This window comes from Strongylocentrotus purpuratus, unplaced genomic scaffold (genome assembly GCF_000002235.5).
Source record: "Strongylocentrotus purpuratus isolate Spur 01 unplaced genomic scaffold, Spur_5.0 spur5_contig_842, whole genome shotgun sequence".
NCBI lineage: Eukaryota > Metazoa > Echinodermata > Echinoidea > Camarodonta > Strongylocentrotidae > Strongylocentrotus > Strongylocentrotus purpuratus.
In genome coordinates this window covers 524,107-592,500 of record NW_022145549.1, presented here as the reverse complement: position 1 = coordinate 592,500, position 68,394 = coordinate 524,107, and the positions used below count along the sequence as shown (strand labels likewise).

Sequence of the window (68,394 nt, the reverse complement as noted above, 5' to 3'; positions counted from 1 at the left end):
TTTCATAATTTGTATATGTTTATCCATAATAATCTTTATCAATCTTAAAGATTATTCTTTAAAGATAATTAATTATTTATATATTTTGAAACTTCTGTTGCAGCCAACATTAAATTATGTAGAACTTTGCAGGAATTATGAATATGTCACGTAAGTGTCCTATCTGCGAAATGTAAACGTTAGCAATGTCCTAATATTCAAATTATCCAAGGAAAACCTTTACTGTCAGACACTATTGCGTGACTGACTTATTTTTTGTTGTCGGTAATAACATACAGAAAATGAGCTGAAAAGGGCACCTGAGCGTTTGTCTACATCAATAACCCACTTCTTGTAATGGCCAAAATTAAACTGATTGAATCTTTACGCAGTATAAAACGTAGGATCACTCAGTACAAGGGTATGCAAATCAAGACTATTACTTACTGAATTGCAATCACTTAATGGTCGACAACTAATGGTCGTTATTTTCCCACTTATAGACATTTTCAAGCCCCCCCCCCCCATTTTTTAGGGAAGTTCTAAATTAGTATTATCTTTCCAATCTGCCGTTGAAATTTAACCTTTGCATTGTTTCACTTACAGCCCTTTTCCCACTAGAGGAAATGAAACTAAAGGTGCGTCTAATGAGAATCAATGTTTAGCAAAGGGTTAATTTTGACCTGTTTGTTATAAATATTTCAAAGGGAAATCCAACCTTAAAGGTAAAGACCAGTTATGGTCATGCGATTGCATTGTGAAAGAAACGTTGTGGAATCGATCAGAAAAGGTTGATCATCTAGCATCTAGCATCTGCAAGGTTCTGGAATCATCAAAATGATAAGAAATTTGGCCCATTCTTCGTAAAGTTACAAGCACTATACACAGAAAGATGTATATGGGACTACCCTATATCTCTCACAGACCATGAGAGAAACAAATTTACCAAATATATGAATTAGTAGGCGGTTTCCCGGCAATTTTTTTATCATCATGTATTAGTCAAAACATATTCTTTCACATGATTGGTAATGAGAGCTTCCATTTCATTTTTTGAAATTGGGGCGTTTCCAATACTGGTCTTTACCTTTAATAGCAAACTACGTTAAAAGAAAGCAGAAAAAATATCAAAGGAGCAGATTGAGGAAAGTTTGAACGAAATCGGACAAAAAAAATGAAAAAGTTATGATTTTTTTAAAAGTTGTAATCACTCTACGTATGGGCACTTCAAAGTGGCTTGATTGGCAGCGTCACTGTGACAAAGTGCCGGACAATTAACTTTCCCATTTCTTCAAACACAAAATGACTGAAGTTTTAATTTTTCAAACTATATCACTCAAGAGACTCTCCTGAGTGACTATGTTCTTTTTAGAGAAACTTTTAACGGTATATACTATATCCACAGTTTATTTTGAGACGTGCCCCGAGTGGGAATGCGCTTAGGAGAAAAACATAAATTTGTGAAATTTTGGACACAACAAACGGGAGTCCATAAATACGTCAAAATCCAGTGACCAAATTGTAAATTCGCGATTCGCATAGATCTAGTGATCTTATTATTATATCAAACACTCCCAACTTTCTCTTTATTGTTCCGATTTCATTCAAACTTTTGCAATACATAAAAATCCTTTATAACTATGAACATTTTACAAGGGATGGATTGCCTAGCCTAGTGCAAAATAAACGAAAATGAAAAGCATTGACCAGTACGGAGTGGATAATTATAAAGACCTGAAAATCACTATGGTACATCGGGTGAGAACAGGAGGCTCTTGTCACAAGGGAGAGGGGTTCTTCACTATTCGAACACGACAGTTGCAAGTTTTTATCGGGAGATAGAATTTTCTAGTAGAAAGTAATACACCTTTCTAGATTTGAGAAACAGGACGTCACCGCACCTAGCCCCCCCCCCCCGCCCTCCCTGCATGCCCCGCCCAAATTACCGACGCCCAGGAAAAAAAAGGTGTTGCTTTTCTCAGCACCATTATCTGATTATGTAGCTTCCATTATTCACAATACAAAGACTTTAGGAGGAGCTATCTTTGCCGAAAGAGGGGAATTCTATTAGAGACAGAAGAGCAAAACAGGAAATTTCAAGAGATTAGTCAATTATTGGCAAGAAGGATGTGTTCAGAGTTCTGAGATAATTGAGTTTTATGAGACGACTATACGAACTAAACATTGTTAACAATGAATGGTAGTCCTAATTGCACTCTCTAACGCCTTTCAAAAAGAAACAAAAAGTAATATAATTAATATGCTTGCGTATAAGGAGGGGCATTCTCGATAAAATAATTATATTGACGAAGTCAGAATAAATCGAACTGAGCCATGCATTTCCAATGATCTTCTGCATCACCCTTTAAATGTTCGAACCTTTAATAAATGTTCGTTGACAAGACAGTATATTCCATGACCAATAATCGCCCTAATATATAAAACTGCCAGCTATTAGTAAATTATTAGAGAGAAATGTTCACAATCAACTCTAAGACTATCTAGTTCTTAATGGTGTATTACGAGAGGTATACAGTTCGGATCAAGACCCTGTTACTCGAAAGCCCCGGCACTAATTGAGGAATTAACTGAGTTATGGCTACGCGCCATTGGTGAGGGTTTATAATCTGTGTTCTTTTTGTTGATCTATAAGACTTGCATTTGATACAGGGGAATCGTCTATAATATATTGCTAATAATAATTGGATCATTTTATATGGTGCAGCTGCTATAATAATCTCTACTGCGATGTGATGAAAAACAAAACTCCTGACAGTGCTTTACTTTACAAACACACGATAAAAAATAAAATAAAAAACTATTCAAAACTCCTTACAAAACGTGCGTCTTCAACAAAACTTTGAAGGCAGCAACAGATGAGGTTTTTCTTATGTCTAGTGATAGGCTATTCCAAAACTTTGGAGCGGCGCAACTGTATGTTACGTAAACTACAGGAAGGTCACCCTTGACGCTACTTCACTGGAGGGCTTCAAGGGAGCGCTTCCACCCAGCATCTAGACCAAGAACTAGATAGTTTATTCCTCAGCACTACATCCTGACTTATGGATCCTGCTGAGTATCGTCGTAGAAGTAGAAGAAGCGGAAGTACAGTACATTGTGTTGATTAAAAATCATACTTAGCGAACAGGATAAAACATGTGGTAGTCAGAGAAGCCCACTCGAATCCACGTCCAAGGTGTATCACAAGGGTCAATACTAGGGCCCCTACTATTCATAATTTACGTTAACGACATCGTTAAGGTATTAACGGAAGGGCGTATTATCATGTATGCAGGCTCCTCTTATTACAAAATGATTTAAAATGTCTCCACCAATGGATTGTTGATAATAAATTAAATCTAAATACAGACAAAACTAAATTTATTAGCATTGTTAGTAAACAGAAAATCAATTCACATTGCTGTATGGTGATATCTCTATAATCCACGATGGTGTATATTGAAAAATATGTATTGTGTAATGAACATGTTAACTTTCTACGCAAAAAAGGAATTTGCCTGCCTATAGCAATCTTGAAACGAATACGACACTTCGTAGTAATGAAACACTGTAATCATTGTACAATATTTATTGCTTGATACAATCGCAAATGGACAATTGCTGTGAAATTCGGGACAATAGATTGAATTGAATCTGAACATATCACAATGTTACAAAAGAGGGCGGCAAGAATTATTCTTAATTGTATATACACTCTCGAAAGAAATGTTTTTTTTTACAGTTGAAATGAAGCCCTTTAATGAACGTGTCATATAGTTTCGATGTGTGTTTATCCATAAATGTATTCGTGGTTTATCCGCTGATTATTATTTCAATTTCTTTCATGAATTAAGTTAAGTTTTTAAAACAAGTTCAAGTTAAACAAGTTCATTTTATTTCCATTTCTCGTAAAAAAAAAACATTTAACAATACATTATACATAATTTATAAGCAAATATATAAATATAAATAATACAAAGAATATGGAGGAGCTAGCAGAGGCCATTGGCCTTTCAAAGGCTGGGCTACAATGTCCTCAGATAATAATACAAAGTAAAGAGAAAAGATAACAATGGGTAGTAAATAAATAAACAAATGAGTACAGGCTATTTAAATTAAACATACGATAGGAATTCCTTCATTAAATAGTTCTTGTATTCTTTAAATGAGGCAACAGATGGGCATATTTGGTGACACGACATTTGCTCCTGCGACAATTGCTCCGGGCTTTATTTCGTCTAAGATGTAGGGTTAGGGTTAGGGTTTCAGTAGGGTTTTATGTTAGGTTTAGGGTTAGGTTTAGGGTAGGGTATAGTGTTGAATCCAGGGTTGAAGTTAGCCATTCGATTAGTGTATGAAATTTACAGCGGAGCAATTGTCGCCGGAGCAAATGTCATGGAATCGCATATTTTTATATCGGTAAGTTCTCATTAAGAATACACAAAAATATGTCAGACGTGATCTTGTAATCCCTAAATGCCGCACTGAGTATCGAAAGCATTCATTCTGCTACGACAGCCCTTTATTATGGAATAATAATTAGCCACCTGAAGTAAAAACAAAAAGCACTCTTGAATCATTCAAAACCTAATTGAAAAAAAAGTTCTATGTTCATAATGCACAGACAACTGTAACTTTACTTTTTATTTTAATTACGTGAATTACAATGGAATATAATTTTTGTTTTACTTGCTATTTTCATTGTGACCCTCCGATTCGAGTGAATGACTGTTTTACTCACAGGGCCCCATGCTCGAGAGTCCAACTGGTTATTGAATGGACTACTACTACTACTAATAATTATAATAATGATAATAATAATAAATAGAAAAAAGAAGAAAACAAAGTTAAACTGTATGACAGTAACATACCGATTCAGTCGACATCGCTTTTCCTTTGTTTTCCACAATCTCGTTGTCCGTGTTGACCTCGCCTGACTCTCCGATCTCCCTGTCTTGTTCATTTGCTAAGGGAGAGTAGCGCAAGGCCACTTCCTTTAACGTCGCCATCGTAGACAAATTTCACAAACCTTTCCGTCAAGGCGTCAATAGTAAACAAATAAATTCCACTGGTCTGAACAATAGCAAAACAACGAATTCTCTAACTTGGAGCAGATTGTCCAAGTCAAGTGTAAACATCGATTCCTCAAATACAACGACAACTTTGTATAATTCACATACAGGATTGAGAATGGTACAGATAAGAGGGGCGCGAAACTGACTGATCTAACTCACATGCCCTGCTTCAATGAAACAATGTCAACGCGCTGTCCAACTTTCTGTCGTAGCAGACGACGTCCTTGTGTATTATAATCAGTCCGCCGTGACACTCCCGCGATTTTTCCCTGGCAAAGATGGCGACTCCAATAGAATTCCTCGGCTCGCGCTGATTTTGCGAAACACCTGTTTCAGTCCGAGATTGTTATGTCTGATAATTATTGTGGAAGCTGGTGGTACAAATGCGACACTTACCCCTTCTTTCGCTTAGTATTTTATACACCAGCCAGAGAAATTGCGTTTTTTTAACGGATGTGTTGTTTTAACTTCCATAAAACACGAATACAATCAGCACGCTCTTTTCAGTGTAACTAGGAAATGAAATTTCCCTAATCAGGAAGGTCTCATAATTAGACGACGCGGATGAGGGACATTCGGATGGCGTTGTTAACATATTTGAGACAAGGCCTAGTTGTTACTGTTAATTCACAGCTAAATTATAGGCCACTAGAGCAATGGTAACACAACCGTAAACTCTAAAACAATTTTGTACCACAACACGATAAGTCGGCTAGTGAGTAACGTCCGCGTTAGGTTACTAGATTACTTTCAATTTCGTTCTCTCCACAACATTAATGAGGTCAAAAGACAATTTTTATTTTCTTGAAAGACAATATTAGACTGCTCGATTGAGTTGCGATAAGACACGGAGTGTAAGAAATGCGCCCCTACTGCTTGACGTATCAAATGGAAGCTCATTCCAACCATAACATTGGACTTACAAACTGAGGCTATGTATCGCTATGTAATGTATACCGCTGAGCCCCCCCCCCCCCCCCCAAAAAAAAAAAGTCGAACAAGATGGGAGAAAAAAATATGATGTACGCGGAAAATACAGGGTATCCTATATGTAACATGTACCAATTTGATAGCACAATAGCCTTTAATTATTTGCTTGTACCAGCATCTTCAATAGCGTATACATGTAAAGCTTAGTTTACTATTATAGTGCTGGTAGCTCTATGCTGTACACTGGATCATATTGGGGAAATATACATGCATAATATCATGTATAATATATGAAAGAGAGAGAGAGAGAGAGAGAGAGAGAGAGAGAGAGAGAGAGAGAGAGGGGGAGGGGTCCGTATGAGATGATGACAGAGAGTGTACGTGCAAGGATCAAGACAGGGCCGTCGCTAGAACATTTTGAGTGGGGGTGGGGGTATAATAATGTGACACCCAAATTTGCTGACAGATATGTTACACCCTTATCTGTACACCCCATGCACACAACCTTCCCCTCCTTCCACGGTTACACAATTACTATATGAGTTGAATTTGAATTTATTAACAACATAACACAATGTTACAAATGTATTCAAGTGGGTAACAAAATAACAACAATTAAACAGTTGATGTCGTATACATAATACATGAGTTACAAAGAAAAAGAAAATATCCATAGTTGAACCATTATGTACAAAATTAATCATATATCGTGTCATATCAAACCACAGGTCCTGTGAGTTAGCCATAACTTCATAATAGATAGAGATTTGATTGGATTCCTTAAAGATACATAAAAGTGTGGCTGGAATTGAAATTCACAGAGTTCCAATTGTTATTCAAATAAAGGATATACTTAAACAAAATAAAATGTTGTTAAAGGAGAACCAAAAGTTAGCACGAGTGCTAGTCGGGACTGGTTGTCCGAGTTTCTAAAACTGTATGCAAAGTCATAATATTCACACTCAACAATTAATATAAGCAGGAACATTTATTTACGACCAGGAAGCTGATACGACCACAAAAATAGAATTATTATGTTTCAAATGCGATCCGCCCTTGGTAGATATTGCAATACCAGGCGCGGATCCAGGATTTCTTAGGGGGGGGGGGGCCAAATTTGAAATTATGCGAGCCAAATATTGGTACGTAATGGTGACCAGCAGTGACGTAATGCAGGGGGATGACTAGGGAGGGGCGAGTTTCCCCCTCCCTCCTCTGCAAAGTGCGGAAGCTATATGACGTTTCATCAAAGTATTAGAGAAAGAAGACAATTCGTTGTACCGTTCTCGACTCTTAATCCTTGTCTAAATTCAGCCCCCCCCCCTCCGCGCAGCGCGGAAGCTTTGACGTTTCATTAAACTATTAGTGAAAGAAGACGATTCGTTATAGCGTTGTCGAAAATTATCCTCGTTTGAATGCAATTTTCCCTTCCCGGAAACTTTTACGTTCCATTAAATCATTGACGAAAGAAAACGATTCGTTGTACCGTTCTCGACTCTTAATCCTTGTCTTAATTCAGCATTTAGGCATTTGATTACGGTCAGATGAACATATTTATATACCTTATTTGTGACACAGGCAGGACACTAATTAGCGTGAGGTCCAGCGGGCGAAGCCCCCAGAAAACAGGGGTTATAGGCATTATATTTCCGTCAGATTAGCATCCAGGGGAGTCTAGGGCCCTAGGCGGGGTGCAAGGGACGAAACCCCGGAAGCTCAGGGGTTTTTAGGCGTTTAATTTCGGTCAGATGAGCAGCTAGTTAACTATTTTTTCTTTCTTGCTCTCTTTATTTCTATTTCTCTTTACTATACCTTTTAAAAAAAAGTGGAGGGGGGGGGGGGGGGAGCTCGAGGCTTGCGATTCCAGCCGATCCCCGGTCCCTAACTTTTCTCAAGATTCATATTTCTTGCCTGGCTGTAAATTTAGGAATTTTCCAACATTTTCATTTTCCAACAAACGCATACAAAAGTAAAATTTACCAAAAACTGAGGAAAAATCTCGGAAAGAATTCAGCATTATTTGCAAGCCACCGTTATGGAATTAGAAATAAACCACGTTTGAATTTGAATTCCCCAAGCCCCCCCCCCTATCAGTACGCCAGTGCCCCCTTTTCTTCTTTCCCTTTCTTTCCTCCTTAAGGTTTGCCGAGGGGGTGGGGTGGGGGCAAGGGCCTTTTCGGCCCCCACCCTAATCCACACGTTGTTGGCGGGATTAACCGGAACTGATCTCCCGTTCTTTTCACCCTTTCTTTTCCTCTTCCTCTTTTTTGTTCCCTTTTAGCTCTCCTCTTTCCCTTTTCCTTCTTTCTCTCTTTGTTATAGCGGGGGCGGGGGAGGTAAGGGCCTTTTGCCCCTCCTCGATCCACCGGCGCGAAAATTGCAAATGATATCCCCTTTCTTTTCTTTTCTTCTTCCTCTTTTTCCTTCCCTTTATCTCCTCTTACCCTTTCCCTTTCCTTCCTTCTCTCTTATTTTTTGATGGGGGGGGGGGGGGGGTGCAACAGCCTGGGAGGCAAGGCCCTTTCGCCCCCCCCCCGATCTCCTTCTTCACCCGTTTCTTTTCTTCTTCCTCTTCTCTCTTCTGGCGCTACACCTCTTACGAAAACAAAATGCAAAAATATCCAAAAAGAGAGGACTGCAATGGGGAACTTTGATTTAAGCTACGCGACCATTATTCTCTCATTTCCTTTCACATTGTATCTCATAACCATGAGAATTGCCAAGCTATTGTATACGTTATTTCGTTACACGCACACACACGCACACACACACACACACACACACACACACACACACACACACCCACAAGATCATAACCTGCACGAGTCTACAAGGTGTGAGAAAACTCTGATTCAGGAAAGAATGCAAGGGTGAAAGTAAAAGCGAAAAAAGTGGACACTCTCACATGGCTTCCATGGATGCCGTCTTTGTTCTCTTTTTGCCTTCTTCTTACTCCTTAACCGTTCGCGCATATGTTTTTTTTTTTACAAAACTGTTTAGCCATATATAGTACATGTGCAAGCACGTATACCCAGGGAAGGGAAGGTAATAGAAAAGGGAAAACAAAAAAAAATACATAAGGAGAGTGCAGAGGATATGGAGAAAGAAAGACAAAGAAATACATAAGAAATACATAACTGAAGGGCTTTTATGGAGCTCTCACACTCTGCCGTGTGGGCCTACCGTCCACCTGCCGGGCTATTAAAAAAAAAACAGAGTCCAGAACGTTGGGTTTTGAGCGAACTTGTCCCTAGCCGCAAAAAAAAATTCATAAAATTAATCTTTTCACCGTTTCGTTGCCATCTTCTGACCGTTCTCACCGGGCGCATACCGGGTGTTGAACGTGCTTCTACCGTCTTCACCGCCCAGATTGACTTTTGTTGAAAATTTTGGCCGTTTCCATACCGGGCCCATACCGGGTCTCGAACGTGTGCACCGGGTTTGTAGCAGCCACCTACCAGTCACTTAGCGTCGGTTCTAGGACAATTACCCCCTGGACAATCACCCCCCGGAAAATTACCCCCCGGAAAACTACCCCCAAAGGACAATTACCCCCTGGAATATTACCCCCGGAGATTCACCCCCCGAGGACAACTACCCCCCAAGGACAATTACCCCCGGAAAATTACCCCCCGGAGAATTACCCCCCCGAGGACAATTACCCCCCGAGGACAATTACCCCCCGAGGACAATTACCTCCCGAGGACAATTACCCCCGAGGACAACTACCCCCGAGGACAGTTACCCCCTAGGACAACTACCCCCCGATGATAATTACCCCCTGAGGACAATTATCCCCGATGACAATTACCCCCCGAGGACAACTACCCCCGGGGACAATCAGGATTTAATAGCAAAAGACGATCTGAAACATTGAGAGATGGCTACGAGCCCATAAGATCTCCTGCATGAACCCATATTCTTTCAAATACTATGGCACGTTGTCTTCCTCATTACTACACATTTCCCTTTTATTATAATTCATGCAACGCCAGTGCAGTTGCTTTTTTCCACGAAGGATGTAAGTTTTAGTTAATAATCCAGCGCTTTTCAAAATGCATAGTAATACATTTCTCTGGAGCAGCGTTATTTTAACTTTTTGTTAGTCACGGTACCCTCTTAAGAAATGAAAATTTTCTCCCAAATCCCAAAGTCTTTACAGACTATTAATTTTGCTCTGGCTCTCTTCAAGTGCTATGCACACACGTATGGGCACATTTAAAAATAAAAAGGAGAAGACCTTTTCAAACTGGTAAAAAAATAGTTTGTAATCCACACACTAGAAACTATTTAAAGTACTGTATGCGGGCACCTTGCCACCGAATGTACATAAATATAAAGTGATATATTCGATCATGACCTTGATACACGAATATGAGGATATTCGGGCCTCTCGTTGCCCTTATTTGCCTTGCTGTCAAAATATTGTCAGCGAGCGAGGAAGGAAGACACTTTAGTATCTTCAAAATGCTATTTTCTCATGTAATTACATATTTTAACCGTTTCTGGTATTTGATTTTTTTTTACAAAATCAACGTTTTCCAAATCGTTCTCTTGCGTCACCCCGGTTGAAAAACGCTGTGCTGGAGTTACAAAATCAAATGAGATGAATTACCAGAGAGCGGATATTTATTTTCTTTTGACATGGCACCGTACATATAACTTGAAGGCAATTTCTATTTCAAAATAATTTAACGCACACGAAAACATATCATACTTCAGCAAGTTCAGCATGACAACAGAAATAAATAGATAACCTTAATTATGAATCATGGCATGGAAGAGGGTCCATTATACATACAAAGACAACTACACCATCAGCTGATTAAAAAAGTTACAGAGGATGCATAAAGGAAATCTTACATCCTAAATTCTTTGTTGTGCCATTGATGGTGTGAGAGGCTGTCACTATGAACATGACAGACAATGAAAGCGGACAAAATATACAGTTCCTCAGGTAGACAAAGGAACATCCCTTGACTGCTATTATGTAAAATGTGTAGAACAGGTGAATATGCATGTGACACCTGTTCTACACATTTTTACATAATAGCAGTGAAGGGATGTTCCTTTGTCTACCTAAGGAACTGTATATTTTGTCCGCTTTCATTGTCTGTCATATTCATAGTGTGTAAGCGTACTCATCTGCGCGCAATGTATTGTTCAATTTCTTAGAAATGTAATTTCTGTTCTTGATTCGGTAGCAAAACTACAGGGGAATCGGGCAACCTCCACCCCCCCCCCATATCGAATTGAATAATTTAAAAAGACTTAAATGAACTTCATAAATAACAAAGAAAATGAAGGTTTATGCAATTTTCTGTAAATAGTAATTTGGGGAGAAGCTTGCGTTATACGTCACAGTGTTATAAAATCCTCGGGGGTGATTGTCATTGGGGGTAGTTGTCCTCGAGGGTAATACTAATGATAATAATAACGTTTTATTTACCCAGGGTAGCCACTTCAGTTATGAAACTGCTCTTCCAGCGGGCCCTGCATAACATAATATGTTAATACTACCCTTCTATAATCTAATATGATGAGCGCCTAGCTAGAAGGCAGAAGGTCCCGTTGTTGTAAGTCTTTGGTATGACTCGGCCGGGGTTCGAACCCACGACCTCCCGTTCATGAGACGGGCGCTCTAACCACTGAGCCACCATACCCAGTAGTGTCCATGGGGGGGGGGGGGGGGGTAATTGTCCTCGAGGGTAGTTGTCCATGGGGGGTAATTGTCCTCGGGGGGTAGTTGTCCTCGGGGGGTAATTGTCCTCGGGGGTAGTTGTCCTCGGGGGGTAGTTGTCCTTGGGGGGTAATTGTCCTCGGGGGGTAATTGTCCTCGGGGGTAGTTGTCCTCGGGGGTAGTTGTCCTCGGGGGGTAATTGTCCTCGGGGGGTAAATCTCCGGGGGGTAATTTTCCGGGGGGTAATTGTCCTTGGGGGGTAATTGTCCTCGAGGGGTAATTCTCCGGGGGGTAATTTTCCGGGGGGGTAATCGTCCTACGGGGGTAGTTTTCCGGGGGGTAATTTTCCGGGGGGTGATTGCCCAGGGGGTAATTGTCCTGATACGCTTAGCGTCCCCTCACCGCTCGGAGCGTCCTGTGAGCGAGTCCCCGGACAGCTGACGTCATGACACGACTGCCATAAATAGGGACTTTTAGATTTGCACGTTGACAGCTTTGACTGCAACGTGTGACGTCATGTTAAGGCACTGCGCATGCGTCACGTCGTCTCAGTCGGCGATCGAGAGGGCGTCAACCTTGATTTTCCTAGTCTAGTACGGTACTAGTATATGCCGCGTGCGCATAGAATATACAGTTCCTCAGGTAGACAAAGAAACATCCCTTCCCTGCTATTATGTAAAAATGTGTAGAACAGGTGTCATATGCATATTCACCTGTTCTACACATTTTTATATAATAGCAGTGAAGGGATGTTCCACCACGGTGACACGACATTTGCTCCTGCGACAATTGCTCCGGGCTTTATTTCGTCTAAGATGTAGGGTTAGGGTTAGGGTTTCAATAGGGTTTTATGTTAGGTTTAGGGTTAGGTTTAGAGTAGGGTATAGTGTTGAATCCAGGGTTGAAGTTAGCCATTCGATTAGTGTATGAAATTTACAGCGGAGCAATTGTCGCCGGAGCAAATGTCATGGAATCTCTACCACAGCAATAGGCCATTTACGTAATGTAACCAAATTTATTGCATAGGTCTTTGTGAAGTGCCTCGATACAAACTATTTCATTCACCTGATAAGAATAATAGTACTTCAATAGACAGAATCCTAACTGCATACATTAGTTGTTGCCAGGTTGGACAAACATTATGGCTTGACCTACCTAGCAATACTTAATATATGCAGTTGCATTCTGACTATTGAAATACTATTATTCCTATCAGGTGAATGAAATAATTCGTATTGAGGCACTTCACAAAGACCTATGCATTAAATTTGGTTACATTACGAAAATGGCCTATTGTTGAGGGTAGAATGAGGAACTGTATATTTTGTCCTCTTTCTTTGTCTGTCATGTTCATAGTGTTACTTCCTGCATGCATGTATATCATCGAGTGCAATCTGAAAGAATTCTAATTGTAGTCAACATGGGCAGTTGAGTACGTTGACACAATCACTTGTTCACTTGAACTACATATGTTAACAAGTAGATTGTATATATTGTTTCGAGCTTTCTATACTAGAGGTGTCTACGATTACACACTCATAGCCTTGAGCTCGAATTGGAGCCACCATAAAGGGTCGAGATATCTCTTGACCTCAACACGCCAATCAAAACAAATGAAAAGAATCACGCGACGCAAAGCTTCAATCTTTTTACTTGAACTTGATTGTCGCTTTATTCCTTAAACTTTTGCTGGTAGCATAATGAGTGTATGAAATCAAAGGCGTAAAAAGGGAGGTTGAGAGAGGAAGAAGGGAACAATGCGAACGCAAGAATTTTAGGTGAGCCTGGTAGGCTATACAGGCGGTTCCATTTCAGGTCGCCCAATGTCGGTCCGCCCCCTTACAAAGTCGCCCTCAATTGGTCATGTCCCCCTCCCCCCCCCCCCCCCCCGATTTTTGTTGTTGTCGATTTTGGGATTCTTGGTCAGCTCGCCCCAGCTTTTTTGGTAATTTCGCCCCTAAATTTGCTGTTTTAATTTGATGCCTTTTACAAAGTCAAGCAATTATTGGTTCCTAGCACTAGGGTCTGCGTTACCCTAACTCTAACCCTAACCCTAGGACACCGGGCCCCGCGTTACCCTAGGACACCGGGCCCCTGCGTTACCCTAGGAAACCAAGGTCCGTATTAACCTAACTCTAACAATAAATAAAGTTTTTTCCCCATGTTTTACATATTATATTATTATCAGGTATATCGGTAAAAAACCGGTATATCACTTTGAGTCACATATCTATATTTGTTTCAGATTTGTTGGGGGTACAATATTGAACTCTTAAATTCAATTTTATTGGTCCAAAAGAAAATTCGTTGCGTTTAAATGCATTATATTCACAGAGGGGGGCCCCGAAACGCCGGCCAAAAAAGAGAGGAGTGAAAAGGAAAAGGACGTAGGAAGAAAAGGGAGTAGACGAAGAACATTTTTGAAATTCAGACAAAGATTAGAAGTCGAGAACGGTACGAATCGTCTGCTTTCTCTAATGATTTAATGAAACGTAAAAGCTTCCGCGCTTCGCGCGGGAGGGGGAAGATGAAATTAGACGAGGAGTAAAAATAATAACGGTAGGCCTACAACGAATTGTCTTCTTTCGCCAATGATTTAATAAAACGTAAATGCTTCCGCGCTTTGCGCGGGAGGGGGGAAACTGAATTTAGACGAAGATTAAGAGTCGATAACGACACAACGAATGGTCTTCTTTCTCTTAATGAAACGTAAAAGCTTCCGCGCTTCGCGCGGGAGGTGAGGAAACATAATTCAGACGAGGATTATATTTGGGAACGGTACAACGAATCGTCTTCTTTCTCTAATAATTTATTGAAATGTCAAAGCTTCCGCGCTTCGCGGAGGAGGGAGGGGGAAACTCGCCCCTCCCTGCACCCACCCCCCCCCCCAATTACGTCACTGCTGGTCACCATAACGTACCAATATTCGGCTCGCATGATTTCAAATTTGGCCCCCCCCCCCCTAAGAAATCCTGGATCCGCGCCTGTTGACACGCATGATCAGTCGGCGTTCGTCGTGTTCTCGTCCACTCAATCTAAAAGTCCCTAGTACCCCGATTTGAACGGCAACGGTCAGTCCGCTCTCCATTTTTCATCACCGTTCTGTAACGGGTTATGAGCGTGTTGTGAACGTGTTCATACAGTGTGACCGTTTTCATAACGTATTCACACCGTCCTCATACCGTTCAACACCGTCCTCTTGCCGCTTACTTGCGGCCGGTGCCAGCCGGCCAAAGTTTTGAACATGCCCAAAACTTTCGCCGGGTCCCACCGGGTGTAAATCAGCGCCAACGCCCTATTAACGTGTTGCCCGCTTTGATAACGAACCACCGTGTGCCCTCGCCGTTCTCCACCGTCCGCAGACATTTTCGCGCACGGTGGCACACGGTAGGCCTACACGGCAGAGTGTGAGAGTCACTTAAGGCACCAAATTACGCATCTAGGCACCCGCCTTAGGCCCCTTGGTTGAGTCCAGAGGGCAGAGCCCCCGAAAGCTCAAGGACTTTAGGCATTTAATATTACGGCCAGATGAGCAAACAGGGGCCCGCCTTAGGGCCCTTGGTGGGTTCCAGGGGGTAGAGCCCCCGGGAGCTCATGGAAAAATACTGCCATTTTAGCAATACCTGTAAATCACTGGTATCAAATTAAAAATAACCCATGTTTAACTTGTATTGGGGGGGGGGGGTTACTGCCCCCCCCCCCCATTTAGTACGCCAGTGAAAGAGGCGGAGGTGACGGAAGGTACTAACCCCATAAAGCTGTATGATAAGTCTTATATGTAAACCCCTCACAGGTGTTTGAAGTTTTGTTGTGTTACAAAATTACATTCTTTAGCAAGACTACAGCATAAAAACAAGCAATATACTTTTTCACGCTTCACTTTTACTTTGCCGATATCTAGTGTGCAGTCCGAAGGGTTGTAAATATTTACTAGGTAAATTTTAGTAAGTACTGAGCAGGAAGGGACTTCTTAAAAGAGCAAGCTGAATATTCATTTTTGGAACACTGATCTATTTCTATAACTTTTAATCTTGTTAACATACAGTGTAAACTGTACATACGTGATACCAACAGAATACATATTTTCTACAATATTTACTTGTATATTTTTAGGATATTATGCGAAGGAGCGTATCGACCGAGCGAGAAGATTTTAGCATTTCTATTAGTCTAAACGCTGTACTCTTGGGCCCACCAGAGCCTTAAAGCGTGTTGCAGTCTTTAGTCAGTATTTGCTATACATTTTGTCGGTGTGCACTTTTTCAAATTATCCATAGGGGACGATCCCCCTCAGAAAATTGAGGGAAGACGTGTACCCCGTCCTTCCCCGGGATCGCCGCCCCTGACTCGCACATTTCGCTTTCAATTGCAGAACGCTCTAGCTGTGTCCAAGAGAATAAATTCTCGGAATGTGGGGCATCTCGCAAAAGACATGGGGACAAAATGTGTCGTGTGAAAAGCCAGGGAAGGACACAGACACAAAGGCCCGAATTCACAAAGGAGGTTTGTAGACAAACCTATGTTTATGTGCGTCATAATTATATAACGCGTTTCAGACAAAGGTTTGTCTAAGCCTTGGTCTGAAACGCATCGAAACGCGTCATATGAAGCACATAAACCTAGATTTGTCGACAAACCTCCCTCCAAAACCTACATGGGTGCGATGTGACCTGTGTGGACGTTGGCTCCACCTATTTTGTGTTTTGCTCAAAAAAACTATCCACAAAAAAGGACTATGTATGCCCCTTTTGTGAAGCGACCTATCAATATTACTGTTCACATATCAGTCCCTTTTTGGATTGCCCTCCTCCCGTCCCCCCCCCCCCCCAAGAAAAAATATTATCACATTGTTACATGTGTGCACAATATATATTGATGTGTCAACCAGCGCTCAAAATACACGGGGCGATGGGCGATTCGCCCCCGTGAGCTCCATAATCGCCCCCATCAGGTTGTCCACGGGGGCGATTGCAAAATTAAAAATCGCCCCCGTGGAATTATAAAATAAAGATTTTCAGCGAATTGAATAATATTGAAAAGATGCAATTCATAGTTGTACTCGATAATACTCACTTAACATATTCTCTCTCTCTCTCTCTCTCTCTCTCTCTCCCTGTCTTGCATAAAGAAAATATGAAAATAATATTTTGCCTTGATTAAGAAAAATTGAAATTTGTTATCAGTATTAAACAGGGAGAAGGAAAGGGGAGGAAATTAATCAAAACAAACATTGAAGAATCCAATTCAGTGTTCTTTCGTGATGCATAAGAATGAAAGTACATAAAAAGGTGAAATAATAAATTGAAGAGCGACGATGAATCAATAATTATTGTTTGACGTTGATTGATTGAATAAAAAATAATGAAACAATATGGTCTAAAGGTCATATATCTTCGAATATTAGAAAGTTTCATCCACCATCGTGTTTTGCAATTTAATTTTAATGCGGTGACTTGTCGGTTACGAGCAGAAGGTCATATCAGGCTTCTATATTCTATAATACTATCAACAGATATCTGGATAGAGACACTTCGTCGCATCAAGCTACGAGAATTCTACTCGAACACCGCATCGAAATTCTTTTCACCCTTTTTTTTTCTTCTTCCTCTTTTTTGGTCCCTTTTAGCTCTCCTTTTTTCCTTTTCCTTCCTTCTCTCTCTCTTTTTTTTTAGCGGGGGCGGGGGAGGCAAAGGCCTTTTGCCCCACCCCCATCCGCAACTTGTTGGCGGGAAAATTGCAACTGCATGATATCCCCCTTCTTTTCTTTACTTCTTCCTCAATTTTCCTTCCCTTTATCTCCTCTTTTCCTTTTTTCTTTCCATTTCCTTCCTTCCTTCTCTCTTATTTTGTTTTATTGGGGGGAGGCAACAGCCTGGGAGGCAAGGCCCTTTCGCCCCCCCCCCGATCTCCTTCTTCCCCCTTTTCTTTTCTTCTTCCTCTTCTTTCTTTCCCTTTCTCTCCTCTTTCCCTTTACCTCTTTCCCTTCTCTCTCTTTCTCTCTCTCTCTCTCTCTCTCGCTTTTGCGGAAGGGGGGGGGGGGGGGGGGTAAGGCCCGCTCACCCCCGCTGGATCCGCGCCTGCATTTACCTTATAATTATCTACTAACGTTAGATCCTAATAATGGATCTAGAAGATTGATTGACCTGGTCTCAGTGACGGGTAAACTTTTTTTTCTCAATTACTTGGTCTAACCATGAAAACCTTCTAATTTTACTTTAAATTTTCAAACAGTAACAGTTACGACCTAAATTAAGCCTAGGGCTGTACTCTACATTTTAATAACAAATTAACGTTAACGTTAGACTTAACTTAAACTGTTGTTTCTATGTGATACAAGTGGGAAAGGAACACTTCTTTTTTTCAAAAAAAAAAGAAAGAAGAAAATTCCCCTTATTTCCCCCTTCTTTTTTTTCCCAGGGGGGGGGGGGGTGGGCCCCTCCTTCTGGATCCGCCACTGATCACGGGGATAAAAGTATACAGCTATGTAACAAGTAAATTTCTAAGAGGGAGAATGCCGACTTAAATAAATGATAATGATAAAATACCAAGGAATTTAGGAGTTTCATCCAATGGAAATTTGTATTAAAATAAGAGCCCCCGTCAGCACTAAAAGAGCCCCCGTGAGAAGGTTCACGGGGGCTATTTTTTTTGGAAGAGCCCCCGTGGACAAAAATTTAATTTGAGCCCTGGTGTCAACCTTACGAAAGTGGTGTTTTCATAATGATTATTGACCTCCTTTAAATTTATATTTATATGGAAGACTTAAGAAGACAACTGTTTACAGTCCAACTAAGAGTGTAGAGCATGCCGTGTAGACTAAAATGTACAATGTTGTTCAATTTCTGAATTCTTTGTTTAAAAAACTTGCTTGCTGTCAATAGTGTATACATTTTTTTTTATACATTTCAAATGTCTAGTCCGGTTAAAAATAGCACGTAATGATTTCATTATTTGACACGTACTTCACATTGATTTATCTTATCGATAAGCGAAACGATTTGCTTTAGTATCATATAACAAAATATAACAGTAATGACAAGTATGGTTTTCCTGAAAATTGCATTATACAATGTATATTCATCGTTATGGAAAATGTTGTATATTATACAACAATGGGCATTTACATTTTCCAGACCAATGATTTAATCACGTTTAATATTGAAGCTGTTGCCCTTTGTATATACATGAACTTGAAATAATAAGTAGCCTTGAAAGTGTCGCAATAAATCATGTGTGAGTGAGTTTGAAGTTTAATGGTGTAGGTTTGTTTGATACTGTATAGCCTTTACTCTGTTTTTAATGAGATATATCTCCAATCAAATCAAATCAAACTGAGTGATGTTATCGTACAACTAAACAATATCAATCTTCTGTTCTCCTAAATAAGCCTGGGAAACTTGAAAATTGCATTACAATGTGAATTCATTGTCAGTGAAAATGTAATACAATACACGACAATGGGCAAATAATTGTTTCCAGACCAATGATTTAAGTACACTGTCGCTTATAAAGGTGGAATATTTTTTTAAAATCCCAATTGATGGAATTATTTAAAAAATAATTTAAAAATAATAGATCTAGATAATAGTATACATTCTCAGATTTTATTGAATAATAATTTGCCATTGTGTGTTTTGCGTGACTGCTAAAGTATGTGTATGCTACTATGCTTATCAACTAGGGGACCTATGCCCTTAAGTCATAAATGTTAGTAATGAGGATTAATGCCCCACAAAAGGGCACTAATATATAGCACATCGACACGGTTTTGATCCTGGGGCCTCACAGTTACGAGGCCATTGCTTTGTCATTGAACCATGACTGTACGCAGCGGGGGCTAGGGTAGGGGGCAGTTTCCATGAATTAAAAAAACCCAGAAAATGCAATAAATTTTCAATAATTTTTGGCATTTTACCCCGGTTCCCAACATAATTTTTTTTTTTTTTTTTCTGTGTGCCCATGCCTTGAGCCATAATGCATGGCCGTACAGAGGATTTTGTTATGTTGGGGACCGGGGTAAAATGCAATAAATTATTGAAAATTTATTGCATTTTCTGTTTTTTTTTTAATTTATGGAAATTGCCCCCTACCCTAGCCCCCGCTGCGAACAGTCATGGTTCAGAGACAAAACAATGGCCTCGTTAACTGTGAGGCCCCAGGATCAAAACCGTGTCGATGTGCTATATTAGTGCCCTTTTGTGGGGCATTAATCCTCATTACTGTCATTTATGACTTGAGGGCGTAGGTCCCCTCGTTAATAAGCATAATAGCATACACATGCTTTAGCAGTCCCGCAAAACACACATTGGCTAATTATTATTCAATAAAATCTGAGAATGTATACTATTATCTAGATCTATTATTTAAAATAATTTTTAAAATAATTCCATAAATTGGGGTAAAACTAAAATATTCCACCTTTATGAGCGACAATGTAAGAAGAACTTAGATTTTATATTGAAACTGTTGCCGTTGTATATACATCAGGCGCGGATCCAGGATTTCTTAGGGGGGGGGCAAATTTGAAATTATGCGAGCCAAATATTGGTTCGTAATGGTGACCAGCAGTGACGTAATTGGGGGTGGGTGGGTGCAGGGAGGGGCGAGTTTCCCCCTCCCTCCTCCGCGAAACGCGGAAGCTTTGACATTTCAATAAATTATTAGAGAAAGAAGACGATTTGTTGTACCGTTCCCCAAAATAATCCTCGTCTGAATTTAATTTTTCCCCTCCCGCGCTAAGCGGAAGCTTACGTTTCATTAAATCATTAGAGAAAGAAGAAAGAAGATTTGTTGTGTCGTTATCCCCTTTTTTTCTTTTCTTCTTCCTCTTTTTCCTTCCCTGTATCTCCTCTTTTCCTTTTTTCTTTCCCTTTCCTTCCTTCTCTTTTTTTTTTGATTGGGGGGGGGGGGGGCAACAGCCTGGGAGCCAAGTCCTTTTGCCCCCCCGATCTACTTCTTCCCTTTTCTTTTCTTCTTCCTCTTCTTTTTTCCCTTTCTCTCCTCTTTCCCTTTCCCTTCTTTCCTTCTCTCTCTCTCCTTTTTTTTTGCGGGGGGGGGGGGGGCAACGCCCGCTTCCCCCCCCCCTGGATCCGCGCCTGTGCAATACTTATCATAAGAAACGAAAATACTTTTTAATAAACATAATTATTATGAATAGTAAAACGAAATTGTCGATTATTGCCTTTCAGAAGGGGAATCGGGAAAAAGCATAATTATTCATTTGTTCCCCCTTTTCACATTCTCACGATGGCCTTGGTAATAAATTTGGATTATGAGTTGTTTCATAATTATATTGCGAGGTTGCAAAAACCAAGCTAAAAATAAGATATCGATTTGTAGTTTGGAACTGTGCATTTTAGAGCAGTTTTTATCACAGATCTGAACTTAATAAACCATTTCTCCTCTTTACATTAAACATTACAGATCATTCAGACATATTTTTTGTGACTCTCCAATATCAGGGGACGACCCCCTTTTCTAGAATTACAGATCCCAGAATGTCTTATTAATAAAAGACCCTCATATTCCCTATCTCTATAATCTCTTGTATGCACATGCACAATTTAATGTCTGTCTATAATATATGCTAACAAAAATATTGTGTTTGATTTTAAAGTCCGCGCATATCATGCGAAGGAGCGTATAGCGACCGAGCTAGAATATCATTTTTTGATACTTATAGTGTACTGCAGAACCGAATAGATCTAGCCCACCCTTTTTGTATGTTTTCATAGCCGAGGTTTCCTTTAAAAAGAAGAAGGAAGAAAACACTTTCGCGTCACTCTAATATCTTATTCATTGTCACTCTGGACACAGTTGTTACTAAAACTAGCGGGCAAAATAAATTACATTTTTAGTATGAAAAAATATTATGTTGTGATTAAAAAACACTATAGATCAGATATGAAAATTCATAAATGCGGGCACTTGGTTTCCGAATACAATCATGAAGGTTAAAATCCTATATTCGATCCCCTCGATGCATGAATAATTGAATATGAAGATAAATTATGCGGGCATTTCCTTGCCTAGAACCATCCTGTTTCTAAATGTTCGGAGCGAGTGAGGCGAACAAGCGTTGTAAAAATGTAATTCCAATAGTTAAAAAAAATGTAGGATGCATTCGGGCATCTCGCTGCCCAAATGTGATAATATTCGGGCACCTCATTGTCAAATAGATTATTAATGCATCTCGTTGCCCAATATTATTCAGGCACCAGGCACTTCACTGATTGAAGTCATGTTTATAAATGTTACGAGAGAGCGAAGCGAGCTAAAAGTAGGGACACTTATTTTTTATTTAAAATGTTATTTCCTTAGAAAAATACAAAGCGGTTTTTAATATTTTGTTTTCACGAAATTAGAGTTATTTCAAAATGGATAAATATGGGTCTTTTATTAATTTCTCTCACGGCAGTCCTAAAATGTTTTGTGGCACCCTGGTTGGAAAACGCTGCTCGTTCAACTTCCAATACCATGTGTAGAACTGTTAATTTCATAGTGTGTGTTTTTTTCTTCAGAATTCTCTGGGATTTCTGCTCCTGCTGGCAGCAAATACCGTATATTATATTTTGTTCATAATATTCATGCACAATCATGCATGCTCATTGAAGTGTTTACTATTGTTTAAGTCATGGCTTCCACAAGGTCAGTGGATATGTGCATATTTGCATGTCACCTGTAGTCGTATCACTACAACTTGTTTAAAGGGATAGTTGAGTTCTGTTGCAGAGGGCGCTACACAAAAATAATTGTTGTGTGAGATAATGAAAAACTGACAATTTAAATGACGAAATCATCTTTGTTTGATCAAAATCGGTTCAGAGACGGCTGAAATTATATATAACGATTTCTAACATGTCTAATATTAGATAATTTGAAAATGCCGTTGAAAAAAAGAAATAGCGCCTTTTACGTCGTATTTCAGCCAAGGCCGATGTTGGCATTTTCGTGTCGGTTATATTACGCACAACCAGCCGGCCCATGTATTGTTATTTTTAATTAAATATTTTTCTGAAAGTGGAGCTGGCTAGATTTCACACATTTTGGGGTCTAAAATTAGCTTCATAGCAATTTTAGGTTCTAAAAGGGCACTAGAAATGTCATAAATAAGAATAAGACCAATAACCATGTATTTTGAAGGCATTTGCAATCTGAAAACAGAACTCAACTATCCCTTTAAATTGAGAAACCCCCCAAAATAGATTTGTATTAAAGGCCCACTGTACTACTTGCAGCTACTTGCGCCATCTATATAACAAACAATGCCTAATCGGTGACCATTGCTCCCCCATGATCCTCTTTTTCTTATGTTAACTGAGAGCTGAGTTGATGAGATAACCACCTGTCCAGTGACCTTGCAGGGCAGTCTAATCCCTCCTATAAACTACGGCAGATAAGCTTAATATGTCACAGCTTCGGTACTCTATTCAGCAGGTAGCATAGACCTCTGTCGAGAGATGGGGGTATTCACGTAAGAGCCAAATGCAAAATGCACGCAATAAAACTAGGAGCGATCGGATTTATTGACAACCTTCATGAAAAAGTCTTTTCAACAACAAAGCAATTAATTAGAATATACGAAATTTAAACAATTCAAACATGGCTTTGAATCCAACGAGACAGAACTTTAACAAATATTTTGAGAAACAAGATTTTATTTTCATTTTTTGTTATGCGCCCAGTTTTGTCATGAAAGGGGTTAAGGGTTAACATCGACATATTTTACAGCTAGCTGGTATGTACTCTCTAAAAAGAAAAGAGCTGACTGAAGGGGAACTTCTAACTGCAGCCAATATGTTCTAAACATTTTCACAAGCCAGAGAATCGTCTAATTTCAGACTCTTGGGATTTTAGTCTCTTCAAATGGAATATTCATCGAACAATTAGTTGCGAGGATTTTTTTTTTCTCCAACGGCATCCTAGGGCCGGCCCGATTTTTAGTTTGCATTTGCCCCAGCTTTGGAGGCGCGATAGTGCCCTTTGGTAAGGCATTAATCCTCATTACCAGGTCTCTCGGAGAGGACCTAAAGCCGTCGGTCCTCTGGTTGCCTACTAACACTTCTTCTTCTACTACTACTACTTTAACAAGTGGGGATTTGTAATGCTGAGGGTAATAGTTATTGTAGGTCCCGCATGGAGAGCAATTACTTTAAATGCTGGTGTTACTATAGTATAACCTGTCATTGTGTAACTATAAATAGGCAAACATTATTATTAATAAGCCTTTATAGAACGGATCGAGTTAGTGGGATCATTCCAACATACGCAGAGATTAAACTGAACAGCGCCATCACATTACCATCAGAAGAGATAAAAACATAGGTGTTCTTATGGGTTCTAGGACAATTACCCCCTGGGCAATCACCCCCCGGAAAGTTACCCCCCGGAAAACTACCCCCCAAGGACAATTACCCCCCGGAGAATTACCCCCCGGAGAATTACCCCCCGAGGACAATAACCCCCTAAGGACAATTACCCCCCGGAAAATTACCCCCCGGAGAATTACCCCCCGAGGACAATTACCCCAAGGACAATTACCCCCCGGAAAATTACCCCCCGGAAAATTACCCCCCGAGGACAACTACCCCCGAGGACAATTACCCCCCGAGGACAACTACCCCCGAGGACAATTACCCCCCAAGGACGATTACCCCCCGGAAAACTACCCCTTGAGGAATTACCCCACGAGGACAATTACCCGCCCCCGAGGACAATTCCCCCCCCCCCCCCCGGGGACAATCAGGATTCAATAGCAAAAGACGATCTGACACGTTGAGAGATGTTGTGAAGGCTACGAGCCCATAAAATCCGGTGCATGAACCCACATTCGTTCAAATACTTGCGCGTGATCTTCCTCATTACTTCACATTTTTCTTTAACTATAATGTATGCAACAACACTGTGGTTGCTGTTTTCTACGAAGGATTTCTCTTGTGCAGCGTTATTTCAACTTTTTGTTCGACACGATGCCCTCTTAAGAAATGAAAAGTTTCGCCCAATCTTAAATTCTTCACAAACTATTTATTTTGCATCACTCTGGCACTCGTCAAGTGCTATGTACACACGTATGGGCACATTTGTTTCTTGATTTAGTGAACGAGCAAGAAAAACAAGGACAAGACATTTTCAAAATGGTAAAACATAATGTTGTAATCAACACACTAGCACAGATTTAAGGTATGCGGGCGCCTCATCGCCGAATGTACACGAATATAAAGTGAAATATTCGGTCATGACCTTGATACACTAATATGAGGATATTCGGGCCTCTCGTTGCCTTGATTCATCATGTTTTATAATTGTGATGAGTGTGGTAACAATGTAATGTCGAAATAAAAGATATATATTCGCAAAATATTGTCAGCGAGCGAGGAAGAAAGACATTTTATTATTTGTTTACATTTTATTATCTCATGAAAATAAATACTCTACCCGTTTCTGATATTTGTTTTTCACAAAATCAACGTTTGCCAAAAAAAATTGTCATGTAACTAACATTCTCTTGCGGCACCCCAGTTGAAAAAACGCTGCTCTGGAATTACAAAATCATTGAGATGAATGTACCCAAGTGCGGATACTTATTTTCTTTTAATATGGCACCGTACATACCATATATTTAACTTGAAGGCAATTTTTATTTCAAAATAAATTACAGTACAAGAAAACATATTTTAGTTCACCATGACAACAGAAAGATATATATATATATATATATATATATATATTACATTACATTTATAAACATGAAGAGAACCTTAATTTTGGAATAGATCATTGATGAGGGCCCATTATACATACAAAGACAAATATACGATCAGCTGATTAGAAAAGTTACAGAGGATGCATAAATAATGATATCTTACATCCTAATTTCTTTGTCGGGCCATTTTGGGGGAGACTAGCTGTATTAACGCGTACTCATCTGCGCGCAATGTATTGTTCAATTTCTAAGAAATGTAAATTCCATACTTTGATTTGATACATGCGTCTTATGGCAATTGAATTCGATTTGATACATGCGTCTTCTGGCAATTGAATTTGATTCAATACACGTGGCATATTAAGTCATACTTCACAAAGGTGGAATGGATACAGAGTGAGGGGTGGGTGAAATCTCCTCCTAGGAGGATACATGTACGTCAAGCAAAAAGATTTGGCAGATGGGTACGAGGGCTTTGAATGTGAGCTACGAATATAAATATAATTTATACACAACCCCTGTACGAAACAAATCTATTCCGTCATAAATAACTAAGAAAATGAAAGTTCATGACATTTTCTCTAAATAGCAATTTGAAGAGGAGCTCGCATTATACGTCACAGTGTTACAAATTCCCTGGGTGTGATTGTCCTCGGGCCGCGGTAATGGTGTTTCGAGGGGGGGGGGGGGTAATTGTCCTCGGGTGGTAATTGTCCTCTGGGGTAGTTGTCCTCGGGGGGTAATTGTCCTGGGGGTAGTTGTCCTCGGGGGTAATTGTCCTCGGGGGGTAATTGTCCTCGGGGGTAGTTGTCCTCGGGGGGTAATTCTCCGGGGGGGTAATTTTCCGGGGGGTAATTGTCCTTGGGGGGTAATTGTCCTCGGGGGGTAATTCTCCGGGGGGTAATTTTCCGGGGGGTAATTGTCCTTGGGGGGTAATTGTCCTCGGGGGGTAATTCTCCGGGGGGTAAATTTCCAGGGGGTAATTGTCCTTCGGGGGTAGTTTTCCGGGGGGTAATTTTCCGGGGGGTGATTGCCCAGGGGGTAATTGTCCTGATACGGTTCTTATGACATCGTATACGTGGCCGACTTCATACAAGTACAAACATGAATTCTCTCAGCTAGATATTACTCAACCTCCGATGATCGTAAGTCTGTTTATTTTGATGACTGATCTTTTCCTTCAAAAGTGCCTGACGAAACAAATCAAGGCCTCTAATATTATTGGAAAGAATAAGAAGAAAAACGAGAAGAAAAAGGAAAAGGAAAAAAAAAAGAGGAAAAAAAAGAGGTCATTTTTTCCCCTCTCCATTTAGATCTACAACCGAGGACTTTTTAATTATAATAAAAAAGAAAAGAAAAAGAAGAAGACCCTTACTAGTAAGCCTGAATCCAACAAAAATAAGAAATGGCCTCAATGATTAATTCAGGTGCCAATAAACTATGGAAAGAACTGGGAACATGATAATGGGCACCCGATACCATCCACGGGGGTGCAGGGGCGGATCTAGGGGGGGGGGGGGGTTCGGCGGTTTAAACCACCCCCCTTGGAAGGCCAAGTGAAACGAAAGGGGGGGGGGGGGGAGAAGAAGAAAAAAAAAGTAAAACAGTAAAATTAAGGCGCGATTTTTGGAAAATCCTGGATCCACCACTGGGTCAACCCCCCCCCCTCCTTGGCAAAAAGCTAGATCCGCCCCTGGGGTGGGGTATCATATCAGAACAATTTTGTCAACAGTGGGGCTCCCAAAAAGAACTTCCTCTAAAAGATAATGACTTGCATTTTTCTCCTGAAACTAAATCCATAGATGCTCATTTTTATGTTGCAAATTTACAATTAACAAATTCCTCCAATGAAGATGTAGAAAAGAAGAAGGACCCAGAAGAAAAATATGACCCCCCCCAAACAAAAGAAGAAGAAGAAGAAAAAGGAGAAAGAGAAAGAAAAGAATAAGAAGAGTAAGAAGGAGAAAAAAATGGGAAGAAGAAGAAGTAGAAGAAGAAGAAGAAGTGGAGGAAGAAGAATTAAAAAAGGAGGAGAAGAACAAAAAGGATCGGTAGAGCGAGAAGAAGAAAAAGGAAAATATTAAAAAAAACTTGAAGAAATATCCATTCGACCAGTAAAAAAAGAAACAGGCTATGTGATTATTTAACTGTTATTCTAAAATCAATACGTCTTATTGTTATTTTTTAATTCATTTTTTAGGGGGGGGGGGGGGGGTTATATCAGACGGAAGTTTCAGTAATATTTCCCAATTAATAGTAAACTTATAGGAATAGCGTCCTTAAAGTCAAACCATGCCCCCTTTGAACAAGGAGAGTTATTTTCGCATGTCGATCCCTGGTGCCCTGAAAACGGGGGGGGGGGGGGGGGGGCGCAGGTTCAGGGCCTAAAGTCCGCCGAATGTTACGACTTTTTAGGCCTGCTTCCTCTCTGTATTCTGAATTAGGTCTATTTGAGGGTCCTCTCAAGACGAACTTTTAGTTCGTAAACCTGGCATGCCCATGCCATAGATCAGTAGCCAAAGAGATTCGATCATACACAGTATGTCCTCCGTAGCCTAAACCATGAACCTAATACATTCTCAAATCCGATTTGAAATTTTCGACAAATTGCTCCTGGCCGTTTTAGACTAGTTCACCTAGTTTCCCCCTGAAATTAGTCTAGAGTCGCAGACTATTTATAGTGCACATAGCATTTCAAATATGAAGTGGTCAAGTTGTATTACTTTTTAATAGTAATGAAAGGTACATAAATGATAATTTTCATATCTTCTCTTATTGAAGCCCGTAATGGTCAAAATTCTTTTTGCAAAAAGAATTTTGATACTCGTTTGTGGAGTGTGCGAATTAAACATAGTCTTCGGCGCAGACTAGCGTTTTGAGTTGTCTGCGCTGCATGCATGTAATGTGAATATATGCAATGGGAAAAATGCACGTTGCAGGTCAACCTTGTGTGGGAAAGCGTGTTTGAACATGTCCAGCTCTGACTCGACAAGGGGGAAAAGTGCATCGGAAAAGGAGGATAAGGCAGAGGCAAGTGGCTGCATGCCTGTTTGCCTAGGATGCTGTTCAGCTGCAATTCAAGATAAGGTAAAGGTAAATGCTGCTCCATCAAATTTATTTCAATCAGCGAGTGAGAAGCGAATGGGTGCAGATATATTCACATTTTCTCGGGCACCAGCTGGAAAGGGTGTATTAAGAGAGGTCTGCATCGGGGAACTTCCGGGTGGATTGACGGTGGAGGACGGTGTGAAGTTGTTCGTCGGTTCGATCTTTTTGGAAAGAAATACGTGATTAAACATTAATGTCTGAGTTTATCAGTGAATTTTCGAATATCTAATGGGAAGGATGCTGGTCGAACAGATGGTGGTAAATGCTTATTTCTTTTTAAAATCATTTTCTCAAGACTGCCTGCCCCATCTTCAGAATTTCATTCAATCATTGATCATTCATTTCATCAATCATCTATTTTAGACTCTAGATCTACTCTCTAGACCTAGATCTAGGCCTAGAGGTCTAGGCCTAGATCTAGAGCTAAATAAATTAATATTTGTGAGAATTAATTCTGTCATTGTGCTGAAATCTAAAGCTACAATGGGGTCTAGTCTAGACCTCTAGAGGTAAACCAGGGAAATCTCCCCTGATTTAATAAAGACAAAGTTATTGAAAATGATTGATCTTTGATGTTTTCTTTGCTTTTTTGCCATTTTGACATCCTGATCATGATTAGCAGTAGGGGCGCTGGTCCGAGAATGAGGATCGTTCGCTTAAACGAGGATCGTCTTCGCAAACGTGTACGGACGGCCCTAATTAATGAGGATCATCTGCGAAAAAATTTCACGTTGGCAATGCGAAAAATGGATTCCGCAATGATTTTCTTCAACATTTTACATTGACTTTGTACCAAGACTTTCACGTTATGACTCTGAGCGTTAATTCCTTGGGAAGATGGACAACCCATGAAACTAGTCAGTGAAATGGGGTTATTTTCGTACATGGAGCACCGATGAAAAAAACGTCTACAAAAAAAGACAATCCTAATTTTTGAGGATGCAATTTGTCAGCGTTTACGAGGATATCCTCGTTTATTATTACGATCCTCATTCTCGGACCAGCGCCCCTACTGATCAGATTTCTATTGGAGCTGTTGCGAAAGTGCATTAGCGCCATGTTTTGTAGTGTATAATTTCTTTGACTTCTAGAGACAAAAACTCAGACAATTAACTGTCTTAATGTTACATGTAATAGACACTGACCCTCAGGCCAGGGCAGGGCCATTTTCATGATTTCCGTATTCTGACCGTCAGTCAGCTTTACCTTTAAAATATTTTTTCGTTCCGTACAATTTATGTTAGTAGACCTACTGGTACATGTAGCTCCAAGGTGTATTTCAAAATATTTGAAATAACTTTGAACATTAATTCTGTAAAGAGAATAATATTGCCAGTTTAAAATACACTCTTGTTCAACACAAAAGCGACTTTTGAGTACTGAATATGATAGACTTTTCAACATAAAATTTGTACCCTTATACTTGCTCCCATAAAATACGGCTCAAATGGAACCCAAGTCTGCCATGGTTCCTGTGTGAGCAGTATTATTATATGATGCCAATTTTGACTTGAGAGTCAAGAGTCAACAATAAATAACTTCAGAGTCTAGGTCTTGACTAAAAAACTTTTTTTTAAATCGTAAAAATAAAACCCAAATATATATTCACACACCCCTGGAGGAAAGCATTGACCGCGACCATTGGCATCATAACGGCGTCACAAAGATAATACTTCGTAGAGACGTAGAATCAAGTATTTTTTTCTCTCTGAATATATAGATGCCCAAGTCGCGGAAGCGAAAGCGAAGCAGAGGGCGCCACCATTCGTCCAGTTCGCAGAGCTCTTCTGAAAGGCTTGGTCTGGGCGGCCGAAGGAGGTTCATTGCCATAGCACGCAATGCGCCATCATCGGCACAAGAAATGGCAACTGTCCTCGCTAGTGAGTTGAGGCCGGAGCACAAGCTGCCCAAGAAAGAGATATGGGTAAGTTGATTCTGAAGTTATTCAAGAGTTTTGGATGCTCTGATGTTCGAATCCCGACATGGCACTAATATCCTTTGGCAAGATATTAACCTACACTTGCTACCCTCCACCCAGGTGTTAAATGAGAAAACATATTTTGTCCTTTGGCTTACCCAATCTTTTTGCAAGGATCCCGCGTTTCCATCCATTATCTTACCCTTCACTATTTATTTTAAGCATTTGCACACCATAAACAAAATGATATGAAACATTATTGCACAGTCCTCACAATTCTTTGGGCATGAGATATTATTTTGAAATTGCACGGTTATCCTGGTACTTTTTGAGAAAGCAAAAGACGTTCTGATATATAATGATACTTCGTTTTTATATAGCGCTTTTCAGGACTGCAGGCCCTCTCAAAGCGCTTTTCAGATTATGTTATTACCCCAGTCATTACCCGCACACAATGTATGCACATTCTCCACTCCCTGGGGAGCATTCCAGCCAGGCGTCATTTTTACAAGCACACATTTGCTCATCTAACCACATTAACTTTCACATCCTACCGGGTACCCATGGAGAATGGCAAATGTAGATCAATGTCTTGCCAAAGGACATTAGTGATGTGGTGGGACTTGAACCGACTTAAATTCCAGATTTAGATTACTGTTAAACTGCCCTTATGTACTTTTGCTATTAGAATGTAAAATGGAGGGTACATTTGTAAATCAATGGATGGTCCTAAAAAGACTCCCCCAAAAATGGAGATTAGACTAGAGAGGGGTTTGCCACTGTGAATGATATGTATTCTTCCTTTGTTACACAGGGTTTGCTTGTTATGTTATCCCTATCCCATCCACCCACAACAAAGCATCAGTGTCTGGGTCTTGCAATTTGCATTACTCAGAAACGGGGGAATCCCCATCTAGGTACTGCACATGGTCACATATTTTTGAGGGAAAATAAGCTAACACACAAGACAGACAGATACATGTAGATAGTAATAATAACAAAACGAAATAAAAAAAATCAACTCACTCTTCAGTTCTATCGTTGTTAAATGACAAGTTTAAGGTTTTTTGTGACCTTTTATCCCATCGGTTTATCAAAGATTTCGAGCTCAACCCATGAATGATCACAAAGATTATGTGAAGATGATGCATGTACATTTTTGCTTGTCGTTTCAGAGCAATTAATCAAAGATATACTTTTGAAGCTAATTTACATCATGTACATGTACTGTATGTTCACTATTCCATTTTACTTTGGTTTTGTTTTGACATATCTGAGCTTGTATGGGACATAGAATAATGAGGTTAATGACGTACTTGTACTATATTTTGGATGCAATCATGCAAGTACATTTTATTTGTTTACTTACACCTGTATATAATACAATTATAGTGTACAGTATTCATTTAGTCATTATTTATTTGTATGTATTTATTTGTTTATTATTATTTTGTAGGGGGAGGGGCAGTGCTAATACATTTGTAGGTCCCTCTATTTAACAAATTCTGCATAATATGTCTTATTGATTACAAGCTCATCTCATTCTATATCAACCTCTGCTATTCTCTTTTCTGAAAGTGATATTAATATGAGAAACAAGAAGGTTAAGTAATGGAATACCATATTTCAGAGAGAGAGAGAGAGAGAGAGGGAGAGAGAGAGGGAGAGAGAGAGAGGGAGGGAGAGAGAGAGAGAGAGAGACAGAGAATGATAGAAAGATGAGAAGCAAGTACAGACTTGTCACTTGTGAATTCCTATGTTTTCGAGGCTTTAAATTTAGGCTGTCTGGCATAATAGTCTCAATCCCAAACCCTTGTCCTAATTAAAAATAAAAGAACCCTCTCATCTAACTTATAAATCCCTTCATCATGATTTGAAATAATTGTCAATGGGGATTAAAGGTTTAGTGTGAAATCATTACATCCTGGGAGTCAAAATGTTTTAATGTCAGCTATTTGTAAACAAGCGTACATGTATGAATGGCTTAGCTTATGAGATGTGCCTCCATACATGTTCATTAACTCTTATTAAGCTTTTCATGCTAGTCTTCACATTTTAAAATCATTTCAATTATTTTGCACCATGTCAGGGCTTATTTAACCAGAGTAAAACAGTGAGAGAAAATAGTGGAGTAGCCTGTTATTCACCTACATTGTTAAATGGCATTAACAACATTTCCACTGCAATTATATTCTTAACCCAAGTCAAATGGATTCCTAGTTTATTGTCTAGCTTTGTTTAACTTTAAAGAAGAGCAGTTCCATTTTGTGTGATACAATTTGATATTAGTTCTGTACATACAAATTGTTTGGGTCAGATTTTTAGCACAATTTTTGTAATTCACGTTGTTTATAAATAAAAACAAGGTAAAATTGCTAGGTCATAGATGACTTTTGTTACCCCATTTTCTAGATCTACATGTATGTAAAAAATCAAAAGATAGTTACACATATTTATTTTATTTCAAAACAATATCAAATGCGAGCTGAAAAAAGGAAGAAGAAGGAGATGAAACTAGAAATGCAATCGTGTCGCAACGATGTGCGTGCAATGACGCCATGTTTCTACGTGTCAAAGGAAAGAGCTTCTCTCGGACTATCCAGAGCAATTTGTACGAAGTCTGTAGCTTCTGTAATATTGGAGATAGGTAGGGCGAAAGAAAGGCCTCAACAGTGACCTTGATGGGATGGTAGTGACTATGCCTACGAAGTTTGAAAGAAATTGGGATAGGGGAAAGAACCTAGAAAGGGCTTGCAAGCACTGCGTGCAAAAACCAATGGGATTTGGTGCATGTTCGTCATTGCAGTCAAGATCGTTCTGGGGGCCAAAAGCGTGAACCCGATATGCCCCATAGACAATTCGTGTAATGTATGGGCGGAAAACGTACAGGATCTGTATTATGACCGGAGTTAAATTGTTTTTTCTCTCTCTCTTTATGTCTCTTTATGGGCCGTATTTGGTATCATTAGAAAGAGGATTTCATGGTAGTTATTGTAAACAACTCTCTTTTTTTCTATGATAATCCTATCGAAACACGTGATATAAAATATATTTATAGGACAAAATGGCGTCTTAAATGGCCCCCTTGACCAATTTCAAAAATCCGGCCAAGAGGTGCCCTGCGTATTGCAAATCGGCATGTCACTGCAAATTTTCAAGGAAAAAAAAGGACGTTTAAGGGGCGAAAAGCAGTCTGAAAAAATGACGTCATAGCCGATACATGTTAGATTCGGGCGGAAACTCGGCGGAATTCGTGTAGTGACCTTTGTTCAAATGCGATTTACTCACAATTTTCAGTGTGAACATATACTATACTTGGTATCATTCGAAAGGGCACTTCATTGCGGTCAGTTTGACACCATTATTATCTGCGCGCAATGTATTGCACGCATTAAACGCGCTATTACGTAATGCATAGTAAATTCATCATTTTTGGCGATTACTTTGCGCTGACATATTCGAATTTTACCAAACTTGGCGGACAGTTGTCACGTATATGGATACATATGTCTGCCAAGTTTCATTGATGTAGATATAAAGATCGCTAATTTAGAGCAATTTGAAGTTATTTCTCAATTTTCTTGAAAATGGCGAATCTGGAGGGCATTTTTCGCAAAGTCGGTCAGTGTTAGGGTATATAATTTTGTATATGGCTGGAAAGGGCATATCTTCTAGTATCTAAATCCAAAAAAGGGTACGGGTTTGCCAAGCCATTATGGAGATACGGCCACAGAGAGAAAGCCAATTCCCAGAACTTTAGAGGGCGCTATTTATGTTGTGCAAAGCCATTGGAGCGTGAAATTTGGCATGGCTATGTGCAATTATGAGATAAAGATACTGTAAGATTTAAATACAAAACGGAATTTATATGAGAAAGTTATGGCAGTTTTAGATTATTTAGGGGTCCATTTTTCAAGAACTTGAGAGATTTTTGACGGAGTCGGTTTTAGATTTGAATTTCGAGTATGAAGATGGCATTTTGAAGGTCAAGTCATATGTCGCAGATGAAAGAACATCTCTCAGACTATCTAGAGGAATTTGTTAGAAGTTTGTAGGATCTAGGATAGTGGAGATAGGAAGGAAGATATAAAGGCCTTAAAATGGACCAGAAACGGACAAAATGGCGCTTGGACGGTCATGCATGAGTGATTTCCAAAATCGAAGAATGTAGTGACCTTGATGAGATGTTAGAGACCATGCCTATGAAATTTGAAAGGAAAAGGACATGAGAAAAGCACCTAACTAGGAGTCACAAACACTACGTGCTAAACGAATGCGATTTCCTGACGATAAGGATAAGGATAAGGAAAAGGAAAAGGAAAAGGAGAATATTAATGGGGCAGAATGTGAACGAAAACAAGGCAATGACGAAGGTCGTCATTGCAATAAATGGGTCTTAATTTTTGCCTCACCTGAATCAAGTCCAAGTTGTTTTAAAGTACCGGTAAAGCTAATTTTTCTAGAACATCAAAACTCAGTTTTGGGTACACGTATAATGTTTGTGCTATTCTGTTGAGATATCATTTTGCAATTTGCAAATCTTGAAGAACATCCATGTAATTTGGTATATGACTGAGTCATTCAAAGATATCTCGAATGCCCTTTACAAAAGTGCAATATTATGACTCATCGACCATTGCCAGAGATGCTCATTCTCTACTTTCATTTCCCTCAGCTTCTTATTTATTTTTTTCCCCTTTCCTTTCAGTTTCAAAAGAAGAGAAATAAAACTCAGATATATTTGAATGAAATAGGGATGGAAACCTAAACTTAATATGCCTACTGTGATGGGAAAAAATTGGGGGGTTACTTTTCAAGCTTGCTTGCATGAAAATAACACTCTTTAATTTGTTTTGCATTGAACTCTATGCAAATTTTTTGGGGGCTCTTGTATGACTTTTGGGGGCTCTTTTGGCATTTGGGGGGCTTTTTTTTCTCACTATTTTGTAAAAACTAACAAAATGAGTCAGAAATGGAAATGAAAATTCTCAGTGTTTGCCAGGCAACTGGACCTGGTAATCTGGCGCTATGCACGTCTATAAATTTTAGAATTATTTGGCATACTTTTACATTTTGGTATCCATAATCTTCGGACTAGTACTTACTATCAATGAAAAGTGAAAACACAGTTACATCTTTAAGTGTAGGTGTACATGCAGGGAACAATTCTCTATTGCCACTTTTTTTTTGCCAGGTTGCTCTGTGAGAAGTTGAGACGAAAAGAGTTCTGGGGGGGCGTTTCACAAAACTTGTCATCAGTGACAAATGACAGTTTTTGTTATAAGCTACTGAATTCCTTGCTTCTGATTGGTTATCAACAGATTTGTCACTGATTTTTGTCATTTGTCATTGGAAAAATGCTTTGTGAAATGCTTCCCTGGTCAAAACAAAGAGTTACAGCTTCATATCTTACTTTGCAACTAACAAAGAAGAATGAAAACCAAATGTCTGGAAACCAGACTACAATTCATACCATATGTACTGGAAGTGGAAGGAAAAGTCAGGTGACAGTGTCAGGTGATCTAGATTGTAGAGAGCACTCAACAAGCAGAGACTTGCTAGCTAGAGCTCTCATTACCGAGATCATCAGCTTATTAAAATGCTGGGCATGTGTGCATCTAGTCTTTAATTTTGTACATGTACGATGGTGAAACAAAGCTTGTTTTTATTATATGGACAGCTGTTGGCCTACATGTACATGTGCAGTCATTTGTATTGTCTTGTTTTGTTATCAATTTTAAAGATACACTGTACATGTAGAATAGACTTAGAGGCTGTTCACACCGGCAGAGATAGCGCGCGCTAGACCGCGCTATCTCTGCAGTTTGGGAGGTACAATGTCGTTTCGGTCCGCCCAACAGCGAGCCATGGCGAGCCAAAACGGCGTGCCTCTGGAGCACCTCTTGGGGGTGGTCCACAAGAGATAGCGCGGTCTAGCGCGCGCTAGAAAAAAGGGGGTGCTATGAAAGACCGCGCTATCTCATTGCGGTGTGAACAGCCTCTTTGTTTGGCTGATGTTGAGGTCATGAACTATGGTAAGGCCTTTTAAAATAATTTCTAGATTCCTTTTCCCCATCCACTTATTTAATAAATTTAGTTCTGACAGAATACATGTAGTATTAATGTCCATCTCAATAGGGAACTTTGTTATGGTGCAATTGCTTTTAAAACACTGAAAAACTATACATGTACAGGTGTAAATGTATGTCAGAAATTTAGGTAAAATATGAGATAGCACGGAATCCAGGTTTCTTGTCATTCTTAACCCCACCCCACCCCCACAAAAAAGAAAACTAGGAATCATATCCTATCATGTACTTTCATCATGTGAAAAAGGACATTCAAAATTCATATCTATTATATCTATTTATCATATCCGTCATATCTATTTATCAGACAATTAATTCTCTAATGCTGAATTCAACAAGAGTGGATATTTTAGAGGCATTCTGTAGGCCTACATGTACATTTGAAAGCATCCCAAGTTCCAAGTTATACATGAACATACATGTACTGTACACATGTACATGTACCTGGAATAAGTAATTAAAACTTCATATGCTATTTTTCTTCTTCAAAACAGCTGTCCCTGAATACTTGCCTAGAAAATGGAAATGCATGAAAATGTGTTTGTATTGTGCCGTATATGTTTGATAACAAGGCACATGAACACACACTTAACTTGATAACGATGATATATATTGATATGTAAATATCTCCTTGTCAATATGGAGAGGCCCTATCAACAAGCTCACAAATTCTCAGCAAGTAAAAACTTGTCTAATTTAAAACTGAACAAGCCTACTTTTTGCGTTTATGATGAAATGTAGTGTTACGAAACTAGTGTAATGATCCAGACCCCTTGTTATCAAAAGTGACCACAGGCCTGGACTTGTCAGAGTTATGAAACTGATTCTTGAATGACGTTTTATCCATATTGACCACATTTTTGTGGTCACCATTTTCTAGGTAAAACCACATGATTTGTTCTAAGCTGTCAATTTGAAGCTACTCGTTGATATTCAATAGGTATTGTTGGCTTCACATGACAACAATAGATGTGTGGTGTCAACAAGTTTGGCATCTTGTGTTTACTTACAGAGGCCCGTGCAAGATCAGGCAAGTCTTAATTTCTTGCCCAATTGCCTGTCGGGTGACTTTTATTATTTGTATTGTCCATTATTGTTCAGTTCTTTGTATTTGACTTTATATCCCAGTAAACTGTAATATTATGAAATGGTATGAGCAAGATAAATGCTTAGTGCTACGTGTCTGATCAGTTTAGGTCCCATTTGATCAATATCAATGAAGTTTTCTAAAGTGGTAAAAAATGTTCAGCTAAAATACAGTACATATATATTAGCCCCTCATCCCAATTTCTCATTCTATTTTCCTGAAAATACTCAATAGTGAAGTACCAGTACATGTAAGGTGACATGTTACCATGGTAACCACCCTTCCCCATCCCATCCACCATCCTCTACATGCTCCCCTCCTCAGTATTCCAAGTAGTCCCTCAAATTAAATTTTGATGAAATTTGAATAAGTGCCCGCATATGGAGAGAGAGAGAGAGAGAGAGAGAGAGAGAGAGACTTTTAGGGTTGGTTGAAAAGTCAAAGGCAACAAAATAGCCTTCATATACACTGTACAGTATACATGTATGTAAATGTACATGCATACATGCAGGTCTACAAGTCTTCTGTAATATTTTAGCTCAGTTTCTGACAGTAGAAATGTACATGTAGTAGAATATGATTACATTATCATGTTTAAACATGGACATTCTTTCACAAACTTTTGATAAAAGAGGGTTTTGTCCTAATCTGTCTTCAAGGTTCGCCAGTCCTGCATGTCTGTGCAAGCATGGACCTACTAGGTACATGTACCTTATGTGGTGCAAGCCACTGATTACAATGCAATCATTCATGCTATTTCATGTTTTTCAGCATTCTCTGACAATGTATTATACTAGTCTCTGAATACAGACTGTTTGAGGTCTAGCATGAATTGGAGAGTGGTTGAATTGTACCGGTACTCTAAATTTTCAATAAAGTAGAGATAGGACTGATTACTTTCAAAAATAAAAAAAATAAAAAATATTTGGACACTGACGGAATAATCACACCATCACACCAAAGTACTTTTGAAAATAGCAAAATGACATCAAATTGAAAAGTGATACATGTACATGTACATGTAGGCCTATTTAAAAAAAAAAATTCTGTCAGAAAACTGGTGGATATCACCATTAAAAAAAACAAACTTGTTTTTAGTACTGTACCTTACGTACACCGTAACAGTAAAAGTTTTTAATTATTTTGGTAAAGCTTCTTTGTGCCTTTAGGACCATTCCGAGGAATGAATTGTTATGTTGTAGTTTGTGACCTTTATTTGTACTGTGTGTTGCAGTTTAATTTTGTCTGCTTTTTCTCTGGTTGAAACAATGCAGAGAGACATGGATAGGGATTAAATGTAACATAATTCATACACACTGTACATGTATGCTCCCAGTCTAGCCAAGTCAGTTAAGAGTTAGTCTGCATTCACAGACTCTATTTTAACACTGAGGCATTTGAACCTGCATTAACTTTATTAGTCTTTAGCTGTGTCATGAAGCCGCTACAGTACATCAGCTATGGGGGCAACCATTCTAGTCTAATACTGTCCAGACCCTCTATTATGTGTAATGACAAAACAAGTTTGTGCCTGCTATACTAGATAAGAGTTGCTTCATGGCATAGATATTAATTTGTTTCCTCAACCACTGGACATGTTTCTGCTTGCCTGGCGCATGGTTCAATTATTGTTCGTCTGCTGTGACGACTTTTTTTGAAGTCTGTGCAGTATGAACAATAGGTTGTCCCGCCCCTCTCATGTGAGCGGGCATTCATCTGCATTGTGTACGTAGTGGTTTTGTAATTTGTATAAATAGAGTACCATGAAAAATATTGCATACACATGTAAACACTCCCCCTTTTTTTAGAAAGAGAGAGAGAGAGAGAGAGAGAGAGTGTGAGAAAAGAGAATGGGAGAGAGAGAGAGAGAGAGAGTAAAAAGTAATTACAATTAATGTATTTGAGGAAGTATTTTTAAATTATGTTGTGGCTAGATTATTGATGATATTAAAACATGTTTTATGGGCCTAATTATGTTCCTGTAGTGAGATTATGGGTAAAGATGTATTATGCATTGATTTCATACAGGTTACCCCCAGGCCACAGTTCCTCAAGTTACTACGATCAGTTGGAGCTAACGGCAACACATTCACAGCCAAAGAAGTAAGTTTGAATTTGAGTTTGAGCTCACCCTCTCCTGCCCCCTCCCTGCCCCTCTTCCTGTTCTCTATCCACCTTCCTTCTACTCCTTTCCCTCTCCCTCTCCTTCTTCCCCCTCCCCTCATCTATTTGCCTCCTCCCCTTTACTCTTCCTTCCTTCCTTACTGTAAGTACCCCTTTCCCTCTCCCATTCTCTATCCATCTTCCCTCTATTCCTTTCCCTCTCCTTCTTCTCTTTCCTCTTACCTAATTCCCTCTTCCCCTTCCTCTCCTACCGACCCCTCCCTTTCCCCAGGCCAACTCTTACATCTCCTTCCCTCTTATCCTTCCTCCCCTTTCTTCTCCCATTCCCCCTCACCTCCCCTTCCCCTCACCCCCTCCCCTCCCCTCCCCTCCCCCTTTCCCCTCTCCCCCTCTCCCCCTCTCCGCTCTCCTTCCGCTCTCCTTCCGCTCTCCTTCCCCTCCACTTCCTCTCCCCTTCCTCTCCCTCTCCCCTCTCCCCTATCCCTCTCTTTCCTCTCCCCTTCCTCTCCCCTTCCTCTCCCTCTCCCCTCTCCCCCTATCCCTCTCCTTCCCCTCCCCTCCCCTCCCCTCTCCCCTCTCCCCTATCACTCTCCTTCCCCTCTCCTTCCCCTCCCCTTCCTATCACCCATTTCTGTTCCCCTTCCCCAGCCCCTCTCCCCTTGTAGAATGGCATGAAGGAGGAGGGGTAAAAGATTTATGTGGATGGTACTTGAAAGCGAAGGAGTATATAAGATGGATGCAAATTGTCTAGAGGATATTGATTTGAGACAGAAAAGAAAATCTGCTTCGTACTATAAAATATTGAGTTACAACATTGAATAGAAACTACAAGTAGGATCAAATATGAATAATTAGAAAAACATACATCGTGCAATCGTGCATGTTGACAAAAGAACCTTGTCAAACAAGATTATGAAGATGTACAGTACCCTGGATTCAAAGAGCGCATCATATATCTCATTGCATTTACAATTTATCCTTGCCTGAAAACTTATCTTTGTACCAGTCCATCATGTAAGGGTATGGTCCTACATGTACATGTATCTTCTCATGTCATGTACATAATGAACAGCTAGCCATTTGAATGTTGGGGGGGGGGGGGGGTGTCTGTTGTTGAAATTTGTCCTCAGAAGTATAACAATGTCATCAAATTTGTCAAAATTTGACAACCATGAAAGAAAATAGGATTTACAGACAGTCTATGAAAAAAAGTCAAATTTAGGGATAGTATATTAAATATTTTTCATTGGGGGGGGGGGGGGGGAATGGTGTCTGTTGTTGAAATTTGTCCAAGAAAGTATTTGATCATCAGATTTTTAAAATTTAATGATCAGGAAAGAACATGAGATTTGCAGACAGTCTATGAAAAAAAGTCAAATTTAGGGATAGTACATGTATATGAAATATTTTTCATGGGGGGGGGGGGGGGGGGGAGGGAATGTCTATTGTTGAAATTTGTCCTCTGAAGTATAACAAGATCATCAGATTTTTAAAATTTGACAACCAGGAAAAAAAATGGGATTTGCAGACAGGCCCTGAAAAATATCACATTGTCAAACTTACGATTGGTATATTAAATATTTTTCATTGGGGGGGGGGGGGGGGTGATGTTATACCCCTAACACCCCATCTAGCGACACCCCTGACGAGGAATCCACCTGTCGACGAGGTCTTGTAAAACACTTATCTCTATGTACATTGCTAATGATGAATATCGTTAAGAAATACATCCTGGTTCCGACATCCGGGTTTGGAGTATTGATTGCTATTATGTCGAGGGTTCGTTGATTAATTATTTCCACCGTATATTTATAGCTGAACAGGTTCATATACACTGCGTTGGGTTTTCCTTGTCATGTAAATATATTGTGATCTCATTTTGTAACATAGAATTATGATAACAACCTCATTCCCATTTGTATAGGGTATACAGGTATGAATTTAATAGCTCATAGCTATAAATAAAGGATGTTAGTTTACACCCTCTCAAATGATATTAAAAAAAAACATAATATTGCTGACAGAATACCAATTACAATATCTAAATTTAAATGAAATTCGAAGTGGTAAATGATGAAATGTTTTTGGTAAATGATAAAGAGGTTACGAGAGTAAGTCATCGCTATATTCTGTTGCTCTCTACTGCAAAAGACTTTATCTCTTGCTTACGTGGAACTTTCACAAATTCAGTAACAATCCAAGGAAAATATGCTGAGAAATTTTCTGGTTTTATTAGGCCCATTTTACACAGCTCCCAAAACATTTTGAAAAACATCACTTTTTACTGCCCTTGAAACGGCTGGAAGCCCATAAGAAAACATTGATTTTTGGTGAGTTGTGCGCATGCGCAACTTGTCGCTGCCCTGCATGAGTTAGCAGCAGACCTGCCAACCAGTACGATTTAGTCGTATTTAGTACGATTTTTAGAAGCAAATACGACAGTACGATTTTCCTTAATAAAATATGATTTTCAACAAAAAAAAAAAAAAAAAAAAAAAAAAAAAAAAAAAAAAAAAATTAATTTAATTTTGTTATTTTTTTAATTAATATTTTGTGTGTGCGTCCGCCATTTTCAATGGCAAAATGTCCATTCTGTCCTGTACAGTATCCTACAAGCATCCCACATCAGCAATTTGGGGATGTTTATTGGTTCATCGAACACACCAGTCGTGACGAAATAATGCATATTCAACCAATGATCAATAAAAAAAATTCTTCCTGTAGGTAGAAACTTTAAAAGGCATTGATCCGCGTAACAATCCGTGTTTATTTTCAAGAATACAACTTTTGTCCGTAAAATACAACTTTTGACACTAAAGAATACAGTTTTTGAACTCCAGAGGTTGGCAGGTCTGTAGCAGGGAAGCAAGGAGTCGCGTGATCAAAAACCAGAAAAATTTCAGCGTGATCATTTGCAAGTTGCAAAACCTGGTGTAGTTGTCAATGCTTGTCTCCCCTTGCGTCCTCCAATCTTATCCCCAGGTTCTATTTTACCTGCCAACTCTTTGTATGAGTTATAAATGTATCTATTGTCTTTTTACCAGAACTATTTGGAAGCTTCCAAGCTTGAAATTGCTGACTCCTTTTATTTCCTTGTCATTGGTCCAGGTACTCTCTTATCTGATCAAATACATCAGCTCAAGGCAGCTATATGATCCCAACGATCCCAAGAATGTATTCTGCCACTCAGACCCCTTAGGTCAAGTCTTCAATGTCCATTCATTCACAATCAAAGATGCCAAGTAAGTGGATAGTATGCAGGAAGGGTGTTTCACAGAGCCTTTTTTCAATGACAAATGACAAAAATCAGTGACAAATCTGCTGATAACCATTCAGAAGCATGGATTTCACTAGCTTATAACAAAAACTGTCATTTGTCACTGATGACAAGTTTTGTGAAAAACCCTCCAGGTCATGATTAAAGGTAAAGTAGTGTTTGGGTCACAGGTCAAAGGTTAAATATTAAAAGACGTGAAATAGATCTTCCTTTCTATGAAAGTATGTGTAGGTCGAGAGTGAAGTTTTCATATTTATTTCTGGTGGACTTATTTGCTAAAGATATATTTATCTAAATGTTTTATGTATCAAAATATCACTACAATGTTTATTCTGATATTATTAAAAGAAAAGAAAGAATAAGAAGGAGAAGAAGAAGAAGAAGAAGAAAAAGAAAAGAAAACAAATCCTTTGTGAAGTGTGGGTGGGAATGATGTGGGGATATATTTTAATTCAAAATATATTTTTTCTCTCACACATTGCATCGAATTATCCATTTAAATTGCTGGTACATGTGTCATGTAAGTGCTTTTAGCCATACCCCAGACATTCTGAAAGTATTGAAGAAAAATAATAATAACTAGAAATTTAATTCGTCATGGGGACGAATTAGGTGGTCTGTCTTCAATTCTTATGATCATGCTCATCTTCAATTCAATTACCCCATGAAATAATGTTGATGTAAAATGATGTATTAAGATATAAATTGATGAATGAAGTACTGATGAACTGATGAACTGATAAATTGAACTGATGTAAAATGAACTGAATTGATGAGCTAAACGAATGAACTGATGAACTGAACTAAACTGATGATCGAAATATTGAGAAATTATCATGATGATGCATAATTAAGTAATATTGACTGCCTTCTGGGCAATACGACGTATATCGCCCGAACCGAAGGTGAAGATGATATATGGCAAGTCGTATTGCCCTGAATTAGGCAGTAAATCATGGGTGTCGATCCCGGGGGGGATGGGGGGGATATATCCCCCCCAATATTTCAGGTGGGGGGGATGGCCTGTACAATCATCCCCCCCAATAATTCGCCATCAATAAAAAAAAAAAATGAAGAGAAAAATTAAGGATGAGAGCCCGATGAGAGTAGTTAATGGTTATTACTCGCAAGATGACCACCGATATACACATTTTACATAATAATGGCGTCATTTCCATAATACATACATATATACGAAGTAAATAATACAACCGTATGTGAGACAATAATAAATAGAATTCTCGCTCATACGGCTTCATCAGGAATTGATGAATTTATTCAATTTGTTCAATCAACAGCATCATAGAAATGCAGTGCGCCAAATGCAAAGACGCAACGTCAAAAAGCAACGAGCTAAATGTTAAGCGCGAAGCGCAAAAATTGCAATCTGCAATGCACATCAGACAATCCTGGACAGTGTAAACATAGATGAACTCTGTGACGATTTCGTGATGAGATCGGAGACAAGGAGAAAGATTTTCGGACATTAGTATGACTTATAAAATAGTTCTCTAGTTGTTATGTTGTTTTCGTTCACCCTTTTTAAAATTCACGTCATTGTATCTTTATTTTTGTTTTTTTCACTCATTTTATTTCCTGATATTTCCTAAAAGATTTTTCATTTTTAAAGAAAAATTATTATGTCACAAATTATTTGTAACACAAATTATTTTCAGTGGGGAAACTGAATTCAGACAAGGATTCATATAGAGAACAGTACAACGAATTGCTTCTTTCTCTAATAATTCAGTGAAAAGGGCAAAGCAGTTAGGGGGCAACTGAATTCAGACGTGGATTAAGCGTAATAATCAAATGAAACGTCAAAGTACACGATACAACGAAGCGTCTTCTTTTACGAATAATTTAATGAAACGTGAAAGCTTCCGCGCTAAGCGCGGAATGGGCGAAAATGAATACAGACAAGGATTAAGAGTAATGATAAATTGAAACGTTAAAGCTTCCGCGCTTCGTGCGGTAGGGGGGAAACTGAGTTCATGAAGGACACGATACAACAAATCGTCTTCTTTCACTAATGTGAAAGCTTCCGCGCTTCGCGCAGGAATTGGCGAAAATGAATTCAGACAAGGATTAAGAGTCGAGAATGGTACATAGGATCGTCTTCTTTCTTTAATCATCTAATGAAACATCAGAGCTTCCGCGCTACGCGCGGGGAAGGGGGAATTTGATTCAAACATTAAGGATTAAGAGTCGAGAATGGTCCATCGAATCGTCTTCTTTCTTTAATAATCTGATGAAACATCAGAGCTTCCGCGCTACGCGCGGAGGAAGGGGAACTTGATTCAAACAAGTATTAAGAGTCGAGAACCGGTCCAAATTGCAACGAACCGTCTTCTTTCTCTTATAATTTAGTAAAACGTCAAAGGTTCCGCGCTTTGCGCGGTAGGGGAGAAACTGAATTCATGAAGGACACGATGCATCGAATCGTCTTCTTTCTTTAATAATCTGATGTAACGTCAGAGCTTCCGCGCTACGCGCGGGGAAGGGGGAATTTGATTCAAACATTAAGGATTAAGAGTCGAGAATGGTACATCGAATCGTCTTCTGTCTTTAATAATCTAATGAAACGTCAGAGCTTCCACGCTACACGCGGAGGAAGGGGAACTTGATTCAAACAAGGATTAAGAGTCGAGAACGGTCCAACGAATCGTCTTCTTTCTCTAATAATTTAGTGAAACGTCAAAGCTTCCGCGCTTCGCGGGGGGAACTCCCCCTCCCTACACGCAACCCCGTAGGGACCGCGCTTCGCGTGCTCACTACCGCCCCCTAAAATGAAATCCTGGCTACGCGCTTGGGAGGGGTGCAACTTGCCACACGCTTCTACCTCTTGATTGCTTTGATCCATTGCCGAAAATATTTTGGCACCTATCATCCCCCCCAACCACGGATACAAATCGACACCCTTGCAGTAAATATTACTAATATTAACCACATCAGACATCTAGAGCAAACAAGAAACTCTTACTATCCTCTACTATCTTATGAATTATAAATTATAAATTACTATCTTATAAATTATGTAGCCTACACTGCCCAGGATATCCTAGCATTAGAAGTTGCAAAAACATCGTCAAACAAGCACTGTGCATCAAGTGCTTGACGAATTTTCGATACACTGCAAACAGTGTGCCAAGGGTCTGATTGTTACGTCACAATGGAGTTCGTGCATGGTGCGCATGTTGTTATACGCGTAATATACATTGTCATTGTCACCAGCAGCTGGTGCGCGATGTTATTTACAACTGGCTCGATTATTTCTCACGAGTTTGACACGCAAAAAATTGTGGGGTCAACTTGCATCCTAAAGAGCTAAAATGTATTTCGTATAGGCATGTTTTTGCCTATATGCTATGTATTACAAGAGCTCGCACGCACAGACATTTACCTTGAACGGGCGCTCATTTCGTTATTAATGGTCATAAAGAGATAAACATGGTATCAAATTGTTCGGAAAAAAATGGGCAATACTATGATAGACAAAAAAATGGCGATTCTAGGTTGCGTTCGACCATTACGAACAAAAATGTGCGCGCAAATTTATGCGCGCGGAAAGGTGTGCGCACGCAAAATTCTCGAAATGCTTGAAATGGCCTAAAACGTACTCTAATTTGATCAAAAAGTGATTATGAGCATTTTTTATTTTTGCGCGCACCGACGCGCGGACGGACGCGTACGCGCGCGTTTATTGACCTTAAGTTGACCGGACGGATATTGACCATAATCGTTATAAATATGAATGAGAAATGATTTACGGTTATAAAGATATGATCATGAGTTGATTCTCAGAGCACTTCACAAAATGGCGCCTGGATGACGTCACGATATGTTGATGAACTTGAAAATGTTCCTGTCACGTCTTAAGATGATGACCTATGACTGTGTTAAATTTGAAAGGAATTGGACGGTTCAATTTTGAGTAATCGTGCACACAAAAAAGTGGTCACAAATTTATTTTAATTGAATTGTGTTTTTGTACAAATTCAATTAAAATACTAGAAATTGAATTCGTCATGGTGACGAATTAGGTGGTCTGTTTTCAATTTTATGATCATTAAAAAATGTCAACAAAAAAAAAAATGAAAAAAAAAAATTGTTGGAGACGCCCGGACTCGAACCAGGGATCTCGAGGTCCGAAGTCAAGTGCGTTACCGATATACCAAAACATTTCCCTTATTAGCGATTACACGTAAACGGAAAGTGGAATTCTCAAATCCCTCTTTGCAAGTGAGATATGAGCATGATCCCGGCATCTGATCGAAAAATAAAGGGCACACTGGTGATAGCTTATTGTCTCAGCTACAACATATTCAAAGCTCAGCGTAAACAAAGATAAAACGACGGAGATATTGCTCCCGAAAGACGAGAATGTAGAATCCAGTTTTGAGAAAAAGTCATGTCCCTTAGAGAATACACGCAAAATGTGAAAAATTGACATGCCTCCTTTAATCGCAAAAATACGTCATGATGCCTTTGTCAAAATGAAATATCGTTCTGACTGCATTTGTAGAAAATATTCTCAGGTAGAACATATCCAAATTTGAAAGAAAATTGATCAACATTTACAGAGATACAATCAATTTTCCAAAAATCTGCTGACGTCATAATATGAAAATTGAAATTTTGAGTTCGGAGGCCATTATGATGACGTCATGAGTTAATTGAGGGTCAAATGTGACATGAAATCATATCTCCAATTCATATTCTATCAAAATATGAAAAAGAAATTGGGTTCACTTTGCATCCTAAAGCGCTACAATGGATTTTGTATAGGCATGTTTTTGCCCCTGTATGCTATGTATTACAAGAGCTCGCACGCACGGACATTATTTTAAACGGACGCTCATTCCGTTATTACTGGGCAGAAAAAGGTGAACAAGGTATCAAAATGCTTGGAAAAATGTGCCAAATATGATGACAGAGAAAATTTGGCGATTTTATGTTGAAAAATACCAGTACGCGCGAAAACGCGCGCGCATGCTCGTGTGCGCGTTTTTTTTAGAAACGCTTAAAATGGCCTGAAACGTATGCAAAAATAATTTGAGACGATTTGGAGCATTTTCTTTTTTTGCGCGCGCGCGCTGACGGGCGGACGTACGCATGCGCGCGCGTTTTTTGACCTGAAATTGACCGGACGGATATTGACCTTAATCATGATAAATATGAATGACAAATGCCTTTCCGTTATGAAGATATGATCATGAGTAAAAAGTACCAAAAAAAACACAAAATGGCGCCTGGATGACGTCATGAAGACTTGATGACCTTGAAAATGTTGCTGTCACGTCTCATGACAATGACCTATGACCGTGTCAAAATTGAAAGAAATTGACTAAACCGATCTTGAGTTATCCTTTACACAAAAAAGTGGGGAGAAATAAATAAAAATAAAGAATAATAATAATAAAGAAAGAAAATTCTGACGAAAACAATAGGTGATCTGTCATTGACAGACCACCTAATAATTTGTGAATTTAACTAAAGATGTTCTGTAGGTCATTCCTGAAAAATCTTGTTATGAGCTTTTCTGTGAAAGCTGTTGAAAACACATACATGTACATTTAGCTTTTGTAGATGTACATGTACATACTAACCCTTTGTTTTACTATCTTGTCTTCTCTTCGTAGGAGGTTACTCTTTGAGAACATGAAGGTCCTTGACAAACCCCCAGAGCTACCCACCATTCCAAGAATGCAATCCATGCCTGCAACCATGAAAGATTGTTACATCACCTTCCGCAATAACCAAGAGGTAAGATAGAAGTTAATCGTCTGAGAATTGATGACTAGTCTTGTTTAGGAAGACTGTTATGTAATCTTTTGTGTTATCCATGAGCTAAGATTGACATTCTGTGATCCAAGAAAGGATACCCTGTCTTGTACATGTATTACAATGTACTTATTTAGTGAAGACAGTTGTATTATCTTTCGCAATAATGAAGAGGTAAGGTGGATGTTATGCTATCTAATAATTGATGCCCAGTCTTCTTTTTGAAGACTTATATATCGCTTTCGCAATAATCAAGAGGTAAGATAGGCATTTATGATCTGAGAAATGGTAACCAGTAGGGTTTCTACTAGTACATTTATCTTTTGCTGCAAACAGAAGGTAGAGAAGGTAGAGACTGTAGCTGCAGTTGTTCTCTGTTTATGTTTAACAATAATTGAGAGGTAAGATGAATAATTTTGAAGCAAAGAAATAATGACCAAGCAAAGCAAAAAAAAAATGGTGTTGAATTAGAGTTGGATCACACATCGCTCCTGACATGTTCTAAGCCTTGGTCACAAATGCCATTACGAACTGCTACGAACGCCGTACGAAGGATTTTCAGACAATGGAAATTTGGGAAGACAATGGAAAAACGGAGATTCGTTCGAAGTTATCGTTCGTACGAACATTTGTGACTGTAGCATCAGCTTATGTATTACAGTCTTTCATTGTTTGTTATCTTTTAATCTACAGCACGACCATGAAATAGCTCCGGCACCTCCCTACCACCCCCTGCCCCACCTCTACACCCAGCCGACACCTAGATCTGCCTTCCAATCAGGGGTCAAGGTCATGTCATCAGGGGTTGACGTCGCAGACGGGATCGGCAAGGGGGTCTTCGACCACCAGGTGATGGAGACGATGCTGGACACAGTATCAGAGGGAAGGGAAGGTATGGCAGTTGATTGCTTTGTGTCTGATTTTGTATACTTTTTGTTGCTAGATTGTGTTTAAGTGACTGGATTTAGCTCATGCTGCAATGATAATTATAAACCTTCAGGTCAGTCAGGAATTCCTTGACTTTTACAAGCCGACCGCCTGTCTGATTATCAATATATTTACGATTGGGAATCAAAATTTCATTTTTTGCTTTCCTAACGGTTTTGATAACACTACAGTCTATTGGGGAAAACGAGTATGGTAAAACCGGTTACTCAAAGATTTTTTTTTTGAGGCACTTCTAGATAGCAGGAAGTGCACTTTACAGTCAAACCAGAAACTTGTGTGAATTCCAAGAGTAGTCTAGATTCATAAAAATGTCATGCCGCTGATTGATTGTATTACAACTCTGTATTCTCTAAGGGTTTAAGGTCTCAGTATTTAATACTTGTTGCTACTAAGACTAAAAGTGAGTGATAATAAGCTTGTTCTTATATAGCGCTTTTCAGGACCGCATGCCCTCTCAAAGCGCTTTACAGATATATAATATTACCCCGGTCATCGGATTCAGGCTTACCTGCATACAACGTATGCACATTCTCCACTCCCTAGGGAGCATTCCAGCCAGGCGTCATTTTTCCAAGTGCACACTTTCTAATCTAAGCACATTTGGTTTTCGCATCCTACCGGGTAGATCAAATGGCAAATGTAGGCCAATGTCTTGCCAAAGGACATTAGTGCCGCGGCGGAACTTGAACCGCGGACCTTGTGATTCACAGTCCGGTGACAAATCCACTCAACCACCACACCCCTACGTACAACAGTTACCAAAGAGCACAGAGACATTGTGAATTTCAATTGTAAATGTTTACTTTGCAAACTGAAATATTGGAACAGTTATATATGTACAATTATTGCACCTACTGGAGAAACAACATGTGATACGATTATAGTTAATTTGACATTGAATAAATATAGGGGAAGGTATTTAGATAAATAGCTTTTGTGATGGAAGTAAATGACTTTAAAGGTAATACAAAGTTTTGGTATGGGGTCATGAATTTGGTTCAAATGAACATGTTAAAAGCATACCGGTATGCGATCCTACAATATTCAGTGATCGTTGTCGCGGTTGAAATCAAGTCTAAAGTTATGAAATTGTAAATAATAAACTCTTTTATGTTGTATGGCTCTCTCTGAAGGTCAAGATATTAATTAAGCTACAAAAAAAATGTTTCTTGACTAAAATCGACCGATTAGCTACTCCTGTTTGGAAATTACATTGTATACATCACAACTACATGATATTCTGAGATTTTCATGGTCGCAGTTACCATTGTACGGCATAGGCCCTATTTGAAATTTATCAACAGGGGCATCCAAATATATCAACATTGTAAAGAATCTCTATCCACCCAATTTTCAAAATTTCCCAAAACTTTGTATTACGGTACCTGTAATGCATTTTTTCAGAATTTGCTTTTTCATTTCTTTTTTAAAATTCACCCTATTGTATTTTTCAGGAGGAACTGATGAACCAGACGGTGGGATCTCTGTGACTCCGCCCCCTAAACCACACCCCTCTTCCAGTGAAAACTGCCACGGAGGGTCCCTCTCTGAGAGTAGTCAGAGCCTTGGGCTTCTGGGGAATACCCAATTCCCTAGGAGGAAAAAGCATCCGAAGAGAAGACATCAGAAACAAGTTATGGGTAGGTCTTATTTTTCGATGGTCTGGACCATCTGGGGCCTGTTTCACAAAGCCTTTTTTCAATGACAAATGACAAAAACCAGTGACAAAACTGCTGATAATCAACCAGATGCAAGGATTTCAGTAGCTTAAAACAACAATTTTCATTTGTCACTGATGACAAGTTTTGTGAAACGCTCCCCTGGTGTCAGTTTTTTTTTTTTGGGGGGGGGGGGGAGGGGGGCAAGAGAAAGTGTTCATATTCTGGGGAATACACACTTCTCAAGTGATAGGTAGATCCTATTCAGTGTTGCCTAGCATTTAGTTTGATTTTGTTTTGCTTGTTTTTGTTGTTTCTGGGTGTGGTGGGGAAGGGGGGGGGGGGGTGGTTCTGTCATAGAGGTGAAGGGATAGTCATAGGGGTAGGATTATGGTTGCAATAGAGTTCATGGCTAAAAGTAGGTCTAGTGTTGGGTCCATGGTGTAAGATAATATTATTAGTGGAAGACAAGATAATGAAAATATTTCCTTCAGAAAGGTACGAGACCGTGCTTGCTTCAAAATAAATAGGAAAAAAAAAAAAAATCACATTTAGGGTAATCAAAATCAGAGATCAGCATTTTAGTATGTTTGATATCATTCCATACCAAATAGTGTGCATTCATGTGCTAATGCCCATTGTTTGCTAGACTGATATACACTTATATATTAATTTTTTACACATATGTACCATGAGCAGGCTTTAAGTTCTCAACGTTGATTAAGTAAACACTAGGCAACAAAAAAGATAAGATATCATATTTTCAAATACTTGGTAAACATTATATACTGGAGAGGACCCATTCTCTGTATTTGACTAGTGGTTCGATACAGGAAACAGTGCTTCCATGCAACAAAAGTTATTATTGAACATATTAACCTGGAGGAGGTAGTGTAGATCATTTTAGGGTCCTTATCAATATTTGTTCGGAAATGCAGGAAATTTGTGTGCATTTCTTATGGGAAAAGAATACAATGCATTTTCTCTTATCAGAATAAACATCTTTTAGCACCTATCTATCTGTGCTCATGAGATATTTGCCAGGGTTCTGTATTACTCATGTGTTTATGGACACATTTAAATGATATTGATAGGCCTGTCTTCATCAGCTAGAGATTGCCAAATAACCCGCTATTTCTGATTTTGGAAATAATCCTGAAGTTACAAATTGCGTCTTCATCAGCTCGAAACTTGAAGCTGTAGCTTGAGATATTTTGCTTAGCTTTCGCGCATAGTGCGAGTCTTCAGGCTGGTTAAGATGCACCGGACAAATAAGCAGGATATTTTGCAAACTAGCCCAAGATATCTTGGGATGATTAACTCGACCAAATATCCCGCTAATTGCAACTTCGGGCTGATGAAAACACAAATTAGCTTGATAATTTGCGATTGGGATAGTTGAAATAGCGGGATATTTATGGCAATCTCGAGCTGATAAAGACAGGCCTAATGACAAGCAGGGTGTCATGCTGCATGCAACCATCTTGGCAGAACTTTGGTCAACCTTGGTTTGCATTAAGGTCCATGTGGCAGCCTTTGGGGGTGGTCTTCGGAAGTTGAATACCCTGAAAGTAATTTACAAACCAAACAACAACAACAACAATATGAACATTGAGCATCAACAAAGAAGATTTATTGTGAGAGGCTTAAAAAAAGAAAAAGAAAAAAAAGAAGACAATAAGAACAATATATAGAAGCAACATGAAAAAACATGATGGTCATCCAATATCAGGTGTTTGGGGGGGGGGGGGGGGGGGGGGGGGGGTCACAAAACTTTTCATCAGTGACAAATGACAGTTTTTTTATAAGCTAGCATACCTGCCAACCCTTCCAAATATTCTGATTTTCTGGATTTTTAGGACCTGAAAATTCAGAATATTCTCATTTTTCACAATTATGATTTAAAAAAAAAAAATTAAAGGTGTTTTAGTTTAGTTTGTGTGTGCTAAAGCCAAATTAAGCTTGTTTTATCATGTGCCACGATTTGAGAGTTCATGTATTGCATTCGTTGAATGGCTGCATGATCGAGCAGCGTATTTTTATTCGCTTTTTGGTCCACATTTACCACGTAGTGCCAGCTACACCGCCGCTGCAAAGTGCGATTTCTTATTTTTGAAGGCATACCGTGCTGAAAACTCCTAATTCTTATTTTCAAATGTTGGCAGGTACATGTTTGAGCTAGTGAAATCCTTGCTTCTGATTGGTTATCAGCAGATTTGTCACTGATTTTTGTCATTTGTCATTGAAAACAGGCTTTGTGAAATGCCCCCATATGTCTCTACACTGAAACACTCCCAAGGTTGTGTTCACAAGAGCCTGTCCTTAGTCTGTTGTCATGCTTGATTAGAAATCATTCAAATTTCTTGAGCGGTTTGAGGTTCAATGAGGTCCATGTAATTTATACCCAATCAGTTCCCTAACCCAAAACCTAAACTGGAACCCAAATGCAATCATGTCCTGAAACCTAACCAAAAACTAAACTGCAACCATAACCCTAAACCTTTTTCAATACCCAATCACAATCTTAGTCTTAAACCCAAATTGAAGCCCAAGTACAACCATGTCCTAAAATCTAACCAAAAACTAAACTGCAAGCCAAACCCTAAACCTCATCCAATACCCAACCAGAACCCTAGCCCTAAACCTAACCTGTAGCCCAAACTCAAACATGTCCTGAAACCTAACCAAAAACTAAACTGCAACCATAACCCTAAATCTAAACTAAAAGCCAATTGCAACCCTTTATGTGTAGTGAAAGGAAACCTGAAGTAAATGTCGCTGGATCAAAATGTTGGATCACCGTGACAGGCATCAAGGTCATTAATCTAGGCCTCAAAAATAGTATCATAAAGTCAAACCCATATTACTTTTATGTAAACAGCATTTATTTCTCTAGATATGATAGATAATCATTTTTAAAGAGGTAGAATTTGAACTAATGTCTTGTTTGCTATCTGCTCCCCACAGGAAGCAATGTAATTTGATAGTCAATAATTGATAGCTTGATGTACTTAGACTTCTCACCCCATTGTACCATGTTTAATGATACTTCAGATGGGTTCTTATCTCCCAGCGCGGGAAAACTTGTTTATTGATCTCCCAGCGCGGGAAAACTTGTTTATTGACTTTGTGCAATCTGCAGGGGAAATTAAATGGAACCCAGAAATTTTCGATTATCCTGGATTTTATGGACTAGGTGTAACCATCTAGAAGCTAAATACTCTAGAATCCTCAGATTCTTTCAAAATTTCTTGGTGATGTTTTCAATATTCTCAAGCATAAGAAAATGGACTCGCACCAAGCTACAGATCGAATTATTTCTCTTACATCTTCTCGTAGTCTAAGATCATCACATCACGTTCTTCAGATCCTAAGAACAAGAGTCAAAAGGGCTTTCTCGGCCGCAGCCCCCTTTTGTTTTAAAGGAACAAAGCACCTTTGCAGAGAACTACTATATCATCAGAGATTATAAAACCTGAGTTGAAACCCTACCTTCTTTAGCAAGGCTACCCACAAGAATATGGCACTTTTTCTCATCAACTTTTGTGTGTGCCTCAGAATAGATTTTCTAGATACATGGTGCAATACAATTGCCTATCATTATTATTATCATCAAAACTCAACGACTGTGAAAGCGTCATATTCACATCAATTCCAGGGGAGAAAAATGCACAGGGGCTCTGGGCGTATTAGCCCCAGGACCGGCCCCCCCACTCCTTTTTATTTAGGGTACGCATATGCATGTTCCCTCCTTTTGAAACCCCCCCCCCCCGAAGTCCGATGTGTAAAGTAAATACGGGCCGGATTGTTGTGTACTACCAGCCGGACTTTGGTGCGTGAAAAGTACCTCTTTACTGGATATTTTGGGAACATGCTTGGTATCCCTCCATTCACGGAGTTGGGGGGGGGGGGGGGGAGCGGGCCCCAGGAATGCCAAAAAGAGCCCTCGAAAATCATAAAACACTGTTGTTAAACCGCTTCAAAGTTCACAGGCAGTCTAGGGCGGTTCAGTGACTAAAGGGTTAAAAAAAAGAACATTACAACTTTAATCAAGTGTAAATTACTCATCAAGTATAAGTTTGAATTGCAACATACATGGATGAATGAATGATACAAAAGATTAACTAGTTTTTGAACAAATGTGTGACTGTGAGCCCCACTTGTCAAATATTTGCTTGAAGCAATGTCAAGTTTAATTGTTTTATTACAACCGCACGAATGAAAAACATCCGGACTTGAGTGTTTGTTGTACGTGACTTTGGATACTTTAATCTTGTATGCATGAATTGGGGTGCGATTATTGCCCAGGGCAAGGAAATGAAATCATCTAGTGAAATATACATTAAGAGTCATGAGTTTATCAGGCGAAATATTTAGCAGATTTATACAACATACAATGTAGGTGCTCTTGTCAGTTTCTGTGATATGTAAAACTACATGTGGTTTGTGAATCTGTAAAGCATTATTCTATTGTGATTTTTGTCGTCTTTACCTTGTTTTTTGCACACTCTATGTGCTGTCATTTTCTGTAAATAGTCTGAATAAGGATAGAAGTAGTATGATCTTCTCATCTTTGGTAGGATGCGACCGTCATTGTTGGTCAAACAGTTTTTGAGCATCAAGTAATGCCAGGCTGGAATGCTCCCCAGGGAGTGGAGATTGTGCACCCAGTGTGTGCGGGCAAGTACTGAATCCGATGACCGGGGTAATAGCATATCTGTAAAGCGTTTAGACACACTGCAGGCAGGCTTTACTACTTCAGCTAGAAGGGATTAGACCACCCAGTGAGCCAGCGAGGTCACTGTGACAGGTGGCTATCTCATTAACTCAGCTCTCATTTAACATAAGAAAAAGAGGACCATGGGGGACCAACAGGCACCGATGGGGAAGTTTTCTATATAGAGGGAGCAAATAGCTACAAGTAGGACAGTGTGCCTTTAAGCGCTATATAAAAGCGGAATATTATTATATTTCAACTTGAATCTTTGAATTTGATCAAGCATGATCAAAATTGTAAACGTGCAGATTACTCATCAAGTTATATAGGTTGAATTGCAAAATACACATGCTCTGAGTTTGCTACTAAGACGAGTAAACAACTTTTCAACAAGTGAACCAGTTGTAGGAACAATTGCATGAGTCTTACTTCATTGTCAATATTTGCATTGGGTGATGGGAATTGTAAAGAAATTATATTGCTTTTATCAGTAAGGCAGGAAGAGAATACATCCAAAGAGGAGTCGAGTGTTTGACTTTTGTAATTTGTAATACTCTAATTTTGTGATTTATTATTTGATGAAAACTATGTACGATTATCTTCAGCAGAAGGGGGTGACATCGTCTATGTACATGTGTTACCAATAGAGCAAAATGTAGGAGGATTGGACTCATAGGGCAAAATATCTGAAAGTTTTGTAGAGCCAAACTTACAATACATTCCTATTTAAAGACAAAATCTCCCGAGCATGATTTTTTAACATCTTTTAAGCTTTGATAGAGCTCCATTGTTAAACAGTTAATTCATTTTATCACAGTAAGACATGTTTCAGATCCAGCAGATGTTCTTTAGCAGGTCTAGGAACTCAATTGTTTTACACAAATAAATGAAGCTATTTCTATTATTATTACTAATCCATCAATATCACTGGGGTTCTAGTACCAGAAATACAGTGTATAGCAGATTCAAAAAGAGCTCATGTGAAAAACAATTTATTTTTTCACTGATTAAAGACGAAGTTGAGTTCTGGTCATGTGATTGCATTGTCAAAGAAATGGTGTGGAACCGACCAGAAAAGGTTGATCATCTAGCATATAAGAATTTGTGTGTATTGCAAGGTTCTGGAATCCTCAAAATGATAAGAAATTTGGCCAAGTCTTGGTAAAGTTACAAACACTTGCACAGAAAGATGTATATGGGACTACACGAACACGTGGCGTAAAAAGCCGCCCCCCCCCCCCCGATTTTTACGATGTTACATGCATATTTAGAATATGAAGGCATTTGAAGAGCCATGCTTTTCAGGGAACATGTCTTAACTGATGTTCTTCCACACTTGCATAATAAGAATGAGTAATGCTCACAAATTACATTTTTCACCTCTTCCCAGAACTCAACCTTCTCTTTAAGTGCCATCAAATGCCAATGACTTGCAGAGTAACAGCTTCAATAGATTGCAACATACATACTGTCTGATGTGTAACAAGATACACAATAGTTGACGATCTGTTTTTATGAATTCCAATTGTCAAATATTTACCAAGAGTAGTCCAAATTGCAATGTTATCATATTGTTTTTATCAGTAAGGCAGGAAGGAAAAACATCCGGAGATGAGTCGAGTATTTGACTTGGGTGACCTAGGGACTTTAATCTTATGTTTATGAATTCATTTGGAAACGTCTGTAGGGTAAAATTTGGATGGATTCATATTTTTCTAAGACCAATGTAGCAACATGTAAAAGCAGTAGGTGCAATAGGCCTATAACTGAAAAAAACCTATATAAACTAGAATAACATTTGTCTCACATTTTTATTTGTGCACTGTTGAGAGATCATGATGAACAAGGAAATGAAGTGAAAACAAAAACAGATACAGTACAACAACATCAGCAACAAGACGAAAAGCAACAAGAAAACAAACAAACAAAAACAGATATTCAGTATACTTTCATTGATTTATAATGTCATATATTGACTAAAAAAAGCATTAGACATTCTTTCTGTCTTTTGGTATTGATTAAATTGTGCTCATTTTTGTCTGGAAACTTGGTTAATACATATATTTTACAATGATGGTACACTGAATGTGCATGTTTTCTGTAAAAGTTTGATATTATGTACATTTTATGTATAACACTTTCTGTGATGAAGGTGCTCCGATCATGTATTTTTGAACTGGTATTTTATTCAGTCGATTAATTCTTTTAAATAAATCTCTTACACAGACAGGAAATCTCGCTCTCGATCTGAGTCGTCCAGCCTGACCCTAGCCTCGAAGGCAAGTCAAAGGTCATCCTCCAAGAGGTCATCGCAGAAGTCATCACTAAAAAGGTCGTCAGGTCGAGGAGATGTGGCTGATGGACGGAGTCTGGAGGATCGGCCGTGGTACTGCGTATACTACGATGCCGGAGAAGACGTGAAGTCTCAGAGCAGTGAAATCTACAGTGTGCAGGTCAGTAGGGTCTAGAATACAAACCCTCACGCGATCTATCTAAACCTTTGAGTGACCGGTTTTACCATACTCGTTCTCCACAATAGACTGTAGTGTTATGAAAACCGTTTGGCAAACACAAAATTTGATTTCAATTTTCAATGATAAATTTCTTGATAATCAGACAGACGATCGGCTTGTAAAAGTCATGGGCTTCCTGAATGACCTAAAGGTTTCTTATTATCATTGCAGCATGAGCTAAATCGTCCTTGTTTTCACGAAGTGACGGTAGTGAGGAAAATCGTCACGCAAAGTGAATGCAATTTTTTTTCACTACCGTCACTTCGTGAAAACAGCGACGAAATGAAGGATTTTTTTTAAGGATCTAAGACAAAGTTACCGGATCCCTTTGAAGCCCCACTGCACTACTTATATTTATTTGCTCCCTCTATATAATGAACAATGCCTAATCGGTGCTTGTTGGTCCCCTATGCGCCCCTTTTTCTTATGTTAATTGAGAGCTGATTTGATGATATAACCACCCTTCAGTGACCTTGCAGGGAGGTCTAATCCCCTGGCCAAACTAGTGCACACAGGCTTTAATACTTGCTTCTTGTTTCTCTCTCTCTCTCTCTCTGTGCATGATATGCACACAATCTCCACTCTCTGGGGCAATTTCACACTCTTTCATTCCTACTTGCTCCTTAATAATATACCTTACCTATATAGCGCATATTTACAACATGTCTCTATGCGCTGTAAGAAAGAGCAAGAAGGAAAGGTGGATAGAGTAACATAAGAAGAGTGAAATATGCTCAACTTCCTCTTGTTAACTCTCTCTTTCTCTCTCTCTGTTTGCAGGGTAAGGAGACGGCCGTTGTGACGGATACCTCTGATGATCTCTGGTTCATGGATGATGAGCGCTTCTCTGTAGAGTACGAGGTGGAGGATTCCGAGTCAGAACTAGAAAGCAATGACGCATTGTCAGACTCCACCACAACAGAGGCTGAGGTACGCATTTCAACTCTCCTGGGGGGCGTTTCACAAAACTTGTTATCAGTGACAAATGACAGTTTTTGTTATAAGCTACTGAAATCTTTGCTTCTGATTGGTTATCAGCAGATTCGTCACTGATTTTTGTCATTTGTCATTGAAAAAAGGCTTAGAGAAATCCCCCCCCCCCCCCAGTTTTAAACATTCATGTGCTAGGATATTTACTCAGAAGTGGTCTAGATTCATGCAAGTTTTATGATGCAAAAGTGAAGAATCACAACATTCTCATTTTTCAGTGAAGATGGTTGTTACTAACGATTTGCAAAAGTCGTGAAAGTCGTGCTTACTAAAATTTTCTGGATTTTAGCACCCTTAACATGTTTTGCCAGCTTTTTTTTTCTTCCTCTGACTATCAGCATCACATACACCTACAAGTGCGAAGTACACTGCCTTGTATTGTCACAAGTAGGGGACACACTTCACACATTAGAAACATAGAGAGTGCAAGTCTCAAAACCAAACAATATCTGTTCATACATGCTGAACATAGGTCATCAAATCAAATTCCCTTTGAAAACCAGAAAGGTATCAAAATAGAATGGCAATCGGAGACTAATCTTGTTATGTAATCAGGTGCTGATGGTAGGTGTAGTATTTAAAGCCCCACTGCACTACGTATAGCTACTTGCGCCTTCTACATGTATATAGCAAAAAATACCTTATCGGTGCCTGTTGGTCCCCATGATCCTCTTTTTCTTATGTTGATTGAGAGCTGATATGATGAGATAGCCACCTGTCAGTGACCTTGCAGGGAGGTCTAATCCCCCTGGCCAAACTAGTGCAGACGGGCTAAAATACCTGAATACCCGTCTTCCATTTGTACTAATTGACACACGTGTCATATTTTTCTGCTAGATCTTCGTAGAGGTTGATGACCTGGGTAGTTCTAGTGATTCAAGGTTTGCAGATGAGGATACCACAGACTCTGAAATACCTGAAGAGGTGAGTAGTAGACCAAGATTTGGTCAATCTCTGCTTTAAAGGGGTCAGTGACACAAAGACGTAACTCCATTTTGAGAGAAAGTGGTTTATGTGTCACTGAGCACTTGGGCCTTAAGGAGTTAAGTCACTAGCTATTCACTTCAATGGGGTGTTGGGTGGAGTTAAGTATTTGCATTTCCTTGAAAGCCCACATTTTTCTAAACATTTTAATATCAAATACTCATTTTGGCAAAATATGGAGTTCCGTCTTTGTGTCACTGAACCCTTGATTTGTTGTGCAATTTAGCCTGCAGACAGTTTGGATTTTTATGCTTCTTACTACATGTTAGGACATGTAGTAACTAGGAAAGTGTATATTGGTTACCTGTAAAAGCAAGAATTGTTTATAAAGTTCTTATGTTGTGTCACAAGGTAATGATTCTTGAAATTATTCGTTCTTACGTACCCTGTAGAAATCTTCGCTCCTCAAAAAAAAAATTCCTGACTGTCCCTACCACATCAACCGAAACGTATGGTTCACGTGCCTTTTCAACGGCAGCCCCTGTCTTGTGGAACCAACTTCCTGACCAGCTTTGAGTTGTTGGGAGCACTGACGGCTTTGGGAGATCCCTGAAAACTTGTCTGTTTTTCGAGGGTCTTCTAGAGCTGCTTTGTCTGTTGCTGGTTGGGAGGTTGATTCAACATAACGGGTGTCTGTTTGTTAAATTTGTTATATGTAATGTCAAATAGTGTTACTTAGGTGTAATTATAGGTGCATTGGTTAACTTTCCCATAAATATTTTTTGTCATTTGCTTATCTACTTTGTTATTTATTGTTGTATTAATGTTGTTTATATATTCAAATTTGTCATGATTGTAAAGCGCATAGAGAAATTTTCAATTATGCGCTTCATAAATATTCTATATTATTATTATTATATTCATCTTCTTCTATTTTGCAAGCTTTACAATATGTGGGATAATACCTTAGATGAGTGGTGGAACCCTGTTGAAATCAGCCATTTCTGTTACAGTGTCCCACCCCATCAAAGGAAAGATAAATGAATAATTGGAGCAGTAATGACTCAGTGGCTCAGCTACAAACCAGTCGCTTGATGTGCTCATTTCTAAATTACATGTGTGTATTAGGGGCAGTCAACTGTGGCCTGACTGTTCGTGTTGGGTGCTATTGGCATTCATCCAATCTGTCGGACTGATTATTAGTGAAATTCTCTGTAGCTTGGAATAATGATTTTCTTGTATGCTGCATTTCACATTATGATATAATGTCTCCATGGGCTTCCAAAAGACCTTGGGTGTTATCATCCTGGCTTCGTTTGAGGGAACGCACAGACCAAAATTCTCTGGAGCTAAGAAAATGATTTAGTTTTCACATTTTATAATGCAATCAGTTCTGTGGACATTGAGTGATATTCTTACAACATTAGCAGGCCTGCCAATCAGCACGATTTGATCATATTTCGTACATTTTTTCTCAATAAAATATGATTCCCCCTCCCCCCTCAAAAAAACAACAACACATTTTCAATGATAAAAGGCCCGTTCTGTCCTGTAAAGTATCGTACGATCATCTCACATGGGTAATTTGGGGATGTTTATTGGTTCATCGAACACACCAGTCATGACAAAATCATGCATATTCAACCAATGATCCATGCAAAAATTTCTTCCTATATGTAGGAACTGTAAGAGGCATTGATCCGTGTCTGTAACAAAAACACTGTTTTTTTCAGTAAAATACAACTTTTGAGACTAAAGAATGAACTCTAGAGGTTGGCAGGTCTGCATTAGCTAAGGGTTGAAGTTTGAAGTATATACAAGTAGTTTTCTGTCCAGGCTTTGATTTTGAAATGTACCATGTTTACCTCTGATTTGAAAGGATAAATGGAAGTGTGCTGAGTGCAGCCAAGTAAACAACCCCATGCATGGCTACTGTTCTTTCTGCTGGGCTAGGCGGTCTGGCTGGCTTGCCGATGAAGACAGGAAGAATCCTACCGAGAGGTTAGGTGACAAGCATGTACTCAGAAGAGCCTTCTCAGCACCTGGTAAGACCCGTTTCACAAACCCTTTTTCAATGACAAATAACTAAAATCAGTGACAAATCTGTTGATAACCAATCAGAAGCTAGGATTTCAGTAGCTTATAACAGAAACTGTCATTTGTCACTGATGACAAGTTTTGTGAAACGCCCCCCCCAACAGTTACTTGTCATATTTCGAATATGAGGGCATTTGAATAGTCATTTTTTTTAGGTGTCCTTTTTATGCCTCCGCCACCGAAGGTGGTGCCGGAGGCATCATGTTTTCGGGTTGTCCGTCCGTACGTCCGTACGTCCGTACGTCCGTCCCGTTTGACCGTTATCACAATATCTCAAGAACCATTTAAGATTTAAACTTAAGACTCGGGAATAGTATTTATCACCATAGGAAGATGATCTGATTAGATTTTGGAGTACGTAGGTCAAAGGTCACAGGTCACAGAGGTCAACTTATGAAATTCCTTGTATTGAGTTTGTTAGCGCGATATCTCAAGAACCATTTGAGATTTAAACTTCAAACTTAAGGATAGTATGTATCACCATAGGAAGACGATCTGATTAGATTTTGGAGCACGTATGTCAAAGGTCAAGGGTCACAGAGGTCAACTTATGAAATTCCATACATTGTGATTGTTATCATGATAGCTCAAGAACCACTGGAGATTTAAACTTCAAACTTAGTGATAGTGTGTATCACTATAGGAAAACAATCTGATTACATTTTGGAGCACGTAGGTCAAAGGTCAAGGGTCATAGAGGTCAACTTATGAAATTCCATACATTGAGATTGTTATCATGATATCTCAAGAACCACTGGAGATGTAAAAACTTCAAACTTAAGGATAGTATGTATCACCATAGGAAGACGATCTGAATAGATTTTGGAGCACATAGGTCAAAGGTCAAGGGTCACAGAGGTCAACTTATGAAATTCCATACATTGAGATTGTTATCATGATATCTCAAGAACCACTGGAGATTTAAACTCCAAACTTGTTTAAATTGCTCTATGGCGGAGGCATCATTTTCGACTGCGCGCAGTCAAAATTCCATCTAGTTTTCTTCTATGATACTCTTCCACACTAATATAAAGAGAATGAAAATGTCCATAAATTATGTTTTACCTTTCCCAATACTCAACCTTTTCTTCATAATAAAATAATTTCATTTACATCTCTTTCCAGCTGGATGTCATCTTGACACCATCAATCAAGCCAGCATCCCAGGTGTGGTTTCATCTCCAGCAGACCATGCACCCTGTGCAAGCGACGAAGCCGGTACAGGACATCAAACGGCAAGACCGCACCGCTTCTACTCCCCGCCCCAAGATTTTGCAGACGGGGGGAAGAGTGATGGTGAAGAGGACCAGCACCAGAGCAACGTCCAGGAGGAAAGGCACGTCTTCTGTCAGATATCCTCACCAGGGTTGACATCGTCCTTGAGACCTGTTCAAGGGATCTGGAGCCAGGATGTCAAGGTACCTACGACTTACCTTACCACAGTTCACGAGGCCTCTGAAGAAGCGATTCCTGCAGACCTTCATAGACACACTCCTGCAGCCTGTACTACCCTAATGGGGGGTGCGATCCAGGGGAACGAAGATCAGGGTGTCGGGAGTGATGTGTCCCAAAACACTCCAGGAGTTTCCGACACTGTGTCTCACCACTCTAGCGATAGCTCTGGGGATGTTGCAGGATGTACTCCAAGGAAGAGAAGAGCGTTACTGGTCACTAGGGAAGACTCTGGAGTATGCCTCAAGAGACAATCCTCTGGACACTCTGGAATGGATGAAGCTCGACCAGTTATCAAGGGTATTGTTCCAGTGACCAATTATCTGGTCCAGGCAACACCAACTATCACACCAACAGGTCAGTATGACTACAAGTTAATAACCATTGTCATTTGCATTAACCCTTACTGTCCTGGGGGGGGGGGGGCCTGGGAGGCCCCCCCCTCGACATTTTCGGAGATTGCGCCGCAACCGCTTGGAATTTTGAATTGTCGTTTCATGACTATTTTCCCTCAAGTCTTACGCACATTTTGATACCATTTTCGTCGAAATCGGATATACCTGTAAGGCGTTACATAACAATTAGTATGCGCATGTCATAAAAAAAAACCCCCAAAAATGAAAATCGCATCAAATTTGCATAAATTATCATTATTAATTACATTAAAATAACTTTTTTGTGTTAGAAAAGAAGTTTCATATGAATAATGAGTTTCAACATTCAAAAAGTGGAGTTTGACACGTTTTCGGTAAAATGCATAAAATTAGCGCATTTTGCATAATTAATTAGGCTAACGACAAAAATTTGCATGTTCGGGAAAAACTAATTATACCATCTTGTTCCTTACGTAAATATCTACAAACATGCAAATTTTCGTGTTCATCGGACAATCGACGGCCGAGATCATAGGGGGGGGGGCCTCCCAGGCCCCCCCCCCCAGTCAGTGGGTGCTCAAAATAGCCCAGTACAGTAAGGGTTAAGGACAACCACTCTTTAATTCTTTTCATTTTAATACATGTCTACTAATTCTTATCCTGTTTTGGATTCATCTGGAAATAAATAAACTTCTAAATTGTGTGCACTTATATTTCTAGTAGCAGTGTTTCAATGAGAACAGCATTATGTGTACTATTTAAATGGATATAATCTAAATTTTTCAATTATCATTGAATAATGGTAAACGCTTCTTGATAGCTGGATTTCAAATGAATAGGTACCCTAATTTCATTGTTAAAAGGCCATCAGGGCAGATAATTGAATATTGATGTTACACCGTTGAGATTTAACAGTCATCATTTATTAGATCTTCTTTTACTTCCTTTTGTAGGCTGTGGACATGAGAAGATGATTTCACAGGTACCATGTCAAACAAGTTCCAGTGGCAGTTCATCTTTGGCAGGGGCACCAATGGCCACCCACAGTGTGTGTAGGACCCCAGTTATGTCACTGCTTACTGAAAAGACACTAGTTGGTCCTCACCAAAGCACGTCTCTGTCATCGGCCCTACACCAAAGCACGACCCTGTCATCACCCCTACACCAAAGCACGTCTCTGTCATTGCCCCTACACCAAAGCACGTCTCTGTCATCACCCCTACACCAAAGCACGTCGCTGTCATCACCCCTACACCAAAGCACGTCTCTGTCATTGCCCCTACACCAAAGCACGTCTCTGTCATCGCCCCTACCCCAAGCTCTTAGAACCAAGTCCAACATCTCTCCTCTGGACGGGATCGGTAGCGGGTCCTCCATGGGCAGTGGGGCAGTTGCCAGCCACGCCCAAGAGCTGTGCCGGTTCTGCTGTGTGCGACCCAAGACGGCTTGCATCATTCATGGACGCACTGGACACCAGGTCTGCTGCTACAAGTGCGCCAAGAAGCTAAGGCGACGAGGTAAACCCTGCCCTGTGTGTCGACGCCCCATTCAGCACATCGTCAAGAATTTTTATGCGTGACAGAGATCATTGTTGTATCCTATGTAAAGGCGTACATGGAAAGTGCACAACTTATTCAATATATCTAGCTTTATTATATGTCTTTTCATGTGTATTAGGATCGACTGCTTCGTAGCAAACCAAAAACGCTTTAAAAAGCAATCCCTTAGTTCCGTTGACTGGCGTTTAATCAACTCCCTGTTGATATTGCTGAAGAAGTGACTTTTTTTAAATGTCCACATAACTTATGGGTTGGTCTCTAAAATTGCATGAGAAAAGAATAGTATAGGATTATTTATTCTTATCCTAATGGAGTATTAAAATCTTTATTCTCATTGCTTTGAGAAATATACAGTATACCCATTGATCAATATTCAAATGAAATGTACTGCATGTGGCAATGATGTGGTTTGGGCTCTGAAATGCAGTATACATATGGCAACGTAAGCAAAGCCTGCAGAATGCAGTGGAGATCCCATCAAGTGGTTGGCTAGAACTGTGGTTGATACAGAACTTGGTTTCAACTTGAACAGTGGGTTTAGATGTTGTTTCTTTTTACAAATAATAATAGTTGTGATAATCTGGATATAAATAGTGCTTAATACAGCAACAATTTCTCAAACAAACATTTTACAATCCAACCCACAAGTCCCACATCTTCTCTAAAATTAAAATATTTGCTAATTTTGTGAGTGGTCCAGAGTCATGAAGATTGCAGGTCGTGAATAGTTGAATTGTGGCCCTAATGTTGCGCAGTACACACAATCCTTCTTTCTGTGACAGTTGTTGGTTGTGCACAAGGTCTAAATATTTGGCTGCATCTATATTTTTCGAAGTCAGAATCAGGAACAGCAAACACTTATCACATATATATGTGTAAAGAACCACATTACCCTGTTGCACATGAGGTTAAGCTTTGGAAAAATTCTTTGTAAAATACATTTGTTTATCTTTTGGGCCACAATGAATACTCATATTCTGCATAATATAGACATAATAATAATTTCTATGTTGTATTCAGGTGCTAGAAATTGTGTACATGTCTTATTTTAAATGTTTGAAAGTTGTGTCAGGTGTTTCAAGTTGTAAGAAGAGTTAGTCATTTTTGGAATTGTACAATTGAATCAAGAATTCAAGATGACTATATTTCTGTGTGTGATGTAGGAATGTGAACGTGCAAGTCAGTGAGGAAGAATTATCTTTGGAGAAAGTTTTTAGTCAATGTACTGGTATGTTGAAATATATTGAATTGCCAATAATCAAGAACCTTTGTGAAGGTTCTAGATGATGAATTATTTATTTACAAGTGTGATTTACTTTGAAATACTTCACTTTAGTAATAGAAATATTTATTTCAAGTTTGTTATTTCTGATTTGCTTGCTTTCTTTATGAGTTTTGATATTCATATCAAAACAGCAATGGTCTGTTGACAAAAGACAGAAGAGTATAACAAATGGTATACTTGAACCAGGTGGGTTCTGTATAGTAAAAGTGATAATAGGTAGGTCCCCTTATATAGTGCAGCTACTATATGAATATACTCTTCTGCATTTGATAATGACATGGTATTACCCCGGCTGTAGCTGAGTCGCCGTGCATTTGCAGAATGTCTCCCTACTGGGTACCCATTTGATTTACTTAACCTGGGGGACGTTTTACAAAACTTGTCATCAGTGACAAATGACAGTTTTTGTTATAAGCTACTGAAATCCTTGCTTCTGATTGGTTATCAGCAGATTTGTCACTGATTTTTGTCATTTGTCATTGAAAAAAGGCTTTGTGAAATGGGCACCTGGTTGGAGAGTGCCAAAGGACATTGGTTTCATGGCGTGACTCGACTGTGAATCTTGTCATGTGATCCACAGTCTAGTGACGTATCCACTAGAGCACGACACCTCTATAAAGTCTTAAGGAATGTGAAAATTTAGTTTTCATTGGATTATGGCTGTGGCTCTCTTGATAAATGGGGAATAGGTATTTGTACGTGTTTGGTTTACAACAATTTTATCAGAATGTTCTTGCTTTCTGCTCAAGTTTGCATTTTTCTAGCCATTTAGACTCGCTTGTTTCCAATAGACAATTTTTTTTCTTCCTTTAAAAAAAAAAAAAAAAAAAAAATGTTTTCAAATTCAAAAAACCCATTGCCTATTGAAATCAGGTGGCTCCTTTAAGAAAGCATATGGTAATGAATTAACTCTTTAGCCAATAGGTTATCTCAAATTTCTTTTGCTTTTTTTTTGCCTCACAGTTCTTTACAAAGCTCACACGGTAATGGCTTTGAAAATAAAAGGGAGTATGTAGCCCAGGAGACCTATCTCTGAAATGCACCATATCTTTTTCTCTGAAGTGCAATTTTGTTGTGCTGTAATATATTTTTTATACATCCCCCTTTCACTGACTTACATATAG

The 68,394-nt window shown here is 39.2% G+C and overlaps 2 protein-coding genes across 5 annotated transcripts in view; one reads left to right on the top strand and one right to left on the bottom strand.

Annotated features, from left to right (window-relative positions):
* The window catches only part of LOC115918756, a 14,995-nt gene extending 9,496 nt beyond the window's left edge, over positions 1 to 5,499 (bottom strand). The window contains exon 1 of the mRNA XM_030989532.1: positions 4,851 to 5,499. Coding sequence (XP_030845392.1) covers positions 4,851 to 4,988 — 138 coding nt within the window. The 5' untranslated portion in view covers positions 4,989 to 5,499. The remainder of the gene's footprint in view (positions 1 to 4,850) is intronic.
* Positions 5,500 to 28,292: 22,793 nt separating this feature from the next.
* On the top strand, positions 28,293 to 66,812 carry LOC115918755 (serine-rich adhesin for platelets-like). 4 transcript variants are annotated; one of them, XM_030989519.1, is made up of 14 exons: positions 28,293 to 28,459; positions 30,195 to 30,398; positions 39,597 to 39,671; positions 42,801 to 42,934; positions 48,612 to 48,735; positions 49,447 to 49,645; positions 51,156 to 51,341; positions 58,303 to 58,529; positions 59,370 to 59,519; positions 60,417 to 60,503; positions 62,383 to 62,548; positions 63,726 to 64,409; positions 65,380 to 65,621; positions 65,712 to 66,812. In XM_030989519.1, the coding sequence occupies exons 1-14, from the start codon at positions 28,337 to 28,339 to the stop codon at positions 66,003 to 66,005; spliced, it is 2,895 nt and encodes a 964-aa protein (XP_030845379.1). In that variant the 5' UTR covers positions 28,293 to 28,336; the 3' UTR covers positions 66,006 to 66,812. The 4 variants fall into 4 exon arrangements, with proteins under 4 accessions (XP_030845379.1, XP_030845374.1, XP_030845366.1 ...); XM_030989514.1 differs by having other exon boundaries at positions 28,293 to 28,453; positions 65,380 to 66,811; XM_030989506.1 differs by having other exon boundaries at positions 65,380 to 66,811.
* Positions 66,813 to 68,394: the final 1,582 nt, after the last annotated feature.

What these genes read in the sequence shown, in the direction of transcription:
- LOC115918755 (XM_030989506.1), top strand. Translation starts at nt 28,337, where the DNA reads ATGTCCAGCTCTGACTCGACAAGGGGGAAAAGTGCATCGGAAAAGGAG. An exon ending in CAATTCAAGATAAGGTAAAG is followed by an intron (nt 28,460 to 30,194) that starts GTAAATGCTGCT and finishes CTGAATATATAG; the next exon opens with ATGCCCAAGTCGCGGAAGCG. An exon ending in CCTTCCGCAATAACCAAGAG is followed by an intron (nt 48,736 to 49,446) that starts GTAAGATAGAAG and finishes TTTAATCTACAG; the next exon opens with CACGACCATGAAATAGCTCC.